This window comes from Miniopterus schreibersii, assembly GCF_964146895.1.
Source record: "Miniopterus schreibersii genome assembly, chromosome: 2".
Taxonomy (NCBI): Eukaryota; Metazoa; Chordata; class Mammalia; order Chiroptera; family Miniopteridae; genus Miniopterus; species Miniopterus schreibersii.
Window position 1 is genome coordinate 154,573,033 of NC_138102.1, and position 72,089 is coordinate 154,645,121.

Sequence of the window (72,089 nt, forward strand, 5' to 3'; positions counted from 1 at the left end):
ACTGCATCACCCTGCTACTCCAAACACCCTACTACTCTGGCTTCTGAGTACATAGTTCAAATGATAGGACAGATTATGTGATAGCTGGCTCAGAATCTGGATATTTTTCCAGTAAATATTTCTGAACATTTTATGGCGTGGGCCTGGAGATTTTTTAGGATAACCCTTGTATCCAGATGAGTCTGAGAATTATACCTGCTGTGCTCGGATCTGCATTAAAGAGGTGTTTTTGCCCCCACGAAGTGGCTCAGTTGGTGGGAGTGTCGTCCCATACACCAAGAAGGTTTCAGGTTTGGTTCTCTGTCAGGGCATATACTTAGGTTACGGGTTCGGTCCCCATTCAGGGTGCTTTCTGGAGGAAGTCAATCAACGTTTTTGTCTCACATCGATTTTTCTCCCTCCCTCTCTCTCTCTCTAATCAATAAACATCTCCTAGTGTGAGGACAAAAGGGTTTTTTTCACCCAATTGCCTGCATTTAGCTGGTCAGAGAAGTGAAAAGTTTTGGTCTCCTAGCTCTTAGGCTCAAAGAAGAAAGAAAGTAATTTAGAACAAATCTAAAAAGATGATATCAGTAAACAATAAGTGATCACAAAAGTTAAACTTTCTAAGTTAATGTGACCAAAATCCAAAAAGCAGGTCCTATGTAGTCCTAAGTGAGTTTGCAATCACCAGTCACGACCTCTGTTTGCCTCACTTCCTCTCAGAGAAGGGGGATGTAAGCTATTCTGAAAGCAAATAAATACCTTGACATATTTTTGGAGGTAGCATATAAATCAAGAACAAACTTGCTCAAGTTGATCTAGACTTAAGAACTTTTGCAATTATATGGTGTGACTAAGTTTGCTGTTTAATTTTACATAGTACCTGAAAGAATCTAATTTGGAGCAGTACAGCTATAGTAATTTAGCAAAATGACCAAGTTTTTTAGCAATAGTATATAGGCCTCTATGTGAATCAGAATGTATCAGGGATAGGCAAACCCAATAGCTTTTAAAACAAGACCTCTTGGCTGATTTAATGCTAAGGAAACAGCTTTGCTTTCCTCTTTTGTTTAAAATGGAAGATAATTTATTTTTCAAAGGGTATTTATTTAATCATTCTTATTCCAAATATTGTTCTTTGATATATTTTGTATAGCCAAGATTTCTAGAGATTTTTAAAAAGTAAATATTGATACCATTTTTATTTTAAAAACTAATACTTAGTTTAAATTCTGGGTAAAGTTCAGAGTCCCACATTGGACTATTAAAAATAACACAGGTCCTAAAAGCATGGCAATAAAGAACCTCTTTCCTCCTCTACTTAAACCATATTTGAGACTATCTCAGGTTCTCTTACTATATTCAAATAATGTAGAATTAATGTGTGTAAAATAAAAGCTTAATGTCAACCAAAATTCTAATTCTTGATGGCACACATTTGGAAATCATTCTATACTTTTGTTGTGGAATCTCCCATCCCTTTTGTAGGCATAGGGCTTGCATATCTTCAGAATTAAAACTATGGGAAGCTTCATAATCTCTGTAATCATTGTTTAGTTAGGACATACCACGCTGGTTTCATCAACCAGATCAAATCTTTGCCTTCAGGCAGACATCTGCAATTATTGGCCTATGGGTGCTTGGGAGTCCCTGTACTTCAAAACGCTCCCCTAATAGAAAAAAAGAACCTCCAGAAACTCTGCAGGTGCAAGAGTGTCTTAGGAGAAATTAATGATGGATTGCCCTTTTATGTTATGTATTCAAATCGGCAGTTATGTATTTGCACTGATGTAGTTCTGACCTTAAGTACATAGAACATGAACTCAGAACCTTTCCTTGGTATTTGTGATGGAGTTCCCCTTTCTCTCAGCCAAAATATGCATCTTTAAGAGTTCTGACTGAAGTATTAAGAAAACGAGATTTCTGAGGATTAAACACACACACACACACACACACACACATCTAAAGACTCTTAGTAAACAACCATTGATACTAGACAGAATAAATTCATGGATACCATAGCCCTCATCACTTTGGTCATTCCTCTGTGACTGAGTCAAGATTTGCAGGGCTGTTTTGGTCCAGAAGCAGAAGGTATTAAAGCATAAGTACCTGGCATATGTCCAAGACCCCAGATGTCCAAAGCCAGATACTTCTTTGTTCTTTATCCTTTTGTTATTTCCCCCACTCTCTGCTGGTTTAAGAATTTAAATTATTAGTAGATACTCTTATCCTTCCATCATGGTGCATCCTTACTCTCAATAATTACTAGAAATAGGATTCATCCTCTAGACACTAAGAAAGTTGAACTACCTAGATCAAATCAAAGAAAAAAGAACACTTGGTTATGAAAAGATTTAAGTAGCTTAAGGGACCTGTAGATCATGTTTCACTTATGTAATTTCTTTTCTCAGAGTTTCTGTGTTGCAGTCACTAAGTGTGAATAGCTCCAGAGCCACTTTCACCCCAGAAGATGCCATAAATAATTATCCAACAAAAGAATCAGGAGGCCTGTCACTTGAGATCGCACACTCAAAACTCAGTTACAGCCAAGTGGACAGTGGCATGAATCTCAATTCATCATTTCCTTGAAAGATAATGGCCTGTCCTTCCACTGAGACAGAAGGGGAGGCTGACAGATGGAAAATTGCCCAGCTGGCAGCTAACTGGTAGGGAGGGTACCAACAATTAAAACCTAAATCACAACTTGCAAAACTACACAACTCACAAAACAGACAATCTGTACCAAACCATGACATGAAAACAAGCTATCTAAGCTCAAGCTCTGTTATCCCCAGCTCATTTAGACCTAACTGCTCTAATAGTAATTCCACATAAATTCATGTATGCTAAAGATAAGACCACTAAATGTTCTAGTAACTAGCCTAGTTTACGAATACTTGAGTTATGCCCGCTAAGACCTTCCCATAACTAACTCTTATCCCCCATTCCCTTTAAATAGTCTTCCTTGATTTCCCTTTTTGATGTGCTTCATTCTTCTCCTCATGTGCATTTCCCTTCCTGTAGCAACTAATGAAGCCTAATGTTGGCTAATTTATGTTCCTTTAATGAGTACACATGGTAGGGAGTACAATATAGTATTATGATTAACAGCATTAACTTGAGAACCAGATTGCCTGGGTTTGAATCCCACTCTGCTACTCACTAGCTGAGTGACCCTAGGCAAGTTATTTAACTTCTACTGCTGGGAAGAGGAGTCCCCACAACAGCTGGCTGTAGAAAATCAGCAGGGACTCAGTCCAGGTGAAATGGAGGGCTACTGCAGACCCCAGCATCCTCTTACAGGATCTGAACACAGACTGACTCACTCTCCCTATGCTTCAGAGAAGGGAAATCAGTTCAAAAGGTGCCAGGGACATATAGGGAGGAACTGAATTGTTTGGCCTCTGGGAGGGCTAGAGAGGCAGCTCTCTCAGAGATTAAAGAGCCAGCAGGTACCATTGTTTTTTTGTTGAGGCCTCTCCCCACACAGCCTATAGGCATAAGCAGGTGCCAAATATGAGTCTCCATTAACCTGGCTAACACTGCCACCCCACCCTGATGATTCTCTGAAACTCTGGCCTACCCAATTCACATGCCCAGCCCAAACCTCTTTCAGAGGCTCATCCACACGAGCATCCAACCTGGGCCCACTCTGCAGACTTTCCTAAAATCTCTCAAAGGTCCACAAACCCCAAACAAGCAGTGGCTGGCCTTGGTGTGCCCTGTACCTCTTGCTAAGTGGCCACAAGCCTATCACTAGTAGCAGCTGGCCTCAGTTCACAGCATAACCACTCACAGGTGCCTCCAAGCCCAGCAAAGGCAGCTACCAACTGCAGATCGCTTTGTAGATCCTACCAGGAGCCCCCAGGTAGGACACAGGCAGTGGCTGACCTTGGTCTGCACCAGAGTCCCTCCCAAGAAGCCCCAGAACCAACATACTTGGTGGTTCACTTCAGACTACACCAGGGCACCACCTAATTACCACCACAAATGACAAATCCAAAAAGCATACTCCACAGGCACTAGTTCCCCACTAAAGCCAATTCAGCTCTGTGGGATCAGCCTCTGCACAGCAGCCTGTCTGCTGTAGTCATGGCCAGGCCTCACAACCTGTTAGCCTGAGGGTCAATTCCACCCACTGACATATCAACAGGAATTATGGGTCAACTACAGTAGAACAGCACACACAACTCAAACAAGGGATATCCCTGGAACACCTCACCTGGCTTAGGTGAGTACAGAGACTGTACCACTGGGCCCCAAAGACACTTACTATATAAGGCCACTCTGCCAAGACTGGGAGATGCAGCAGATCTACCTAATACATAGAAACAAACACAGGGAGACTGCCAAAATGAGGAAACAAAGAAACATTTCCCAAATGAAAGAACAGGAAAAAATTCCAGAAAAATAAGAAAACAAAATGGAGGCAAGCAATCTACCAGATGCAGAGTTTAAAACACTGGTTATAAGGGTGCTAAATGTACTTAGGGGAAGAGCAGATTAACTCAGTGAGAACTTCAACAAAGAGATAGAAAACATTTTTAAAAAACAGTCATAAATGAAGAAGAATATAATTGTGATGAAGCACACACTAGAAGAAATCAACAGCAGATTAGATGAAGCAGAGAATCAAATCAGCAATTTGAAAGACAAAGTAGGGGAAAACACCCAATCAGAAGAGCAAAAAGGAATCTAAAAAAATAAAGATAGTTTTAGAGATCTCTGGAACAACTTTAAGTATACCAACATTTGCATCATAGGGGTACCAGAAGGAGAAGAGAGAGAGAGCATGGGATTGAAAACCTATTTGAATGACAGAAGCCTTCCCTAACCTGATGAAGGAAATAAACACTAGTCCAGGAAGCTCAGAGAGTCCCAAACAAAATGAACCCAAAGAGGCCCACACCAAGACACATCATAAGACACATCATAACTAAAATGCCAAATATTAAAGACAAAGAGAGAATTTTAAAAGCAGCAAGAGGAAAGTAGTTAGTTACCTACAAGGGAGCTCCCATAAGATTGTCAGCTGATTTCTCAACAGAAACTTCGCAGGCCAGAAGGGCTTGGCAAAAAATATTCAAAGTGAAGAAAAGCAAAGACCTGTAACCACAATTACTTTACCCAGCAAGGCTATCATTTAGAATTGAATTGAAGGTAAAATAAAGAGCTTCCAAGAAAAGAAAAAACTGAAGGAGTTCATCACCACCAAACCAATATTACAAGGAATGTTAGAGACGTTTTTAAGAAAAAGAAGATAAAAATAAAAAATATGAATAAGAAAATATCACACAAAAGTTCTCACTGACAAAGGCAAACACATAATAAAAGCAGTGGATCAACCAACACTAAAGCTAGTACAAAGGTTAAAAGGCAAAAAGTAGAAGATTCCATGAAATTACAACAGCAAATTAAGGGGTGCACACACACAAAAGAAGTACAAAATAATAGCAAATGCATAAACATGGAGGGGGTGAATAAAAATGGTAGAAATTTTAGAATATGTTCAAACTTAAGTGACTATCAACTTAAAATAGATAGCTATAAACATAGCTTGGTATATATGAAGCACATAGTAACCACAAACCAAAAATTTACAAGAGATATACAAAAAATAAAGAGGAAGGAATCCAAATACAACACCAGAGAAAGTCATGAACATACAAGAAAAGAGAGCAAGAGAATAAGGAACAAAGAAGAACTACAGAAACAATCAGAAAACAACTAACAAAATGGCAATAACTACATACCTATCAATAATTACTTTAAATGAAATGGATTAAATGCTCCAATTAAAAGATGAGTGTACAAAGAATAAGTGGCACATATATATACAATGGAATATTACTCAGCCATTAAAAAGAATGAAATCTTACCATTTGTGACAACATGAATGGACCTAGAGGGTATTATGCTAAGTTAAATAATTCAGTGAGAGAAAGACAAATACCATATGACTTCACTTACATGTGGATCTAATACACAAACTAAATGAACAAACAAAACCAAACAATCTCAGAGATACAGAGAACAAACTGATGGTTGCCAAAGGGAAGGAGGCTTGGGGGATGGGGTGAAAAAGGTGAAGGGATTAAAAAGTACAAATTGAGAGTTACAAAATAGTCATGGATATGTAAAGTACAGCTTAGGAAACAAAGTCAATAATATTGTAATAACTATATATGGTGTCAGGTGGGGTGCAAGACATCAGGGGGATTACTTTTTATGTTGTATAAATGTCTAACCACTATGCTACACCTGAAACTAATATAATATTGAATGTCAATTGTAATTGAAAAAAAAAACTTCAAAACATTAAAAAAGAAAATGTGATATTATATATACCTTGGAAAATTATATATACCTTGAAATATTATCCAGCCATAAAAAGAAGAAAATCTTGCCATTTTCAGCAACATGAGTGAAACTTGAGCGCATTACGCTAAGTGAAATAAGTCAGAGAAAAGCAAATACTGTATGATCTCACTTATATGTGGAATCTAAAAAAAGCAAACAAACAAAACTACCTCCTCATAGATACAGAAACAGATTGCCAGAAGCAGGAGATGGGGGGGGGGAGTGAAATGGGTCAAGAGAGTCAAAAGGCATACATTTCTACTTTTAAAATAAATAAACCCTAGGGCTATAATATACAGCCTGGAGACTACAGTTCATAATACTTCACTGTATATTTGAAAGTTGCTGAGAGTAGATCTTAACAGTTCTCATCACACACAAAAATTATAACTATATTAAATGATGGATGTTAACTAGACTTCCTGTGGTGATCATTTTGCAATATACACAACTATCAAATCATTATGTTTATACCCAAAACTAATATAATATAATATGTCAATTATATCTCAGCTAAAAATATTGTTTGGAAGTGAGAATCAGACACTTGGGGAAAATTCTCTAGGCAAATGGAAATATCAGCCTAGAAAAGCATAAAAGAAATAAAGTGAAAAAGGGTGAAGGTCTCTCTCTTGGACATCATCTTGGGCTGAACAGTGTTCTCACGACAGGCATGTGTAGCAGGTGCTGTTCCTTGGCTACTTAAAAACCCTTCCCAATGCTCTTCTCACTGGCCACTTCCCACTCTACTCACACCTCCAGACTTCTTTGCTGCTAGGGTAGAATGCCAAGTTTTAGCCAAGAGAAAAGAAGAAGTCTCCTGAGAGAGCTCCTGGAAGAGATATTTCTTTCTAGATAAAAAGAAAAGGAAGAAATGATTCATCTTGCTTTGAATGTGTATGTGACACCTGCAGCTATGTTGACCTTATGCAAAGTTACAAGCATGTGAGGGTGGTGGGAGATAAAGGTAGAAACCATCTGAATGCTTGATGGCACTGCAGAGCTACTGAACTGGTGCCAGCAAACACCTAACATCAGATTTCTTGTAAAAGAGGAAAAGATCACGTATTGTTTGATCTGTTAATCGATTATTTTGTTGTTGTTGGTTGCCCTGAAAGCATTTCTATTAGATACAGCATGTTATTCAGAGGTTTTTATGTACATGCATGTGGAGAATTAACATTAATGCTTGCTTCATGTCCCATCTGTTCTAATGAGTCTCTCACACTCCAGTACTGCACAAAATCAAATACTTATCAGAAGCACCTGGAGATCTTTTAATAAGTAAAGATTACCGGAACTGATACCCAGAGGTATTGCTTCCATAGATCAGAGGTGCAGGCTGATGTGACGTTTATGGTTTGGGAGCATCAAGATCTGCCCTAGCTCATAATCAAAGTGAAAGATAGTCTATAATTGTGAAGTAGTCCCTTTCAAAAAGAATTAAGGAATTCTAATAGCTATGGCGGCTCCGTAGCTATTATTCAAGAAAATCCAGTCAATCAAGGAAGGAGCACACACTTTAAGAGTTTGTTTCTCAATCTGGAGTCTTTGGGACTCATTGCAAAACTACTGAACAAGGTATTTTAAGGTTGGAACCCCAAAAGTAGCATTTTAAACAAATACCCAACAGATTCTGATTCCTCTCCTAGAGATGATTTCACAGAGCACCACTCATTCCTTCAACAATATTTATTGATCAATCACTGCATATCAGTATATCAGGCATTGTTGTAGGCACTGGGCTTCTAGCTGTGAACAACATAAACCAGGCCCTTACTCTAATGTGGCCTACCGGGAAGTGGGGGTGGAGTGGGGAGATAGACAAATTTAGAATGAAAGGAATAAATTGACAGGAATTTCAGATATAGAGAACACAAAACATGATGCTGTAATAGAGAATGTATGTGTGGGATGGGATGGGATGGGATGGGATGGGATGGGATGGGATGGGATGGGATGGGATGGGATGGGATGGGATGGGATGGGATGGGATGGGATGGGATGGAGGGAGTCAGGGAAGGCCCCTCCAAAGAGACGTTGAGGCTTCGTTCTGCAAGAACAGAGAGGGCCCACCTTGAAATGAATTGGGAGAAGAGCCTGCCAGAAACCACAAGGCAAAGGCCTTGAGCAGGAATGAGCTGGCCTGTGTGAGGAACAGAAAGAAGGCCAGTTCAGAGGGAGAGGTAAGAGAGGAGGTCAGAGTAGAGATGCAGGTTCATTGGCCAGTGTGTGGTGTTTGAAAGAGATACTATTTTTATTGGAATCTAACAAAAGGACCCTTTCGAACAGAGTTTTTGCTATGCCTTTTATTAGTTAATATGGAATTAGGTTTGATTGTATTTAAGTCATGCAGAAAACTGCTCCAATGAAGAATGGGGCAATTGAACAATTAATGTATTTTTCTCTAAGCTCTTGCTACTCAAATTGCAGTCCATGGACCAGCAGCATCTGCAGCATCTGGAAACTTATTAGACATGCAGAATTTAAGGCCTTATTCTAGACTTTCTAAATCAGAATCACATTTTAATAAGATCCCCCAATGTTTCATGTGCACATTTAAGCTTGAAAAGTAAGCCAATGATTATCAACCTTGGCCGCACATTGGAATCGCCTTGAAGGTTTAAAAACACTGATGCCTAGGTCTCAACATCAGAGGTATGGTTTGATTGGAAGTGGGGGTGGAGAGGACATCACGATGTTCATAATCCACAAGCATTAAGGCATGATTGTTAAACACTGATGTACAAAAGATCATCTGGGAAGCTCATAAAAATGTGGATTCTTGAGCCCTCTCCAAGATTCTGATTCACGAGGCCTGAGATGGGCTTCTGAAACCTAATTTTTAACCAGCACACCCAGTGGAGTCTGGTGTAGGTGGCCCACAGACCACACTTTGAGAAACAGTGCATTAAGGAACTGTTGAAAGAAAAAGAAAGACACTATGAAATGAGGATGTCAATTAATTTGGTTGCTGAATGATGTGTATCTCTGGGTGAACCTACTTAGTAACTGCACATCTTCTAAAAGCATAATTTAAAAATGTAGATTTCTGATGATTATCATCAAGATCATAGATACCCTCCTGTCAGAAATTATGCTGGCTGTAAAGATTCTATAAAACATTCTGTAATTTAAAAAGGGCAAGGTCATGCACCAGCATGTACCAATGAAAACTTACAAGTAGGGGGAAATTTCTTTCCAGGCTAGAGAAGGAATTCTGCCGAATGACTGGCATACCCGAATGACTAGCTGCCTAATGATTGACAGCTAAATAAAGAAGAGCCTAAAAAACAGGATGGCACCAACAAAATAGCCATTAGCAATTGCAATTCCTATCCACTTAGCCAGCTCTTCGTAACTCTCCAAAGTCCCGATTTTTCCAAGAACACTCACACCTCCTGGATCTTCCTCTTCTCTGAATTTCACAGGGATTATTACCTGACTCATTGCTATTTCATTCCTTGCTAGTTGTCTTGTATGTGATAGCCTCATTTTCCTAACTAGACTGTTAAACTGCTTAAAGACAAGGAGGGTCCTGGCTGGTTTGGCTCAGTGGTTAGAGCATCAACCTGAGGACTGAAGGGTCCTGGTTCAGTTCTGGCCAGGGACATGTGCCTTGATTGCAGGCTTGATCCCTGGCCCTGGAAAGGGCACATGAGAAAGGCAACCAATCAATGTGTTTCCCTCACATTGATGTTTCTCTCTGTCTCTCCCTTCCACTCTTCCACTCTCTCTGAAAAGCAATGGGAAAAAATATCCTCGGGTGAGAATTAAAAAAAAAAAAAAGACAAGGATGATGTCTGTCTAAGACTTTTATTTCCCACTGTGTCTAGAACATTGCTGAATATACAATAGAAGCCTAGCAAATAGCTTTTTGATTGCATAATTGCAATAAACACATTATCTTCCTAAATAGTTTCATTAGTCATGATGAGTGATCCTTAAAATAGCAAATGGTATGGTCATTACTGAGAGATTTTAAAATAAAAGTTGCCTATTAGTATTAAACAGTGTTAATATAGTAACCTAGTAGTTTTATTGCACTATATAGTTTTTCAAAGACTTACAGGGGATTGTACCATTGGATCTCATGACAACCTTATGATAAAGATGAAAAGAGGTTTTTTTTGTTGTTTTTTTAATCCTCACCTGAGGATATGTTTTTATTTATTTCTTTTAGTGAAAAAGGAAGGGAGAGAGAGAAACATCGATCTGTTGCCTCCTGCACGCACCCCAACTGGGGATCGAACCTGCAACCTAGGTATGTACCCTGCCAGAAAATCAAACCTGCAACCTTTTGGTGTACGGGACGATGCTCCAACCAACCGAGCCACTCTGCCAGAGCAAAGATGGAAAGAGTTTTTTTGTTGTTGTTTTTCATTATTGTGATAAGAACACAACATAAAATCTACCTTCTTACTTTTTAAGTGCATAATACAGTATTAACTATAGACATCAAGTTATGCAACAGATTTCTAGAACTTATTCATCTTGCATAACTGAAATTATACCCATTGAACAGCAACTCCCCATTTCCCCCCACCTCCAACCCCTGGCAACCATCATTCTATTTTCTGTTTTTGTGGCTTTGACTAATTTAGATATCTTGCATGAGTGGAATCATATAGTATTTTTCCTTCTGTAACTGGCTTATTTCACTTAGCATAATGTCACCCAGGTTCAGCCAGGTAGTCACCAGGAGTTTCTTCTTTTTAAAGGCTGAGTAATATTCCATTGTATGTACACGCCTATTTTCTTTATTTATTAATCGGTAGATGGAAATTTAGGTTATTTCATATCTTCAGTATGTGAATAATGCTGCAATAAACATGGAGTGCAGATATCTCTTCAAGATACTGATATGAATTCTTTTGGATATATACCCAGAAGTAGGATTGCTCAATTATATGGTAACTCTATTTTTAATTTTTTAAGACACCTTTATACTATTTTCCACATTTGGCTGCACTCTGTTTTACATTCCCACCAACAGTGTACAAGAGTTTCAATTTATTCACATCCTCACCAACACTTACCACTTTTTTTTTTTTTTGTAATAACCATCCCAACAGGTATTAGGTGATATCACATCATGGTTTTGATTTGCATTTCCCTAATGATTAGTGATTTTGATCATCTTGTCATTTATCCATTGGCCATTTGCATGTGTTCTTTGAAGAAATGTTCACTTAAGACCAGTGCCCAATTTTTAAATCAGTTTATCTATTTAGTTAGCTATTGAGTTTAGGAGTCCCGTGTATATTTTGGAAATTAACCCCTTATCAAATTAGTGATTTGCAATTATTTTCTCCCATTCTGCAAGTTGCCTTCTCACCCCATTGATTATTGCCTGGCTGTGGAAAATTTTTTTATTTGATGTAATCCCACTTGTCTATTTTTACTTTTGTCGTGTGTACTACTGGCATCATATCCGAGAAACGTATTGCCAAAACCAATGTCATAAAGCTTTGCTTCTACGAGTTTTGTAGTTTTGGATCTTATGTCTAAATCTTTAATTCATTTTGAACTAATCTTTGTGTATGATGAAGTTCATTTTTTGCATGTGGATATCCAGTTTTCCCAGCACCATTTGTTGAAGAGAATATTCTTTCCCCACTGCGTATTCTTGGCACCCTTGTCAAAGATCAGTTGGCTGTACATGTATGGGTTTATTTCTGGGATCTCAGTTCTATTCCATTGGCCTATATGTCTACATGCCAGTACCATACTATTTTAATTACTGTACCTCTATAATATATTTTGAAATCATGAAATGTGATGCCTCCAGCTTTTTGAAGATTACTTTGGCTACTATGGGTCTTTTCTGATTCCATATAAATTTTAGGATTGTTTTTATCTATTTCTGTGAAAAATGTCATTGGGATTTTGATAAGGATTGCACTGAATCTGTAGATCACTTTGGGTAGTACTGACATTTTAACAATATAAAATCTTCCAATCTATGAACACATAATGTCTTTCCATTTATTTGTGTCTTTAGTTTATTTCATCAATATTTTGTAGCTTTCAGCATAGAAGTCTTTCACCTCCTTGGTTTAAGTTTGTTTATTTCTAAGTATTTGATTCTTTTTAATGCTATGGGACTTTTTAAATTTTCTTTTTGAATACTTTGTTGTTGGAATATAGAAATAATTTTATATGTTTATTTCATATTCTGCAACTTTACTGATTTCGTTTACTAGTTCTAACAGTTTTGTTTGTAAAGCCTTTAGGGTTTTCACCTATGAGATCATATCATCTGCAAGCAGGACTATTTTTACTTCTTCCTTTCCAATTGAGATGACTTTAATTTCTTTTTCTTGCCTAATTGCTCTGGCTAGGACTTCCAGTTAAGTAGAAGTGGTGAGAGAGGGCATTTTTGCATTGTTCCCAGTTTTAGAGAAAAAAACTTTTAACTCTTCATTCCTGAGTATATTAACTGTGGGTTTTTAATATGTGCTCTTTATTATAATGAAATAAGTTCTTTCTATATCTAGTTTGTTGAAATTTTAATCATGAAAGAGTCTTGAATTGAGAGTTTTCCCACCTTAATTTGGAGCTGATGAAATTGGGGCTGAGAGAACTTTTAATTAGGATGCCACTGGCCTGTATGGTGCCCATATACAAATTAGAAAAAGATAACCCTTCCTCTGGAGGGAAGCAGCTAGGATGCTGATAGGATGAATGGAGTGCCTTCTTTATTTCAACTAGGTGATCTTGATCAAAGGATAACTTCTAAAGCTGTGGCAGAAACTTAACCTGCACAAACTCTCCCAATTGCCTCTTGACGTACCCCAATAAAACCAAAGGCTTAGTGGGCTTTTAGCTACCCACACTGGCTTTCCTATGGCATACGTGTTTAAGGAAAAGGCAAGACAGCAAAATTTCCAATCTATAACCAAAGAGAATCAGCCATAAGCAAGGTGAACAGGGGAAAAAATAACTGCATAGAGTAGATTTACAACTGGAAACCATAGGGAAAGACACACCAGTCAGTCATTTTACCTTGAGAGAAAATGATTATGATAGAAGGCAAAAATGGCCTGAATACTTTGCAGTTCCTCCATCAAGAGGTGGAGACTATTTCCCCACCCTTTGAATTTGGGCTGGCCTTGTGATTTACCATGATAGATAGAATGTGAAGGGAGTTTTAACACAAGAGTTCTGTACCTGGGCCTCCATAGGTCTAACAGCTTTTGGACAGTTGGATGGTGAGAGATATGTGGCCCAATCATTCCCATCTTTCCCACCAACAGTGAGGCAACCATCAGACACAGAAGGAAGGTCATCTTCATTCACAATCCTTAGTCAAGTCGCCAGCTGACCACAGAGATGAGTGAACCTCGCTACTCACCTGTCTATTTCAGATCAACAGAAGCACCAAACTGACTTTTAGCTCATTGGCAATAATAAATGGTTGTTGTTTTGTCACTATGTCTTAGGTGGTTTGTCTGTAGCAAAAGCTAACTGATACAGTGAATGACCCTGGAAGCAAAAGAATCAGGCAGATCATGAAGCTAAAATGTCATTTGAAAATAGCAACAGCCATTGCAAGTAACGGCAAAACTAAAGAACAAAAAGATACTGCATGGCATAGTGACTGCTACTCATATCAGCTTTTTATGTCATAGTCTCAGAGCTAGTAGTTGTCATAAGTGGCATATTTAAAAAAGAAGAAAATGCACATAATAAATTTTATGTATAGTGGCTTGCTTTTGAAAGTATGAACAGAAAAATCACAAATAGCTACAGAGGCATTAACCACTTGATTTATTAATAACAAATACCTTGTAATTCACTACTTCTCCTTTGTGGAGAGCTAAGCTGGTAATGAGAATATATGAGGCAGCTTTTGTTGAGAAGACTGGATTGAGTCATTTCAAGCTTGGATATAACTCTTTACCTACATCCATCTATCATAATGGTACTTCACTTACAGTTTTTATAGCATGAAATAAGAATTATGGTTTGAAGGCCAAGAGAGAAAAGAACAAAGAGAAAGGGGTAAAATTGTTATGTCAACACTATTCAATATTGAAGACTGGCATGCTGGAGCATGTATGTGTATTTCAACTTTTCTTCCAAACCTCAAACCACCTCAAATTCCCTTGCTAGAGGGTAGAAGAAAGGATAGAGGCATGCATAAGGGATAGAACCCATATCCATACCAAATCCCACAATGACTGTTTTAGAAAATAATCAGACAATGTGAGCATTACGTAGAGAAAGTTGCCCAGAAGCTGAGGTATCTAATTAAGTATATATATATTTTTAGTACCTTAGAAAATCTATTTGCAAAGGAAAAATAAGATTGAATACAGATCACTTCTGTATTCCCAGTATATCTGAACCAATGTTGTCCTTCTGGGAGCATGTTGGAGTCCATTCATTATGTAAAGCTAAACCTACCACAGCATCATTCATTTCCTCATGCTAATAATTCCATATGGCACTTAAAATACACACAAACTTCTAAACCTGAAACCCAAGGCCTTCCAGTACCTAGCTCCTGTGTATGTTTCCTATAATCTCCACAAATGCACAACACTCTTCCCTTTGCCCCAAACATAGGCAATGTCCTCCTGCCTCCATACTAATTTTGCTGCAAAGAACATCTTCCCCACTCATCTCTCCTTGGTAAAGACAGCACCCAACCTTTGAAGTCCATCTCAGATGTCACTTCCTTATTGAAGCATGGCTAATTTTCTACAACTTGGTATATTGGTATGTCCTGAGTTTCATCCTTCCACCTCAGAAATTAGAAATCACATCCCCAGATACCTTTATAGGTAGGAAGGAGTCACATGATTGAATCTAGCCAATCAGGAGTATCCACTTGATACACGGATTTTAAAAAAAGGGCGACATGAGAAGTGACTGTGCTCAGAGGAAGAAACTTTCTGACAAGTATAGAAGAAGCATCTGGTTCTTTAGTAACAATGGAATCTGAGCTTCTAGTTACCATCTTTCACTGAAATGAAGAAATTATCAACTAAAGATGCACCATAATTTCACATACCTCCAAAATAATGTTTAATGCTGCTAATAAAGTTATGATACATTATGTTCTTATAACTTAGAATTTTTATTGTATACTTATTGAAAAATTTGTTAGACATATAGACATACTTTTTTCATAAAACATATTGGTTAAGTTATTCACATTCACAGTGTGGCTTTCCTGAATGACTTCCAAACTCAGAATCAACCATGTCCATGTTCTGGCACATAATATCATCCTTTGTGCAATTGAGACGGTTAGTGATGCAGTATTTCTGAAGAGGGAACTCCACTATTGTCTCTAGGAATTTCTTCTAAGCCACTAGAGCCAATTCTACGAGTGTTGACACATCATTGACACATTGAATAGGCAATGACAACTACATCATGACTGCCACTTGGCCAACAGCAATTGTGCAATGCAGTTGTTTTAGAGAGGTATATATGTTAGAAAAAAATGCCCTAAAAATAAAGTGCTTATATCCCTCCCAGTGTATGGTCACTCTCCATTGCTCTAAAATGTTATAGTCCATCCAATGAAAAGTTGGTTAGTGGTATCTAAAAGACCATAAAATGGAGGAAATACCTCAACCCCTAGTCACCTGTCCTATAGTTTCTACGAGCCTAACATATAAGACTATGACACATATTCAAAGTACTTTACCAAGGGGTTATAATAAGCAGTCTCAGAGGGGAGAAGCAAAAGCTGTAATTTTATCTTGTTTGGACTTTCACTGTTTTGCACTAGGGAAGGCACTTTAAAACTTAGATTCCCACATGCATCACAATTCTCAGGTCTTCCAGACCAACCAACTCCAACTCCTCCTTCAGGAAACTTTACTATTTCCACAGGATAAAGTCTGTTATTTGGTTGCTTTCTGAGTTCTCCATCCAAGGTATATCCAGGGCTTCGATTAGATCAACACTGATACTCACCTCTGTGCAAACTCATAGTGCCTGGGTGAAAGATGGGCTTCAAGTATGGGCAAGGGTGAAGATGGGTTTTCCCAGACTATAGAACACCACAGAGCTATGAGTCCTTTGGTCCCTTCACACAGCAACTATATCTGTTAGAAAATTTTCAGCTGCAAATAACAGAAAACTAGTGGTTTAATATTTATACCATTGATTATCTCTCTTAACACAAATTCCATAGGTCAATCAGTCTCCAGGTATCCTTGACTCTGCTTCTCTAAGACCCTCTTGGGTCTGCCTTCCTCTGTAGGTTAGTTTCATCTTCAGACTAAGAGCAAAATGACTGCCACAGATCCAGGCACCATATCCAGCTATGACAGTGTCTATATAAGGCAGAGATGATGCTCCCTATTTCTCTTAGGAACAAAAAAAAACTCTTCCCAGAATCTCCCAGGTGTCTCCATTCAAGATTATATTGAAGAGAATTAGATCACATGCGTATACCTAACCAATCACAGGCAAAGGGATAAGATCACCACAATTGGTTTGGATCATCCAGGACCCAACTTCAGGGCTGAGGGTCAGGGGCAGGGACTGCCTACCTCCACAGAAGGTGGTCCTACCCCCAGAGAAGGGTAGTTGCCTGATCAAAACTTGGGTCCTATTAAGAAGGAGAAAGAATGTTTGAAAAATGACATTAGGTAAGCAATAGTAGCTCCTAAGTAACTAATCTCTCTAAAATATTTTTCTTAGAGAGGGTATACTCTCATCACTACTGATGAAAGGATACTCATATTGACAGGGCTCTGCCCTCCTCTTTCGGAATAAGCACTATTGTGCTACAGCAATGGGCTCCTTCCTGCTCCATCAGAAGCCTGATGCCATCAAAAGAGGTCAAGGCTTTGGTATGTCCTTTCTTTCTTATTGTACAAATAACATGGCATACAATTGAGTTATTTTTATTCAACTTATTTCTCCAATAAAGGAGGGCTTAATTATTTTATACAGGCCTAATCTCCACCACCACCACCCCCAGGGAATGGATAATTTTTCATACTTATATACCCTATGGAAATAGCCTCATAGAGTAGGAAGTCGATTCAATAAATAAATAATGGATTAAATTATTAATATCATTAATTCTTTCCAGGCCTAACATAAATCTTTATGACAGGTAGAGCTAAGACTCCAAGTTAGGTTCGGTCCATATCTGACCTGTGTGCATCAGCCAAGTTCCTTTGACTTTAGGATACCTGCTGCTCCAGGACTCCAACCACAAATGTCACCCAGTAACAGGGACTTTCAAGCTGGAATTTTAATACTCTTTAAGGTACAGGCTTAGGTGAGAAAAAATTATAATCCTTAATTCAGACAAGCAGTATCTGGAGAAAGTCAGACCTTGATCAGATCTTATCAACCCATGTCCTTTCAGCTATGCCCACTGGATGTATCCTTACTGAAAATTAGCGGGCTGAAAACTCCCCTAGGAGGCAATATGACAATTTCAACATGTTCAGATACATGTAACACGAATAGTTGAAATGAAATTACCTATGCTAATTAAGATTTCCCCCCTTTTCTCTTTCATACCCTGCTCCCTTATTTAATCTCCCTAGTTTAAAAGTCGGGGGGGGGGGGTTCCCCCTTTCTTGTGGCAGTGCATTTGCTGAATATACTATTTCATGCCCTCTGATTTTTATTCCTTCGTTTCCAACTGTTCATTATCTAGCTGTTCTGACTTCAGCCTCGAAGTTTGTTATTATGTCTGAGAAGTTCTTAGATACCATGATTACCAAAAGGGTCAAATGAACTCTCCTCAAAAAGCAACGTTGCTGACTTCTAGGACACCACGGGGGTTGTAGCAGCCACAGCTAAAATGGCTATCCAAAAAGAGGAGTAGATAACAGCAGCTAGGGAAAACAACCAACCCCTGTTCCTAACCCCTTATCTATTTAAAAGATATTCAGTATGGAATTCATGCTGAGAATCAAGGAGGATGGTATTTCCTGAACTGATTTACACAGTTCTAATATTTATCAGGCAAAGGAAGGAAAATATTGAACAAGCAGAAAGCCAAACAAAAATTCTCAATCTTAAGGTCATTTTCGTTATCTAATTGTCCCAGGGTGCTATCAAATGCTCATCTGAATGCCTGAGGAGGGAAGGATTTACATTAAGAGCTATGTATTTCTATCTAGAGTAATGGTCAAATGTAATATATGCATTTAGTTAAATATCTCAATAAGGCTTTGAAGCTTATAAAGTAACTTTACCTGTATTATCTCATTTGATCCTTATGGCAGCCCGTGAAGTATGTGCTAATGCTATCCCTATATCACAGGTAAACAAACTGACTCTGAGAAGCTCTGTTTATAAAACTAACTGGTAACAAGAAAAGCCAAGGCTAAAATCTAGATTATGACTCACTCCTCCCACTACCCACAATGTCACTATATATTCATGACAAAATATACATAAATATAGTCCTCGCTACCTAAACAAATGTAGCAAAAATTGGAAGCCAACAGGTTGCAATTCAGGTGTTATATCCTTTATATGGAGCCTGTGGCTTCTTTACCTTCCTGTCCGATTCTCTTTGGTTTAATTTAAGAAAACAATGATATTTCTTTGAGGAGCATTTGGGAGAACCTAATGAATGAGCAATATTCCCAAAGAGATTTGGAAAGTACAATGTGCTGAAGGCTGTCTGAAGGACATCAGGGAACATTCTCCCATTGAAATTGTTAAAGCACTCAACTTTTTCCTGATTTTCACTATTTATATATTCACTAATGTTCTCTTTGAGCTTTATATTTAAAATAAAGAGCACGGCACCTTGTTAAACACAGGGTGGTCTGATGTCCCTTTTAAAAGCAACTGTTAAGGTCATGTTGCTCTATGATCTCCAGTTTATAACATGAAAGAACTTTCCACTGCCCTTGGCCCTCTGCCAAAAACGTTGCCAACTTTTATTCTTCCAGAAGCTTCTATTAGAGCTTGAGATAGGCCCCATTCAAACACTCTTCCTGCCAAGAACTCTAGGCCAATATCTATGATGACTAAACAAGACAGCAACTATGATTTTCAAGTCCTATCCAATGATGTGTTTTTAACAGGCAATATAATGTTGCTTGCATTTTAAGTTTCAATCTGTTGGGCTATTCAATAGCCTTTCTTGACAGAAATGAAAAAGAACCCAATAAGGTTTCATGCAGTCACAGATGTGTTAAACTGCAATGAAAGGTAATATATAGGATTATAAGGAGAGGATTTGTACATCAGATTTATGTTAGGTTTTTAATATATTTCTGCATTCTTCTGAATTAACATAGCAAATATATTAAGCTCATAACTCCATGGTGAAGTAGAAGGCTATTGCTCAGAGCTATTGTAAGGAAAATGTAACACTTAAACCACAGCTATAACAGGTCATTTGAGGGGAAAATGTGGTTTCAAAAAAATAACTGAAAAATGCATTCATAGGCATTATTATACAATTGAATGTGGCGGTCAGAGAAAGGGGTGGGGAACTGACTCAGGTATAATATTCTGCCCAACTCATCTGCCATGACAATAAAATGCACTTACTTAGTATAAGAAAGAAAGAGAAATTCAGCATACGCAAAGCTTTGACTGATTAATAATTGGGCTATGATGGAACCACCTAAAGCATAATAGCCAGCCTTTCCCATTAGCAGGAATTCTTGCTGGGGTGTGGTGAAATAACATTCTCTACTTTGGCTGCATGATCTGATAATAGAGACTATTCAAATTGTGTTATAGATTGGGAGGTAAAATGAAAGCACACAGGAATGAAAATAGGACCTGCCTTTGATAATAAAAATAATTCATTTCTGGGCAAGTCTAACTTATTATTACATATGATATTTTAAAAGATTATCATGTTTAAACTGACATTTATTTCCATTTATCAGTAATCCTTTAGTTTATTGATATAACATAATAATAAGTGTGTGGCAATCATGAAGAAAATTGCCAACTCAGGGTAGAAAGCTGTCTTATCAAAGAAATATGTGTATATGTACATGATCCAGGATGTATATTAAGAAAAAGTGTTTGCACCTTTTAACTTTCCTTCATTCTTTCATTTTTTGAGATATTTATCTTTCTACCATGTGCCAAACACTGCTCTAGGTTCTGGAGGTACAACAAAAAAAGACAAAAATCTTGGCCTTCACAGAGTTTGCATTCACTCCAGGGGGGTGGAGACAGACTAAAATGATGCTAGTAAAATATTTAGTATGTCAAAAATCAATGATTTATAGTAAAAATATTAGTCAAATATTTAGTAAACAAGAATAAGTCACAGTTTTAAAGAGACTGCAAATTCCACCTCATCAGTGTAACCCCAGCTCCTAGCACACTATCTAGCCTAGTAGTCATTCAAGAAATATTTGTTGAATAACTGAATGAAAAAATAAACAGATTTTATGTTCTCTGGAAATAGCTCTGACACTGTATCTCAATCTTATACTAGATTTTTTTTTTTTTTACCTGCTCACTTCCAAAAAAGAATTGAAGTAATTTACAACAAAAAGTTAAAGAATGTAGCCCAAGCAATAAAGGAAGAAATATAATCATAGCATGTGGCCTTTTTTAAAAAAAAAAAAAAAATGCAGGGCTCGGAAAAAGTGGATGATCGATTGCTTAAATGAAAGTATATTTGATAGCAATTTCCTGAAATATACATACATATTTTTCACATGACTTTTTAAAAAATATACTGCTTCCCTTAACAAAAGCTGAGATGGACAGGTTCAACTCTGATTTTGAAAGAAAGGGGGAAAAACTGTCCTGATAAGGCACTTTCATGGGTACTAGAGCAATAACCCAATGTGTGTGGCTTTCTTTAAAGTTCCAGGAATAGAACTTAGCATAGAGTAGAATCTCAATAAATGTTGACATAAGACCATCAAATAAAGATGATTCTTGGACTATTTCTGTAGTGTGATAATAAGATCATGCAATCATTAGAAAAGAGGATGCTCTTCTTTTTATTTTGATCTGTAGAGTTACAACCTCCCATGGTTTGTTTTCCAGTGAAGATGCTTAGCATCTCAATAACCCTTGATCAAATGGTTTAACTAAGTGCATAGTTTTCTGAAACCCACATGGATAAGTGAGAGAAGACAGCAGTTGTCTAGCCAATTTGGTCAGCCAAATGAACCCTAACACATCAGTGGGTGTGAAACATGGCAGCCAGAGCCTGCATCATACTAGATCGGCAATGTAGTGTCAGATAAAAGTGAATTCATATCCCAGTTCTAGTAGTGATTTACCCTAGTTGGAAAAAGTAATGCAGCAATCTGTTGTAAATGAAATAATATTTGAAGTCATCACAGTCCTCAGTACAGGAGCTCAATAATATTTGTAATTATTGTTATTGAATGTGGATAGCATCTGGGATATTTTGGAGACTTGATTTCTGGCATATCAATAGAAAGTAAATTTAGGAAAATTATACGGTAAGGTGAAAATAATAGGTTTCATAAAACTTTAGAATATAAAATAGACGGAATTTAGATAAAATAGTCATCTCAAAAGAGGGGCAGGTGTTACACACAGAGAGGAGAACAACTGGTAAATTTTAGATGGTGAAAAATAATATTAGATAAGATGGCTTATAAGCTAGAGTTGAACTCTAGAATCTACCCAAGTCCAGATCATCGAGAAGTAAGGCCCTATGACATCCTGCATCTCTTCCCCTTAATGTGAGGGGTTCAAGAGATTATTTTCAACCAGCAGCCAAAATAGCTCATCCCCTTTTTAAAACAACCAAAAAGTGTCCTGAAAGTTGACATGCTAAGAAAAAAAAATACCTTCCCATGTCTTATGGGCCATGGGAAGTATGATAGGGTGGGCATGAGGCTTCTTACTGACAAAGAAGCCCTTCCTTTAATTCCTTCTTTCTTCCATTCTCCCCCTTTCTTCTTTCCTTCCTTTCTATCTTTCCTTCCTCTTCCTTTCTTCTGTTTTGCTCTCCTACCTCATTTTATAAGGGTCTAGATGGAGTGATTTCCTCATTGTTATTTGCCACTGGATTCTGAAAAAGTCAGGTGCTGAAAGATGTTGTTCAGGTTTCAGTTTGCTTGGATTGGACCTGATGTATTTTTCATCTCCCTTTCCACATCTCCTCATGTAGAAAAGTACAGCATTCAGATGAAAAATACATGGGTCATCAAGACAAGTTCTCCCATCGGAGAACAGGAAACTAAACCTGTGATGACTGTGAATGAACTCTCTGAGAACCAAATGAAATCCACAGAAATAGAAACCAGATGTAAGCAATCATGAATTCAGGGCACTGCTCGGCTTCCAGTTTATTTTTAACTGAAATGTTATTAAAGTCTTTTTGGTACCATAATTAATTTTCAAGAATGAGCCTCATAGTGCAAAATGGGACATGAAAAATTTGCATATACGCTTAGTAGAAAATATTGATTTTTAAAAAGCAGTTTGATGTGTGTTTGGTGGTGGTTGGAGGGTGTTCTATGGATTTTAGTTTTCCCAGTTTGACCTAGGAACAATGAATTTCTCACCAGAATGTAATCCATCTTTAGATAGTGGTGGCTGTTTATATATTTAGGACATTTCAACTTCCTCAAGGCTGGGAAGTATCATAGCCTAATATAATATTTGGCTTCCAAATTCTGGGTGTGCAACAAGAGGACCAACAGTCTTGTTAGTTAAAATCAACCCAAAGTATTAGAGTTTGGACATGAACTTGGCCTGCCCATGCCAGAGGGAATACAAGTACCTTCTTTCAGGCTCCGAATGAAGTCATTAATTATGTCAGCAGCCCCAGTGATAGACCTGGAGACACTTTGCACTACTTAGCAAACAAGCTAGCTTCTCAACTGTTTAGAAGTCTGGGGAAGATCTTAAAGATCTGTACTCACTGTACTTACACAGCCCTTTCCCTGCAAATCCTCAGACTCGCCTTGATCCTGTGTCTCTTTGGTTTTACCACACCAGGGTTGGAATAAGATGAGGGAAGTATGTGGTTATGATGCCAAGACTGTGTATTATAGACCTAAAAGTACATCCTGGTGCACCTCGACAATGAAACTTTTTAAATACAGGGTTTTTGGAACCATATCAACCACAGTTAAGTTGCTGCTCCATTTAAGGCCATCATAGGTCTTTTAAAGAGCAATTTAACTGCTATAGACATGTACATTTTTGCCTATTAAGAACAGCTTTACAAAGAATGTGACCTGTGTTTATAGGACAAAAAAATTATTCTTTCCACAAAAAGCTGCTTCCTTTTTAACCATTAAAAGTATCTTGGCTGTTCTGTGTATAATTAACAGCTTAGCAGAGTGAGAAGTAAAAGAGCAAGGTGCAACAAAACTCTGCCAAGGTCAGTTTAAATTTTCTTCACATAAGTACTCCCCCAGAATAATTGATCTCGATATATTATGATGCATCAAGAGTACACATTTTCCCCCTCTTCTCCCCCTCTGCCCCTTTTCATGATGAAACACAAATGAAACAAAGGGAGAAATATCTTCAGGAGAAGATACAATACCATGCAGCAAGCACTAAGGAAAGAGAGACTTTTGAGACTGAATGAGACACATGTGCCACCCAAATCCACCACAATTTTTAAAAGAACATATTTTGCCCAGCCGGCATGGCTCAGTGATTGAGCATTGACCTATGACCCAGGAGATCGAGGTTCAATTCCTAGTCAGGGCATGTGCCGGGGTTGAAGGCTCAATCCCCAGCAGGGTTTGTGCAGGAGGCAGCCAATCAATGACTCTCTCATCACTGATGTTTCTATCTCTCTCTCTCTATCCCCTCCTCTCTCTGAAATCAATAAAAATATATTTAAAAAACAAAAACAGAAAACAAAATATGCTTTATGCTTCTGGTCAAGATGGAGAAGTAGGTAAACACTGTGCTTGCCTCCTCCCAAGACCACATAAAAATTACAACTAAATTAAAGAACAATCAACCTGGAGAATCATCTGAAGACTAGCTAAATAGAAATCCTATAACATATAAAGAGGAAGCCATGTTGAGATCAATAGGAAAGGTAGAGCTGTGAAACAGACTGTCCCACACCCATTTGTGGGGATTGAGAATTGGGATGGATGTCTCAGCTGCAGAGGTACCCCCTGAGGAGTGAGGGGTCCAAGCCCCATAGTGGGCTCCCCAGGCCATAGCTCCAGTGCCAGAAAGAGGAGTTCCCATAACAACTGACTGTAAAAATTAGTGGGAAGACCCTCCCAGTGAAGAGGGCTGCTGGGAACCCAGATGTGCTCTTAAAGGATCCAAACACAGACTTTCTAGCTCACAAACACTCACCCTAAGCTCCAGTGAAAGAACAGCAGCTCAAAAGGCCCCCGAGAGGTACAGGGAGGTACTGAGTTGTGTGACTGCCAGGGAAGGGCTAGAGTGACAGCCATCATTGTCCCTGTGTTGAGCCCTCCCCCTGCACAGCCTGCAGGCACAGGTGGACACCAAATCTGTATCTGCATTAACTTGGTGAACACTGCTTGCCTCACCCTGGTGACTCCCTGAGGTGCTGTACCACCCAACTTGTGCACCAACCTTGGGTCTTTCAGCAGCTGTGCCTCACAGGCAGCTGACCTAGGCCAGCACTGCAAACTTTTAAAAAAGCTATCCAAGGTCTGAGGGCCCAGGCAAGAGGTGGCTGGCCTCAGAGTGCCCTGTGATTCTTGTTTAGCAGCCCCAAGGCCAGTGCTGGTGACAGGGTTTTGAGTCCAAGCATGGCTTTCCCACACGCCTCTACACTAAGCACAGGCAGCTATCAAACACAGATCACTTTGTAGCTCTTACCAAGTGGCCCAGGGACAGGCATAGACAACAGCTGACCTTGGCCTGCATCAGAGACCCTCCTAAGAGGCCCCCAAACCAACACATCAAGTTGTAGGCTTCAGACCAAAACAGAGCAAGACCTGATTAGCTCCACAAATGGCACATTGAAAGGGTGGTCTCGGCTAGCACCAGAGCCCCACTGGGGCAAATACCACTCCCTGAGGTCAGCGTCAGCTGTGGTCATGGCTGGTCCATACAGCCAGTCAGCTTAAGGGTCAACCCCACCCAGTAAAGTGCCAACAGCAATCAAGATTTAACTACAACAAGAGGGCACACACGAGCCATACGAGGGACACTCCTGGAGCACCTGATTCAAGTGACCAGGGAGACTGCATCACTGGGCTCAACAGGACACCTACTACATAAGGCCATCCTACCCAAACCAGGAGATGTAGCAGATCTACCTAATACATAGAAACAAACACAGAAAGGCAGCCAAAATGAGGACCAAAAAAAACATGCCCCAACTGAAAAAAAACAGAAGAAAACTCCAAGAAAAGAACTAAACAAAATGGAAGCAAGCCATCTACTGGAAGCAGAGTTGAAAACACTGGTTAAAAGGAAGCTCAGTGATCACTTAGAGGAAGAATACATGAACTCAGTAAAAACTTCAACAAAGATAGTAAACATAAAAAAAAAGATAGGAAGCATAAAAAAGAACAAGTCAGAAATGAAGAATACAATAAGAAATGAAGAATACACTAAAAGTAATCAACAGTAGATTAGATGAAGCAGAGGATCAAATCAGCATTTTGGAAGACAAAGTAGCAGAAAACACCCAATCAGAACAGCAAAAAGAAAAAAACAAAACAAGTGAAGATAGTTTAAGGGATCTCTGGGACAACATCAGTCATACAAACGCTCGCATCATAGGATAACCACTACAAAAAGAGAGAGAGGAAGGGATTAAAAATCTATTTGAAGAAATTATGATGGAAAACTTCCATAACCTGGCAAAGAAAATAAACATACAACTATAGGAAGCATAGAGAATCCCAAACAAGATGAATCTAAAGAAGCCCACACCAAGATATATCATAATTAAAATGTCAAAGTTAAAGACAAAGAATTTAAAAGCAGCAAGAGAAAAGCAATTAGTTACCTACAAGGGAGCTCTCATAAGAGTGTCAACTGATTTCTCAGCAGAAGCTTTGGAGGCCAGAAGAGACTGGCACAAAATATTCAAAGTGATAAAAACAAGGATCTACAATCATGACTACTCCACCCAGGAAGGCTGTCATTTAGAATTAAAGGAGAGATAAAGAGATTGCAAGAAAAGAAAAACCTCAAGGAGTTCATCACAATCAAATCAGCATTATAAGAAGTGTTACAGGGACTTCTTTGAGAAGAAGAAGGAAAAAAACATAGATATAAAGAATAAAATGGCAATAACTACATACCTATCATGTAAGTAGATTAAATGCCCCTATGGAAAGACATAGAGTGGCTAAATGGATAAGAAAATAAGACCCATACATATGCTATCTACAAGTGACCCATTTCAGATTGACACACAAATGGAAAGTAAAGCGATGGAAGAAGATACTTCATGCAAATGAAAAGAAAAAAAGCTGGGGTAACAATACTTACATTATACAAAATAGACTTTAAAACAAATGCTATAACAAGAGACAAAAAAGACATTACATAATTATAAAGGGATCAATTTAACAATAGGATATAATCCTTGTAAACATTTATGCACCCAACATAGGAGCACCTAAATTTACAAAGCAGATATTAATGAACATAAAGGGAGAGGATGGCAGTGGTATAGTAATGTAGAAAACTTCAACATCCCATTGGCATCAATGGATTGATCAGCCAGAAAAAACACCAGTAAGGAAACAGAGGCCTTAAATGACACAGTAGATCAGATGGATTTAATTGATATTTTCAGAGCATTTCACCCCTAACCAGCAGTATATACATTCTTGTCAAGTACACATGAAACATTTTCCAGGATAGACCACATGTTATGTCACAAAACAGGTCTCAATAAATTTAAGGAGATTGAAATCATATCAAGCATCTTCTTGAATCACAATCTTCTAGTTTCTATGAAACTAGAAATCAATTACAAGAAAAAAACACACACAAACACATAGACACAAAATATCATGCTATTAAGCAATGAATGGGGCAACAATGAAATGGAGGAAGAAATCAAAAGATATCTTGAAACAAATGAAAGTGAAAACAAAAGAACCCAAAATCTATGGGACATAGCAAAAGCAATCCTAAGAGGGGAATTTATAGCAATACAGGCCTACCTCAAGAAACAAGGAAAATCTCAAATCAACAATCCAACCTTACAACTAAAGGAACTAGAAAAAGAACAACAAACAAAGCCCAAAGTGAGTAATAGGAAGGAAATACTAAAGATCAGAGCAGAAATACACAAAATAGAGTAAAAAAACAAACAAAAAAAAAAAAAACACAAAAAAAACCCACAAAAGATCAATGAAACCAAGAGATAGTTCTTTGAAAAGATAAACAAAATTGATTAACATATCCCCAGACTCACCAAGAAAAACAGAGAGAGAACCCAAATAAATAAAATCAGATATGAAAGAGAAGTGACAACTGACATCACAGAAATACAAAGAATTATAAGAAAATACTATAAACAATTTTATGCCAACAAATTGGATAATCTGGAAGAAATGGATAAATCCTTAGAAGCATACAATCTTCCAAAACTGAGTCAAGAAGAAACAGATAATCTGAACATACTAATAACTACTAATAAAATTGAATCAGTAACAAAAACTCTCATCAAGCAAAAGTCCTGAACTGGATGTCTTCACAGGTGAAGTTTACCAAACATTCAGAGAATTAACACCTATTCTTCTTAAACTATTCCAAAAGATTCAAGAGAAGGGAAGGATCCCAAGGTAATTCTATGAGGCCAGTATTACCCTGATTCCAAAACCAAACAAAGACAATATGCAAAAAAAGGAAATTATAGGCCAATATCTTCGATGAACATAGATGCAAAAATGCTCAATAAAATATTAGCAAACCAAATTCAGCAATACATTAAAAATACCGTACACCAGGATCAAGTGGGATTATTCCTGGGATACAAGGTTGGTTCCATATCCACAAGTCAATTAATGTAATATAATCACATGAACAAAATGAAGAATAAAAATCACATGATCATATCAATAAATGCAAAAAAAGCATTTGACAAAATCCAGCATCCATTTATGATACAAAAACAAACCAAAAAAAAAAACCCTCAGCAAAATGGAAATACAGGGAACATATCTCAACCTAATAAAGGTCATATATAACAACCCACAGCTACCATCATACTCAATGGAGAAAAGCCTAAAGCTTTTCCTTTGATATCAGGAACAAGACAAAGATGTTCACTTTTACCACTTTTATTCAACATAGTATTGGAAGACCTAGCCACAGCAATCAGACAAGAAAAAAGAAATAAAAGGCATCCAAATTGGAAAGGGAAGAATAAAACTGCCATTATTTGCAGATGTCATATTATATAGAGAGAACCCTAAAGATCCCAATAAAAAAACTATTAGAACTGATAAATGAATTCAGTAAAGTAGCAGGACAAAAATTAATATTCAGAAATCAGTTGCATTTTTATATACCAACAAGCTATCAGAAAGAGAAATTAAGAAAACAATCCCATTTACAATTGCACCAAAAAAAACTCACAAAAACCTAGGAATAAATTTAACCAAGAAAGTAAAAAACCTGTACTTGGATAATTACAAGACACTGAAGGAAGAAATTAAAGAAGAGACAAGTAAATAAAAGCATATACCATGCTCATGGATACGAAAAATTAACATGGTTAAAATGTTCATACAACACAAAGCAATCTATAGATTCAGTACAATCCCTATCAAAATACCATGGCATTTTTCACATAACTGGAACAAATAATCCTAAAATTTATATGAAAACACTAAAGATCCCAAATAGCCACAGCAATCTTGAGAAAAAAGAACAAAGTTGGAGGTAGCATGCTACCTAATATCAAACTATATTACAGAACTACAGTACACAAAATGGCATGGTACTGACACAAAAACAGACACATAGATCAATGGAACAAAATAAAGAGTCCAGAAGTAAACCCACATATATATAGTCAATTACTCTATGATAAAGGAGGGAAGAATATACAATGGGATAAAGACAGTCATTTCAATAAATGATGTTGGGAAAACTGGACAGATACATGAAACAAAATGAAACTAGACCATCTTCTTATATCACATACAAGAATAAACTCAAAACTGATTAAAGACTTAAATGTAAGAACCAAAACCATAAAACTCCTAGAAGAAATCATAGGCATAAACTCTGACATTGCTCTTAGTAATATTATATATATTATATTACTTGGGCAAGGTAAACAAAAGAAAACATAAACAAATGGGACTACATCAAACTAAAAAGTTTTGCACAGCAAAGAAAACCAAAATCCAAATGAAAAGACCTACCAATTAGGAGAGATATTTGTCATTTGATAAGGGGATAATATCCAACATTTATAAAGAACTCATACAACTTAACACCCCCCAAAAAAGAAAATAGAAAAGAAAAAAAGGCAATCCATTTTTAAAATGGGCATAGGAACTGTATAAACATTTCTCCAAAGAGGACATACAGATTACCAATATACATGTGAAAAGATGCTCAGTGTCACTAATCACCAGAGCATTGCAAATTAAAATCACAATGAGGTATCACCTCAAACTTGTCAGAATGATACCATCAGTAAATCAGCAAACAACAAGTGTTGGTGGGGATGTGAAGAAACTGGAACCCTCCTACATTCTTGGTAGGACTGCAGATTGGTACAGCCGCTATAGAAAACAGTATGGAGGTTCCTCAAAAAATTAAAAATAGGCTGGCCAGGCATTTTTATGCTCAGCAGTTGAGCATTGACCTAGGATCCAGGAGATCCTGATTTGATTCCCCATCAGGGCACATGCCTGGGTTGCAGGCTCGATCCCCAGCTGGAGGGGTAAGGGGGTGCAGGAGGCAGCTAATCAATGACGATTCTCTCATCATTGATGTTTCTATCTCTCTCTCTCCCTCTCCCTTCCTGTCTCTGAAATCAATAACGAATTATTTTTTAAAAATTAAAAATAGAACTACCTTTTGGCCCAGTGATTCCACTTCTGGATATTTATTCAAAAAAATCCAAAATGCTAATTGGAAAGATATATGCATCTTGAGGTTCAGTGCAGCATTATTTACAATAGCCAAGATATGGAAGCAACAGACAGTTGGATAAAGAAGATGTTGTACATATATAAAGAAATATTGCTTGGCCATAAAAAAAAAAAAAAAAAAAAAGAAATCTTACCATTTGCAACAAATGGATGGACCTAAAGGATACTATGCTAAGTGAAATAAATCAAACAGAGAAAGACAAATACTATATGATTTCATTTATATGTGGAATCTAAAGAACAAAATAAATGAGCAAGTGAAAAAGAAACAGACTCATAGATACAGAGGACAAAGTGATGGTTGCCAGGTGGGAGGGGAGTTACGGATTGGCGGGGAAAGGTGAAAGGATTAAGAAGTATAAATTGGCAGCTACAAAATCGTCGCAGGGATGTAAAGTACAGTATAAGGAATATAGTCAATGATATTGTAATGACTATATCATGACAGGCAAGTAATAGATTTATCAGGGGGATCACTTCATTGATTATGTAAATGTCTAACCACTATGATGTGCACCTGAAACTAATATGGAATGTCAATTGTAGTTGAAAAATTTTTTAAATTTTGAAAACAGATCTAAAATAATTAAAAATATGCTTTTCATTTCTTAAAAGTGAGAAGGCAGGTAGAAAGAACTTCAGTTGGAATTTATTCCACAGATATATTCACAAAACAGGTCTCACTGGGCTCACAGATCTACTCTGGGCTCACAGCAGTGTTGGGAACATTTGGAATTCAATAAGCAGAATACAAACAAGAGACTGATGGATTTATTTGCTCACAGACAATTATACCAATTGAATGCTTACCTCTTGAAAGCAGAAATATAGTCTAGTAAGGATTAATACCCTCCCTAACCAGTTTATTGAATTTAATGAATAAAAGAATGAGATCTTTAAAATCTAATACTCTGTTGGTGAAAACTAATTTAAAAAATAAATGAGAGAAAATTAGATTATCTTTAAAGGAAAAATTTTCAGTTCATATCACCAGGGGAGAGAGGAAAATGCTAAGCTACCAAGAGTACAGGGGAAGCTCTCTAAATTGTCTAAACAGATGAAAGAAAAAAATGTTTCTATTATTTTATTTTTATCCTTTCACCAAAAAGAGAGTAAAGAATTCATACAACAAAACTAAACTTCTAAGTTACAAAATATTATATAAAAACAATAAAATATTATTATGCTGGCTTATTTTATACTTTTCAGAGAACTGGGTACACATTCAAGCCTCATTTTATTAATTTTATATAGAGGGAAAGTAAAGTGTTTTATATCCATTTCATTGACAGCAAAACATTTAGAAGATTATATAGAAATATTCCACTTTTCCCCATTAATTATTTTTATTTTCTAGACTCAGGAACTGAGAGTGAGAAAAGCTGTGAAAATTATTGAATCATGATACTTTCTATTTTACATCAAGCATTCTCAAAGTTGTTTGTAAACACATGCGCACACACACATGCACACTTTTTTTAAGTAAAGGCACAAAACACAAATAAGAGTTATAAAGGGTTACAGTATTTTGCAGCTTTCCTAGTAGTTAAGGGAATTCGTTACTCAAATGGAGATGAGATCTCTAATAGAGATAAATAGGGGGAAATGCCCAAGAACAAAGGTGAAAGACAAAGGTAAAATGTGGTGATAATGAAAAAGGAAAACATTCCTTGCCTTAAACGTATATAAGAGCTTAATTAAGTTCATGAAGGTTTCTTCATAAGAGTATGTCGCCAGAACTGGGCAGAAGCGTACTTTCCAGAGATTGGACCTCTAACATTGCAATATTACTTGGCAGTCTCTTTGTTTCCTCCTTTGCTAAGAGTGGCAACGAGACACTGCTCGGGGTTCTGGTAACTAATGAAGAAGTCGCCCCTATGAACAATAATATTCTACAGAGATCCCCAACAGCTCCTAGGGAAGGAGCTGACCAAAATCTTTGCGTCACCGGACAATCTCCCGGCAGCAGGGTCCTGCTCAGCAAGGGTGGGGGTGTGGACATCGCCACAGCGAACCCCTGGGATCTGCTTTAAACAAATAAGAGAAGCGTGACCAGAGCAACTTGCTTCTCCCTCTTTACAGAAAAGAGCTCGGAATAGGGAAGGGAGGTAGCTAGTGGGTAGGTGGGCATTTCCAATAGGTGGGCATTTCCTAACCCGTGGGAGATGTTGCCTGACGGGGGAAAGACACCGTCGGGAAGGACCTAATAGGAAACCCACAACTTGAACTCGGGCTTTTCTCCACCTGTCCTGAGAACCCTGCCTCTGCGAGCGCGTCCTGGGGTCGGGGAAACCGACAGGCCCAGCCCCCTGCGCAGCGCACCCCGGCTTCCTCGGCGGTGCTGCTGGCGGCTGGGCCGCGGGGCGTCTCGCCCGGCGTGGGGGTCGGGGCCGGCCTCGCAGGGCGGCCGGAGCACGCGCACCACGGAGCCGTAACCACCATGGACAGCTCACTGGCTTCCCCCAGCCGGCTCCGCGCGGTGCACAAACTCCGCGGGAGCCACCAGCGAGGTGGATTTTCACGCCCTGGAGAAATGCCACGTGTTCCACGGTCTACACGCCCCCCCCCCACTGCAACCACTGAGCAGCTGTAGAGAGCGGCTTCAGAAATGAACCAGCGTCTCCTTGCCCTCACTCACGTCTGTCCTTTAAGGTGCCACTGGATTCTAAGAACCAGACGTAGAGAGTTCGCGGAGAGCTGTTTGTTCCCGGCCCCTCCATTTCCGTTCCTCGCCCGCACCGCCCCTCACCCCCTGGCTTTGCGGATCCTGTAAAATGAAATACAACGGACGCGGCCCAGGGCTCTGGCGGCGCAGAGCTGCGGGGCGCGGGAGGCGGGCTGCGGGACAGGAGCCCCTGCGCTCCGCGACAGGAGGTCGGCCTTGCACATGCCCACTCGGACCGGACCGGACCGAGACCGGGCCCGGGCCCGGGCCCGGGCCGCCGACGGTACATCTGCCCCACCCTTCCCTCCCCCCGACCCCCACTGGGAATTTATCCTCACAGTCAGCCGGGGGCTTTTGTCACATTTGAGTCACAGATTGACCAGGAGGGAAAGGGAGGGGAGAGCTCCGCTGGAAGGAAGTTCGCTCCCACCCTCGGACCCTGTCTCGGGCCACACTGTTCCCGGAGCTTCCTTTCGGCTGCAGCCAGAAGCCCGGCCCCTCCCGCGACTCTGACTCCGCCGGATGCGAAGCCCCGCACTCTGCCCGGAGGAACCGCGCGCCGCGCGAGGGCGTCGAGTCCCCCGCTCCCGACAGATGGCATTCTGTGCGCAGGCGGGAAAGAAGCCCGGGAAGAACCCGGGGTGGGGGAGGGGGTGTAGTTAGGCCCGCCAAGGGGCTCCCAGGCCTCTGATCTTTCCATCGAGCCTAAGATCCCGGGAGCCAGGCCCGCGTCTTCCTTGGGAATCGTATCCGTATCCGCAAAGGGCGACCCAAGTCTGTAGTGGGAGGTGGGGGGCTGATAAAGATCGTCCTGTCGCGCTCATGCCTCTTCCAAGACCCTGAACCCCCTGCGCTAAGAGACACGAGCCTCCCCTTCCTGTGGCAGCGGCGCCGCGAGTCCAGGGGACCCCGGGGAGGGCGCACGCAGCTTTCACGTTTTCTGTCCCGAGGCCTGATTTCTGACGCAAATCCCAGGACCCGCAGCAGGGCCCGCAGACGCCGTAACCACGACCGCAAAGCGAAACAGACACAGAGCCCCGGCTAGGAGTGCGCCTGGGCGCCTTCTGCCTGGGAGGATGGGCACCCTAGCCTGGGTGCTGCCTTGGGGGCAGACGGTGAACTGGCTGGCTTTGCCCAGGTGGAGAGTGGTGCTAGGGGGGTAAGAGTTCCCCGGGGCGCAGCAACTCCAGGGGCAGCGCCTTCCAGACAGCCAGGGCTCCAACCGTTAGAAAGGAGGAGTCCCCTCCCGGGAGCCGGTCCTCAGCCGGGAGGGCCTCTTGGCACCGCCAGGGATTGGGTCTAGTTTGAGGAGCTGTCCTCCGAGCCAGGTGGGACTTGCAACTCGCCCTGTGGTCTCGAACAAGTCCAGAGCTGCCTACTTCAGGGAGCCAAGAGCTCGGCCCCGCCGAGGGCACTGGGTCGGCAGCAGTCCAGGAAATCAGGACTCAGGGGCTCCACATCCATTCTCTCTCTCTCTGTCTCTCTCTCTGTCTCTCTCTCTCTCTCTCTGTCTCTCTCTGTCTCTCTCTCTGTCTCTCTCTCTCTCTCTCTCTCTCTCTCTGTCTCTCTCTCTCTCACACACACACACACACACACACACACACACACACCCCTTCAGGCCCTGGCCAGGAGAGAAAACTACTCTTCAAACGTTTTGAGGCTCTTGGGGTTTTGGTGCTGGACCTTGGAGAACTGGTCCTTAGAGACCCCCATTTCCTAAAGACCTTCTCATCTCGCACTAGCCTAGGTCTCTGGGGGGAAGGGGGGGGACCTGCCTCACGGCTGGGCTTTCTGGTCCTGTTTGGGGAAAGCTGAGCATTGCCCGGGAAGAAGGGAAGGGGGAGGCCGGTGCGAGACCCACGTTCCCAATGAGACTGATGCACATCCAGGTGCTTCTCGGGGAGTCAGTGTCCAGATACCAGCAGCCAGTCCTGGTCCTGGATAATGGAGATCCTGTTTCAGTCTTACCCTCACCTAACTACAGACATTTAACAATGAAACACACCCTTTCCTACCCCTACTTGGGATTTAAAGGTATTACACCACCACCACCACCCCCTTTTTTTTTTTTTTTTTTTGCTACCTTGGGGTCCGCTGGCAACAGCCTCCTCTCACGTCTCAGTCCAGGCAAGTAAGTGATTTGGAATTCATTTTAACAGAGTCAAAAGATAACTTTACCTGAGCTAATTATGCACCCGTCTCTACGTACACAAAGAAGACGTTCAGAGCCGAGGAGGGATGAGTTTAGTTGTTTGGTTTTGTAGGACTTAAGAACGATCGCTTGGAGCTACGGATTGGCAAATGTTAAGTCTGGGTGCATATTGGTAACGAGATAAGGGACTTTCTAAGCCCAGGTGCACTAAGAGCCATCGGTACTTTTCTGATTTGCAGGTTTGTTTCCTTGTTCTTGGGGCTGAGGGGGAAAAGGGGGAGAAAGATGAAAAAGCTAAACCTAAGTGCTTGTTTTCCTAAATTGCTAGAGGAGATATCCCTGGAGATACACATCAACCAGCTATTTAAACATGAATTTCAGTGTAAAAAGTGCACTTAAAATTTTAGAAAATCTTTCTCAAAATTGGACTAGCCTTTCATGTAAGTGCAGCTCCCACAATGCTAAATTGTCTTCGCATGGGATACTTCAGACGCTAGACAGGCCTCCAAATCCCCCTATTTGCTAACATGCATTTACGTGATAGCAAGGCCTAAGTGAACATTCAGCATCTATTGGCACCTGTTCTAGTCCTAAGCAAAAAAAAAAAAAAGAGAGGGAGAGAGGAAAAAGGCCTTCCAGGGTGGAGTCACGTCATTTGCATTCCCATGTCCTCAGCATTATCCTAGAGGCTACTCAGTTATAGCGGGAACTAGAGTATGATGTCAGAAAAGGCCCTTTTCAGAAAGGCAAAAAGGCAGGGCCCCAGGTATATATTGAGGAGAGTCCCTGCTGAAAGTAACGAGCAGGGCAGGTGCCTGCTTTCCAGCTTTCTAGTAATTGCCTTTGGTAGGAACAGAAAAGACTCCTCATGGGAAGTTTTAAAAATTCATTTAAGATTTAATTTTACTTTTTTAAAGAGCAAACAAAAATTACTTCTGGAACAGACTGCTGAGAAGATCTTCCTCCTTTGGCCAGAAGACCAGAAACTGTAAATCAAGAAAAAGGTGAAGTATTATAAGGAAACTTTGGCATTTGAATATATAAAGACTATTTTCCCTGTGTCTATACTTTCTCGTTTTGTGGGGGAGAGGAAATTCTAAAAATATTTGATAGATGTTTTGCCATTAACACCAGAAAAGTGAGTGGGAGGGGGGAAGAAAGGAGAGAGAGGAGGTCAATTTTGTTTAATTAGTAGAAAAAGCAACATAAATCAAAGGGGTCTATTGATGTCAGTCTTTATAATGTTCTGGGAGTATAATGAACTCACTTATAGCAAAGTGATTTAATATTTTCAATCTTTGTTTTAACCTTTATTGGGGGAGGGCTGACTTTCCAAATCCTGGCTAGTTTGAAACTTGGCTAAGTACCTTTGGGTTTTCTTTTCTTTCCTTTTTATTGTGGAAGCAAATATTATCGCTTTAATGTCAAACAACTTGCAAGTATTAAATGGCTCATTTGTGATTTGCCTTTTTACAGATTTCCCCCTTCAGATCTAAGGATTACTTTAAGGCTCCTGCGTCTTTTTGGAAAGAATTTAATATAAATCAGAAAGTGTTAGAGGTTCAAAGGTTGACATTTTTGAGTGCTGTTACTTTGTCTTTTCATGCCATGCAAACAGGTCTAACATTTATAAATTCTTTAACTTTCAAGGGAAATTGTGGAAATTCCCAGCGACTTTTTTTTTTCTTCTTCGTGGGAGGAAGCCAAGTTTTTTAAAGTATGAAGTTTAAAGTAATCAAGTGAGAGAGCAGCTTCTGAGAAGGGGAGACCTCCCCTGCCCAGACAAACCAAGCAGCAAAGGTTAACTGCTGGCTAGCTGCAGTTTCCAAAGGGGTAAGGGAACCGAGATGAGCGCGGGCCGGTGAGAGGGCGCTGTTTCACTCACCCTCGGTAAATCTGTGGAGCATCAGCCTGCAAGCCAGGCTTGATAAAGGTCAGGCTCCCGTGAGGGTCTGAAATCTCTAAGTCACACTAGCCTTCCAGAGAGTAATGAAAGCTCCCAGTAGGGTTGTCTGTCTAGAAGACAAACATCCCTTGAATGGTTCCCAACCACCCGCGGTCATTTCATTTCAGGAAGATAGAAGAACTCTTTGGAGGGCGTTCACATCCGCTGCAATCCTTCCTAGACGGCACTGCCCAGTAATTCGGAGCCGTCTTTCCTCCCCGCCCAATAGCTCGGGGAAGAACCCCCTCCGCTTTCCCTTCGCCTCTCCGAGGCAGAGCAACACACCAGGGTAGTTTCGCTGCATCCGCGTGTTGAAGCGACACACGGATAGACTCACCCTAGAATATGTAACCGGGGGCTGGGGGTGGGGGGGGGGGCGCGGGGGCGACAGAGCAGGTTATCCCGGAAAGCGCGCGATAGACGCCGGACGTGGGCGCAAGGGCCCTGTGCGCTCCCCAGGAGGGTCGGCTCCCCTCCGTCTTTCAAAAGGGGGTCTCCTGGTGTGCGCCAGTTTTCTTGGACGCGCTCCAGATGCCCTCAGCTGTTGTGAGACAGCAAGAAATGTAATCTGGACCGGAATGAAGTCTGAAACCGTTTTTTCCTTTCCTAAGCGAAGGATGCCCCCCTCCCTCGCCGACCCTTCCCATTCAGCTAGTCCCGGGAAGGGCCAGAAACTAGGGTACCCATCTCCCTCCCCGAGCTTCCAGGCGGGTTTAGGGCTCTTTAAAGCCACGGGCCCAACGGCCCCGCGACCTCCCCGCCGAGGATTCGCGGCGCCCACACTCCCTCTGCCCCCGGCTGCCTGGCCTCCTGCTTGTCCATCGCCCCCGGCGGCCCCGGCTGCTGCGGTGCGCCGAGGTCAGTGGCTGCCCGGGGCGGTCCGCACACCCTCGGGGACCTCGGATGGCAGATCCGCCAGGCAGTCGGGGGCCGGCGGGACCCAGAGGGGTTGAGCGAATCCGCCCACGCGCCGGACTCCGGGATGGCGCGGCCGGGCTGGCGCTCGGGGTGGGGCTCGGCGCAGCTCCGGGCAGCCTCGGGGGCGGCGGGGCGGGAGGCGGGGAGCTCGTTCGCTTGCAGTCGGTTCCCAGCTCAGGGCTCCCCTTCGCTCGCTTGGGGCCGGCGGGGGCCCCCCAGCTCCGGCCGCCGGTCGCCGCCCCCGGCCGCCCCCCCCCTCCGCCCCCCGCGCCCTCGCTCGCCCCGCGCGCGTTCCTAGGGCGCCACCTCTTTGCGACTGGCTCACTTCTCCGCAGGTTTGCCTGGGAGCGTGTGAACATTCCTCCGCTCGCCTTGCAACTCGCCTCCAACCTGCGCCGCGCGGCCAGCGCGCCTCCCGCCCGCCGACCCGGCCGCCGCCCCTCGCCCGCCCTCGCGCCACCTGGCCCTCCCGACCGACGGCGCGCGCGGCGGGCTTGTTCTCAGGGCGTGTGGAGTCAGCTTTCCGGAAGCAGCCAGCCCACCAGAGGAGGTAGACAGACAGCTATGTGTATATATGTGGGTCTCCCTGCAAGTGGCTCTGGAACGAGACGGCCTGGTTCGCAAAGAAGCTGACTTGGGAGGAGGGAACTTTCTCTCTTTAGGAGGGTGCGCCCGCTCCGCGATCCCGGAGCCGCGCCGGCGGACCGAGCAGACATTGCTATGGGAGACGTGTAAACACGCTCGCTGCGCATCGCTGATGCACGTATAAAACTATTTCATTTTCGTTCTTATTTCAGAGGAAGCGCCTCTGATTTTTATTTTCTTATTTTTTTATTTCCCTCTCTGGTCCCTTTTTGCCTGTGTGGTTTGGCAAAAGCACAGTTGGAGTAGCTGGTTCCTAAATAAGTAAGTGCTGAGAGGCTTCAGAGAAAGTTTTTTGTTTTGTGTGGGTTTTTTCTTTCTTTCTTTCTTTGCAACTTGGGAGATGCCCTTGATGTTGAAGAGACGATGTGCGATCAGGCTCAAAGGGGGAGCGGGGTCGTTGGGGGAGATGGAGATTCGGGACTGACCCCGGGCGCCCCTCTGCCTTCCGCCGCAGGTCCCGAGGGCGAGCGGAGACGATGCTGCGGCGGCTGGTGCAGCAGTGGAGCGTCGCGGTGTTCCTGCTGAGCTACGCGGTGCCCTCCTGCGGGCGCTCGGCGCAGGAGCTCGGCCGCCGGCTGTAAGTGCCCGGCCTCCCCGGGGCGCCGGGAGACGGCTGGGGAGGCGGTGGGGCGGGAGCCAGGCTGGGGCGCTGCCGGGGCTCGGGGCGGGCGGTGATGCTCTTCGCCCGGATTAGAGAGCTGGGGGATCCGGCAGGTAGCCGGGGGGCGCTGAGCCCGGGTCCTCAAACCCAGCGCGAGAACTGGGGACCCTCCGGCAGAGACAGGCAAGAGACACAGTTTATGTGAGTTTCCATAAGAGGGAGCGTTTTTTGTTTGTTAGGGTTTTTTTTTTTTTTTTTTTACAGAATCTTCTCTAGGCAAAGATTGTCTGACTCTAGTGAAAGAAAAAGGTTACTTACTTTCAGGACCTGGGAAGGTTTTGAAACCCCGAGGAATCCCAGAGGAAGCTGAGGGGTCCAGGGGAGCGCATTTGTCTGTGAGCACTGCTCTGCATACTGAATGTGGGTGGCAATTGGTGTGTGAAAAGCAAAAGCCTTACGTCTAATTTTATTATGAATGACATAATTTTAGGCATATAAAATGGGACCACATTACATAATGAAGGCATATTATATAAGAAAGTAGTAACAACTTTGCAATGGCACAATTCCAACTTTAGTACTGATACAGTTCAGCAACGCTGGAGCGCTTGATTCCAAAATGGGTATTAGGTGTGGAGGCTTTTTTTTTTTCTCGGAATTATTGCTAACAGTTCTTTAATCTGGACACATACTTGCAATGTATAGACTAAAAACTTGTATTTTTGGCATTCCCATTTGGTGATTCCTTTAAGGATAATTTTGACTTTAAAATAATCGTACATCTGAGTGCACCAGATAAATACCACTATGTTGTCTGACGGAAAGATGGAAGAGTGGTAGAGTAATACTATCTTCATAATCTGTTGGACCTAGCAGTTCATTAATGTGTGTATCACTGTCTTTGGGCAGCTTTAAGCTGCAGACTCAGTGTTCAGGATGAGAAAACCATAAAGTTTGAGAACTGAGAAGACTTTGCCTCTGGAGAAAGAATTAAGGAGAACTTTTACGCTAACAGTAAAAATAGCAATATCTAATATTTACAATCAGGTTCATGGTGCTTCCTTGTAAATTCCCAAAGGTGTACAAAAAGGCAACCGTTTTATATGTGCCCTTGGTCTATTATTATTAGAGCAGAAAATGCTTAAATGAAATTACTTTAGACATGTCTGAACCTTGGCACCAAAGTGAAAATCTATTATGAATTTCCTAAGGCAAATTGTGTAGAACATTGTGCTGAAGATAAAGCTGCATTGTATTCTTCGAATCAACGTTTTGTTGATGTATTTCTGAAAATTGTCTTCAGACTTTTTGCTCATTTTGAGACTTGTATTAAATTCTTTTACTTAACATCCATATATAAATATAGATGAAGAGTGAATTTTTTTTTAAGAATGAATTTTTAAAAGCACACTTAAATACTGTATTTATTTGGCCAAGAAATACTGTCTTGGAACCCAGCCAATTTTTCTTTAAAGTTGCTTAAGAAATACCTGTTTTCTCTTTTGAGAAACAGTAAATGGGCCATGATTAAGTCCACAGTTATGGCATTAAGATAGTGCTAATTGTCGTAAAGGCTATTTTTAAATCTTTTTGTTGTTGTTGCACCTTGCAAAATACACATTAAAAAAAAACAACACACACACCCAAAAAACCATTTAGCAGCCAATGACTCTGTTATAGTTTTGTTTGTGGGTGAAATATAATATTGTAGTCAAACACTCACACTGAGCAGATGGTTATAAACCTACCACAGAACATTCTTATAATTAATGGCTAATAGATCATCACATTACAGCCATGGTTTTTCATGGAGGCTGAAATCATCAGTAGATGAAGCTGTTTCATCAAATTATTAGAGCCAAACGGAGTTTAAAAAACAAGTCATTATTTTTGCATTGCTGCCAAGTAACAGTAAAACAAAACATTAGTCTTCTATTATGCTAAGTCAACCTAGTTTCTTGAAAGAAATTTTAACATACAATCAAACCATGTTACTCCCCAGTTACTTTTCACACCAAGTATTAGGGAAATTGCTTTGGGTGTTTTTCTAACTAGGGGCTAACTTTTAAAGGAGAGGAAACTACTACAATAACACTACCTGTCAAGCCATGCAAAAGAGGCAATGCAGGTCTGTGAAACTTTTGGACCTGTGAATCCAAAAGACTTTAATTAATGAAGCTAGAGCATGAGTAAGTTGGAGGTTGGAAAGCGAGGTCTGTGGGTGTTATCGTCCAGATAAGCATGGCTTGCTGCAGGTGGCAGCCTTTGTGTTTAAGTTAGAGAGGGCACCCCAATGGATTCAGAAACCTCAAACATCATTGGCTGATTTGCTGGGGACCCAGACTGGGTCTGTTCCATTTAATGAAAAGCATAACTTTCGACTGAGTCATTTGGGTTGGAAGGGACTTCTGGTGAATCATCTCAACTCGAACACCCTAACCCTGACTCTTCCTTGTAGCACAGAACTTTTCTTCTCAAGCCCAGACTCCTTGTTTAGGAGCCGAGCATCAGCACAAGCATGTTGCTTCTCCCTGTGCTGGAAAGCGATTTCCATCCCTCTGTTTACTCCCTGTGTTCCTTGATAGCTCCTTCGAAATGTAATCTTCCCTGAAAACTCCCCTGAGGGTGATTTTTCTTTAAAGCAGCTATATTTTTATTGAATTTAGAGTTATCTATGTTAAGCAGTTTCCCCACATTTTTACAATTTTTTAATCCAAGGGGACCATGAACACGACATACTGTTTTTCCATGTTGGAGCTTAGGTATGTAATAAGTTCTGTGTGAACCACTGTGCTATGTGATGTTTACAGACATGTAGAGTAGCAGACTATTATTGGGGCCATATTTATAACTTAAATATTTCAGAATCATCTAAACTGAAATCCTCCTTAACTTGAACATATTACTCACTACCGACGTATATCTGGTTTGTACAGACTAGTCCTTTATCCTTGTGTCAGTTTATGTCTTATTTTGAAAAGAAATAGAACACTCTATGGACCTTATTGCTTGTTAACAATAAAGATACTGCTACGTTCCTGATCCTCTAATGCAGATCACCAGTTAGAAATTCATTCTTCACAATAGTTTAAATACAGAAGTCTTCGAATTACTAAGTAAATTATGTAACAGTATTTCAGATTTAGCATTTAAGAAAGTCTGCGTTTCCTAATATATTAACAATTACTCCTAAAAGGCAGAAAGGAAGTTTTGTACCTCACAAGAGATGTTCTATTTTAAACTGGACAGAGTCGTGCCATATTGTAGGCTTTTTATACAAGAGAAGAACAGAATGATCACTCCTTTTCCCATGAGAACTATCCTGGGAAAGTGCAGCACTTGAATTAGGAGGGCACTGTGACTCACAGTTGACAGGCTGGCCAAAATGACAGGCATATATGCCAGTCAGAGGGGGCATGAGCAATGTGGCTTGATTAGATCAGACCAACCATTAAAAGTTTTGGTTTCAGGTTAAGCTAGAATGGGTTGTATTATACATTTGGAGAACAGTACAGATGGGGTGGATATCTGCCAGGAATTGAGAAAGAAATAAAATCTCCGAATACTATGAATGATCATTGGTTAAGAACTATTTAATGTGACATTTTGCTAAAAGATACTTACTAGACTGCAATACTTATGAAATATACAATTATATCAGTCCTATTCTTTAAAAATGTTATTAGAGGTTATAAATATGTTGTACCAAAGCCTCAAATTTGTAGATTATTAAAAGTTTCCAGAATACTAACTATTGCCACAAAGTAAGTGAATTTTAATCTAGTCACATGTGGCACCTTCGAAAAGGAAGAGAGACTCCTTCATGCCTCATTTAAACCGGGCTCCTGTTAAATTCCTTTCCATTAAGTCATGTCTTTTTTGAACAAGCTACATGGCTTAAAGTCAGTCCACACACTGAAATACTAAAAGGAAGCTGGCATTCTAGCTGTAAGATCCAGAGAAATAATGAGTGTTTTTTTTCATGTTTTACCCTTTGCTTCACAATGTGACTCTCCTCCCCTCAGTGAAAATCCAAACTCTAGGTATCCTAGTTCTTGAAAATGGACTTCTTGGGGCAATAAGCTTGGTCTTCAAGCAAAGTGATAGATTGCTGCCCATCTGCCCGTTGTCCTGGCTCCCATCACAGGTTTTTCACTCTGTGCCCTTTTTTTCTTGTTTCCTCAACATACACTTCAGCCTCAGCAGGAGAAAGAGTTGAGGAAGGTAAAAAGCAATTTGGGTTTAAATCAAAAGAACTCATTTGTGGAACCTGGGCTCAGCCTGGTTTCATTGTATGGGCAAAGGTGAGGCGTTTTCTCTCTCTCTGAACCTCACTTTCCCCATCGGTAAAAATGAGGACAGTGCTTTATTATTGTCGTATTTCTTTGAGGAGTTAAAGAAGTTGTCCTAGTGAAAGCAATAAGGGACTCTGATACCACTGTGCCAGGAAAGTGAGCATACACAGGATGTAGCCCTGTGAAATATCCTCAGAGACTTTTGAAAATGAAGTTTTCAAAAGTTTATTTCAGAAGTTTATTTCAATGGTAGAAATAGGCAGAGTTAATATGACTGATTAATGTATGTCCTCCTTAAATATGTTTAATAATATACATATACAGACTAATAAAAGAATTCATGGGTGGATGTTTAAGCAAGAGCCAGGGTATCATCTAAAAAGACTGATAGCAAATTAGTTTATTCTTTTTCACTATATTTTTATGAGATTGTTGTTTACGTAGAAAAATCATAGCATATTTGTTTGAAGAGATACTTTTAAGACAAAGAACAAGTAGAAAAAAAATGAATCTCTTAACTAAGGACTAAGGATAATACTCTCTGAAATTCTAAATAAATAAAAAAAACGCACAGAAGAAATAAAATGATCTCACAAAATTTAAACACACAAAGAAACCCATTTTAAATAGACCACCCACTACTTTACAGAAAATTATGCATGTTTTCTCTGACAGTTGGCCTTCAAATACAGGTTCTTGGTAGCCTGTAGTCTAACATGTTAAAATTCAGTCTGTTAGGTGGTTTCCTAGACAGGCTTCACTGCTCACTTTACCCTTCAGTCTTTGTTTGCTTTTACTCTTACAGCTTGCTGTTCTTTGAGATTCAGTATGATTATTTTCTTAATGGGGGAGCAGTGGTGTGTGTGTGTGTGTGTGTGCACATGTGCGTGGGCACACACACACCTGAGGCAAGTACTCAGGTAAAATCAGCCTCCGTTTTATTTCCCAGGCTAGGACCTCTGGATTTATTTCCCCGGCATAGCTCTGAAAAATATGAAAAGCAGTTCAGTGGTTTCTGTCCATTTCTGAGAATAACTGAATCATTTAAACGGAGAAGGGAGCATAGGAATCACAGAATCTGACCCATTTCTTTGGAACAGACGGGACCCCGGAGGCCCAAGAATGCCTGTGTTCTCACCAAGGTCACAGACCGAGCGAGTGGCAGAGCCGGCACCCTGAGCCAGGCGCCAGCTGCCTTTCCGCGGCCCTGCCCGCTCCCGGGCTGGCACCCCTGGCGGCCTGTGCCCTGTGGCGGCGCCTGGGGAACGGAAGGGCCTTCCTCCCGTCTGGGTGGATTCCACCAGCAGCTAAAATGTCCCCGCTTGCTTTCTCCCCTGCAATCGCCCCCTTACAGCAAGAGAGCCGTGTCTGAACACCAGCTCCTCCATGACAAGGGCAAGTCCATCCAGGACCTGCGGCGGCGATTCTTCCTGCACAACCTGATCGCGGAAATCCACACGGCCGAGATCAGAACTACCTCCGAGGTCTCCCCCAACTCCAAGCCCGCCCCCAACACCAAGAACCACCCCGTCCGATTCGGGTCCGACGACGAGGGCAGATACCTGACTCAGGAAACCAACAAGGTGGAGACCTACAAGGAGCAGCCACTGAAGACGCCCGGCAAGAAGAAGAAAGGCAAGCCCGGCAAACGCAAGGAGCAGGAGAAGAAGAAGCGGCGGACTCGCGCGGCCGGGCCGGCCTCCGGCCTCGAGGGGCACCACCCGTCCGACGGCGCCGCCGCATCGCTGGAGCTCAATTCCCGGTAACTGACCCGCCCTCCCGAGCCCCTGCCCCCATCACTCACTCCACAGTTGAAACCTTGCAAAACCAAGATGACTCAGAATATTGCCTGACTTACAGCAGTGTCCTCCTGCCCCCAGAACACACCCAGGGCCTTCACAACGCTTTCTCTCCATCTTCGCGCTCCCAACGCCGACCTTTCAGGGCTCCACTAAAGAATCTCATTCTTGTTCAAGCTTCAGAAGCTCCTGATCACCTTCATTATTTGCTAGAGAAGTGCCCCCCCCACCCACACACACACCCCTTAGCAAACTTCCTTGGTCGAGTTTCATTTCTTTTTATTTGTCTCACTTCAGGAAGAGCATAGAAGGCCTTGGTATGATCTACAAAAACTATAGAACAGTATCTTACCATAAACAATCCTGAGACATTCACATTTGTATTTCATTAGGTTTAATTAGATTTTAAATTTATATTTATTTAAATAAATTAAAATTTTAAACACACACTTTAAATGTATTTAATTAAATTTAATTCTGGTTTCTACCAGCTTATAAAGGAAAAAAACCATGATTTCTGAAAATTTTTAAGGATTGGCTTGGGAAGGGTATCTGTTTGTCCACTGGCAAGTGGAAATAGTTTTTCTAGAGTATTACAATAAGAATAATAAAACTTCACATCTCTGTGGCTTGTTTATTAGCTCACAGATGCAGGTAGTAATGACACTCACAGACTTCAGAGCCAAATACCTTAGCTTTACATTTTGGGTCTGAACATTCAAGTTCACAACCTTGGATAAGTTACTTGGTCTTTCTAAGACTCACTTTCCTCTTCTCTGAAATAAAAATAATTGTACCGACCTCACTGGGTTGGATAAAGATTAAGTGAGATTACATGGGTTAAATGTCATATAGTAAAAACTCAATAAATTGCAACTTGTTGTTTTGACGCTTTTAGACATGGTTCTGATTGTTCGTTCTATCTATATCGGTGTCTGTTCATCTGAGGCAAAAACAAAAACAAAAAACGGGCAAATATTAATCTCATTTTATAAACTAGAAAACCAAGGCACTCTGTGGTGAGAGGGCCCGAGCAGTGCTGGGAGCTGGGGTAGTGGGACGGGTCGTCCTCAGAACTGCATTTGTTTCCCCGTTTCCTGGCTCTTAGGCCACTGCTGTTAGCGCTGCCTCCTGATCTGTGCATTTCCACTATTAGGATATTTTTTGTTTCTTACTTTTCAGAGCCAAATACCTTAGCTCTTCTATGGGGTTTGAAGAAAGAGGAAAACAACACACGAATGCATCATATGCAGCTAATGATCTCATTATTTAAGGAGTCCCCTGTTCCTTCACTTCTTTACTCTGACTAGAGATAGGACCACAGAGTGATGTTTCAAAGGGGAGTTTGAACCTATTTACCATCACTTCTCTCTTTAAGTCGACATAACCCATCACTAAATAGCATATGAAAGGATAATTATATTGGACAAGTAGTACAGCTTCAGTGATCAGTGGGCAGTGGCACTAGTGAAATCTTTAGCACAGTGAATGACCTATTCTGCTAGTGTCCAATGGATCTGTAAGGGGTTACAGACCTTATAAATGTTGGCTCGGTGCTGATATTCAGTGTATTATAAGATATGATCCTAACTGTACTCATTTATAACTAAAGCAAGGACTCTATTGCCAGAACCTATTTTTATCCATTGTCTTACTTTCTCTAAATATATGTGTGTGTGTGTGTGTGTGTGTTTATTTTGAACACAGAAGTATACATACTTTTTGATGGATTTTATGCATTTAAAATTTGCAATGCTCTTAAGTATCCAGAGAATTAATGAAAATCAGCACTCGTCAATTCTTATTCCAAAGCTATCCTTAAGTTAAAGTAGATCTAGTAAAAATTAGGCAGTGGCCTAATCAAATCCAGACCCAGGCCTGAGAGAAATAGAATGTTTCTGCTTCTCCTTTCTATCCCCTGGTTGTGAGGAGCGTTCATGGAAAGCACTGTTTGTTTGGCAGCCAGATGTTGGCACTCTCCCAATACAGCCCAGCAGAGGTGCAGGGAAGAGTGGGGGAAATGTAGAAGTGTATTGATGAGAACATATGGGGCCATGTAAATTTTGTAGTACAAATAGAATCTTTTCAGAATAACAATTTTAAAGATTTTAAGCAGCCAAACTTTTATTACCATCCTCTCTGTAGTCTCTGCACTATGATCTGATGATCTGAGAGGCCTGAGGTGGCAAATATGAACTTTATTATAAGACATATCTTAGTTCTTAACAGAAACTGCTGTGCTAAAACTCTGGCTTCTCTTCATGGACCATTCTATGGGAAATATAGAGCTTTAAACTTCGCAAATTTTTATGTTACAAATAATATATCCAGATACAGTAGGACTCATTTCATTGAGAACATATGTTCTGTCTTGGTAAATACTGATTTAGAAATAATATAAAAGCTTTTCAGTATTCAAAAGAGCCAGGACTCTGAAGCATCACACACACATATAATAAACATACACGCATAGTCTTAGGTCATGTTATAGGTTTTCTTTGGCTATTCCAGTACATGCCTTTGTTAAAGGGACATCAAAAGGAAGGACAATAAGCACACTGGCCGGGCAGTGTAAAATATAATTAAATGATCTTTCCCTTGGTCCTTTAATTTGTTCCTTTTCGTCTTTCTTCCCCTCTGAGAAAATAATTGTTCAAAATGCTATTCGTTCCCTCCTTGCTTGTGCTATTTTATGCTTTTAAATCAATTGGTTACTTTTCTCTAATTTAAAATAGGCTTTCCCAGTTTCTAATGCAAGATTCATTTAAAAACAACAAGAACAACAACAACAAAATGAGAAACAAATAAGTCTATCTTAATTTTGGCTTCAAAAACTAAATTCCAATAATAGTTTCAGTCATTAGTGTTTAAGAACAGTTAAGAAAATGACAGATGTCGCCTGGCTGGTGTGGTTCCCGGTCAGGGCACATGCCCGGGTTTCGGGCTCAGTCCCCAGTGGGGGGCGTGCAGGAGGCAGCCGATCAATGACTCTCTCATCACTGATGTTTCTCTCTCTCTCTCCATCTCCCTTCTTCTCTCTGAAATCAATAAAGACATACTTTTAAAAAAGAAAATGACAAATGTCATCAAATCATTAAACAAATATACTCTGTTTAATTATGCATCCTTCCAACATTTATCCCATTACACACTTTTGATTACCCTCACAACAGCCGTTATCTTAGCAAGGGATCGGAAAAATAGGACACCTGTGGATCACCTACATCAGGCATCACTGGGGAATAAACTTCTAAGCAAGGTGTATTTGATGATGGATTGCACAACCTAGCCTGATTTCCAGGTTCTCAAATGTGTGCCTTCTCTTCCCAAACTCGCCAACTGGCAGCCTTGGAAAATCTCACAGGGTCTTTTTCCTGACAGAGTATATTAGAAATGCCAGCCTGTCTCTTTCTGCACTACACTGACCATTTGATTGGATTAAATACTGTAGCAGCAGTTCTAGAGATTCAGGTGGACCCCACAGTCACCTATTATAAGAGATATTTACAAAAAGCCCCAAGATTTCTTTCTATGTGATTCTATGTTCCTTAATTTATACCCTTTATTTTATGTCTCTGCATTTGTAAGGATAATTAACCTATTTTCTCTCCTTCTTTCTCTTCCCTCTCTTTTCAGGAGGCATTGAAATTTTTGCAAAGACCTTCAGAAGACATATTACAGAATTCTGTAATAGTGAACATATGGAAAGTATTAGAAATATTTATTGTCTGTAAATACTGTAAATGCATTGGAATAAAACGGTCTCCCTCATTGCTCTATGAAACTGCACATTGGTCATTGTGAATATTTTTTCCAAGGCTAATCCAATTATTATTATCACATTTACCATAATTTATTTTGTCAACTGATGTATTTATTTTGTAAATGTATCTTGGTGCTGCTGAATTTCTATATTTTTTTGTAACATAATGCACTTTAGATATACATATCAAGTATGTTGATAAATGACACAATAAAGTGTCTCTATTTTGTGGTTGATTTTCATGAATGCCTAAATATAATTATCCAAACTGATTTTTCCTCTGTGCATGTAAAAATAGCAGTATTTTAAATTTGTAAAAAATGTCTAATAAAATATAACCTAAATTACATCATGACTCAGAAAGTGAATTATAGCCTTTAAGATTTCTAATAGAAGGGACACAATGTAACTTTACACGGATTTGATATGGCTTTAAGTTTAATATGTTTGTATTGGTACAAATTCCAACATTTTCACATTAGCTTTAAGTTTAAAATCACTTAAAACGTACTTCATCCAAAATTTTAAGTTCAATTCAATAGAACAGCTGAACTACCTAGACGTCATTTCATGAAGTACGTCCAATTTGAAGTAAAGACGGGAGAGGGCAGAAAAAAACAACAGAGAGAAGTCAGGAGAAAAGATTAATGACACTTAATCCAGAGAGTCAGCCAGAGCTGGAAAAAAAAAAGTGGGGCGGGGGGGGGGACAGATCAGGAACTTTAAGGACAAGGGTGATTTTAACCAATGTAAAGTTTAATTTATGAGAGCTTGCTCTTATTTGCAACAACAACAAGCATAAAAGAGCCACTTGGACATTTTTCCTATTAATGTTTCCTACAAGAGAAAGGAGAGCGACTCCCGTTTGGGAGAAATGTGACAACTCATAAAGCCTTCGGGGTGAAGACTGCTTTCCTGGGGCACCACAGCTCCAGGGCCCACGGTTGCAAACCGCAGGGGCGAGCGTGACATGCAACCCCTGTTCCATTCTGAGTGTCATCCTACTTGTTCCTACCTCTCCGTTCAGATGAAAACGCAAACATCTTTCCTTGCACAGAATTTTTTTTTTTTCTTTAACTCTCTACCGCTTACAACACATCAGACAAATACAACACAACGCAACAAAAAGCCTCGGGATCAGGCAATCGAACATTCAGGAAGCATTGTGTCTATGCCCAATATCCTGGCAGATATTTGCAGGATGTTTGGGGGAGGCACAAGAAGCCAAATGCTGTACCTGCCCTCAAGACCCTCATTCCAGTGCGCAGTTGACACATTCATATCCATGAAATAACTAAACACTGCAGTCACGAAACTGTGACATGGACAAAAATCTGTGAACATTTTAAAAAGGAAAAAATAACGGAGAGATTAGTCTGAGCCGGATGTGAGAGGGATAATGTTAAGGGAAGGAACATTCTAACATTGAACTTATATATTTAAATATATCTTTATTGATTTCAGAAGGAGGAAGGGAGAGGGAGAGAGAGTTGGAAACATGAATGATGAGAGAGTCATTGATCGGCTGCCTCCTGCACCCCGCCCACCGGGGATGGAGCCGCAACCCGGGCATGTGCCCCGACCAGGAATCGAACCGCGATCTCCTGGATCCTAGGTTGATGCTCAATCACTGAGCCACACCGGCCTGGCAAACTTACTCATATTTTTATTTGAGTCTCATAGCCTTAAAACAGGACCCATCTTACTATATTTGGGTAAGAATTTTGAACCTACATTAGTAAGAAATATGAGAATTTGTGCTTAGCTTCACTTACGAATTTTTTGGAGATGGTTTTTACATCTAAGGAATATTCAGAAGTTTAAGGCCAATACACCAAACCCATGTAAAGCAACTAGGCTGGAGTGTCTTTAAAAACCAGATATAACCACATTTTGCAAAACCCCATCAGAAACTCTAAATCTTAAGATTGCACCAAATCCTTGTAAGTTGTCCACATGAAGAATATATTTTTTAAAAACCCTAGCTAAGTAAATACTTGGATGTTGAAGCAAGGCAGCATCAGGTTCAAGCCATCTTCTAAGGTTTTCCTCACAAATGGCCCATTCCTGAAAGAAAAGGGGAAAGAGGGAACATGGGACTTACAGTTGGCAATCCTCACCAAAGCATTATTAATGCAGTGACTGCCTTTAATCATAGCCTGGGCCTCCAGCAATGCTAAGGCGCCAAATCGCAGGATGAGAGATGGAGTGAAAAGATGAAGGAAGCAAAAAAACTTTGGGAAAAAATGTGACTTTTTTTTAATGAACTTGTCATTTTCTATGATAGAAAAACTGAAACACATGATTTAAGATAATCAGTGTTTAAATGTAAATAAACTCCTAACAAATTACAATCTAAGTGATTATGGCTCATCCTTTACTTAAGTAATGTTTATGAAGCATAAAAGCAAGTTGGACTAAGAATTCTGCGATTAAGAAAATGAAATGGAATCTGCTAACTTACTATTACCTTCCTCAGGTTTTATTCGGACAGAAGTTGGGTATTTCATTAGACACCTAATATATATTTTAGGATACCATGGAGTCCAACTCCAAAGGACAAGCAGTGATACTTAAATGCGAAAACCCCATTCATTTCTCCTGTATTTTCGTAGCCATCATTGTAAAACAGGTGCAATTTAAAGTACTGTGCTTATAATGCAGCTGATGTAGTCGGGGCTACATGAAGACACGAACCAAGGTCAGTGTTGACATTATTGGTCCTGAAAATATTTAAAGTCAATATTGGTACCTCCCTTCCATGTTACAAACATTAGTTTGGAATGGAGGCAGCATCAGAGAGGTATGGAGAAACTGAAGCTTTCCTTGGCAGAAAGCATAAACGTATACCTTGATGTTCTGGGTACCAGTTGAGCAAAGCACCTATTAAGCTTTCTGTGTCTACCATACAAGGACAAAGAGAATCAGTCTTTATAAAATCAAACAGCTCTTTCCAATACACTATATAATGAATCCAACAAGAGAACAAAGTTAAGTATTACTTCGATTTTATCTTAGAGAGCTCATTAAATACTGAAATATGGTTAAGTAGATGTCTGTGGTGCTTAAATAACATAGTCAATGAGTTTTGTAAGAAATTCTGAAATACATTGTCACAAGGTATTAACTTTAGGAGAATTTAAAGTTTAATTCTAAAGTATCTTACAGTTTAACTGCTCTTTTTCCCTTTGGCCACAAAGTTCATGGAAAAACAGAACCAGCTGTGGACAGAAACAATATGTTGAAACTCAGAGGGTTTATCTTCCATAAACAGAGTGCACTTTATTTTTAACACTGTATATTTTTGTTTTGCTATGATTTCTTTTAGAGAGAGGGGAAGGAGGAATGGGGGAGAGAGAGAGAGAGAGAGAGAGAGAAACACCGATATGAGCGTGAAACATTGAGGGCTGCCTCCTGCACGCCCCCTGTCAGGGACGGAGCCTGCAACCCTGGCACGCACCCTGACTGGGAATCGAACCAGCAACCTTTCGGTGATCGGGATGACACCCAATCCCCCGAGCCACACCCGCCAGGGATAACAAGGTATACTTTTATTGAGAGTTCTAAGTGTTCCCAGGATGTCCCCAGCATAGCCATCATTCCTTCCTTAAATTAAGGGTCAAAAACATTCTAAGCACTTCCTTTATTTAATAACTCAGAAGGTGTTAAGAACAAGACTCTTATCAAAGATTCCATTATATAATTAGCAAAATGCTGCCATGTGGTAAGTTACTCCTAAGGACTCTATTGAGCATTTCAGAGGCAGTATTAAACACAGACAGCAACTAAGTTTCCAAAGTCTAAAGGTATTACTTCAATAAAGTACATTATCACGTGTCCTGGGGTTAACTCCTTAAGAACAGTACTCTTCCTTCCAAGTTACCAACGTTACTTCCCTAATTATTTTGTGAACCTCTCAAGGGCAGGAGCCTTGTCTTATTGAACATGTACCACCCAACACTGGATCACAGCATTAGTATATAGCAGGTGCTCACTAAATACTTGAACAGAATTTAAAGACTCTTTCAGTTTTGGATGAATCAACCGAAAAGCAGAGTTAAGCAAAAAGTCTGCCAGAGGTGTTGAGTACTTCAGACTCCCGGGCCAGGCCATTCTCTTACTCCAATAACAAGAAGCTTGCAGAATAACAGCTCCAAGTTATCTAAACGGTTCACCAGAGTGCCCTTTGTGTTTCAGCCCCTGGTTTAATGGGAACTTTTCCAGCCCTGTAAGTAAGAAGCAAGGGTTTGTGTTGGGTATACAGCAACCTCCCAGAGGAAGGGAGGAGAATTTAAAATATCAGGTTTTCTTCCTATGAATACACTGCACAGAAGTTACCCACAGGGCCCGGTTGTGCAAAAGAGGCACACTGCGATTTTGTCAGAAGATTAATGTACACAGTTCCCAGCCCCAGCTGCCCAACATCAGGATGAGGGCCTTCACATCTCTGTGGAAGTTCCCGATACGCTCACATTTACAAGTGCAAAGCACGAGGGATATGTCTTCAAACTGCATTTTAATTAAATTTCAAAACATCTCCTAGGGAATTTCCTTACATTTTCCTCCAACCTAGAAGACATTTACAAATTGGAATAAACACTAAATGTGTCACCCCTGAAAAATGGATTTGTTTTAATGGCGAGTCCTACCCTTTGCCAAATCTGCATTGCTTTGGGGTCTGAAAAGCAAAATCGTTCATCCATCTTCCATTTGAACAAGGCAATTGATGGTCCAAGCTCACTGGGTTGTCATTGAAAAAGTGCTGGGAAGTGGCTCTGTTGAGTTTCATGTTCTACGAAATAAATGCAAAATCATAACAAACCGTGCCACACTGGGTTCAGTAACTCTCTACTCACATTACTCTTCCGTCCATCGTGAGTCCTAGCAGAACCCTGGAGTCACTGCAGAGTACGAAACTACATCCTAAAGAGTGTGTCATGGCTGTCCATGGGTGACAGAAGCTAGGGAGCAGGCGTGTTTTCTCAAGGAGAATTTTTTCTCTTCAGATGACACAGTGAGAGATTCTTAATTGCCCTCTTCCTCAAGAATTGGAAATATTATTTCAGAACCACATTTTATAACATTACAACAACTAGTATGTCGGAAAGAGCAAGTTAGCATAACACCAAGCCAACATACAACAGAGGTAATAGTTACTGTTTTCTGTGAGCTTGTTATTCACGGGGTGCACTAGCCTAATTTGCACTCTCTCTCATTTGATCCTTGCAAGCATCCCCTGAGGTAGGAAGGATTTGTCCCCATTTTACAGACGATGCAGCTTTGCCTTAGATTAGACGGCGCGCCCGAGGTCACACAGCTGGTGACGCAGCAGAGACAGGACTCAAAGCGAGCCTCACCTGCCTCCTGAGTCTGTGCTCCGTGGGCCACAGCTGCGACCGCCGCAGTAAGGTTTGGTTCAGAACAAACGTCTCTTAAACAAAACTATTTTCCCTTGCTTTCGGTGAGTTCGGTAAAATCGGAGGTCTGAGACAATCCTATTTTGCTCCACTCTCTGCTCTCCCTTGAGAACATCGTTTTACGAGCTTCTGTCCTTCAAGGCATCTTCCAAGTCATGACTACGGCCTTATACTCCACAAAGCTCATAAAGTGTGCCCTCTCTCTCCCAGACACACACACACACACACACACACACACACACACACACGGCCAAGAAGCCCAGGTGTTTGCACAGTCCCATGAATGAGCAGCTGTTGCTTTAAAAGAGGGTGGCAGAGGGGGGCCGAGGGGGGCGAGGGAGTGCTGGCTGGCAGGCGGGTGTGTAAACGTATACAGAGAGCCACTTTCTGTAAGAAGCCTAAAACATATTTAAAATGGGACCACCTCAGAGATGAAATCTTTTCCCTCCTGCTACCTCTCAACCTGCTCCAAAACTCCAATATTCAGTTTTTCCAAGTCTCCCTCTGCCTCCCCCCGCTCCCTGGAGGATGCTGATTTTCTGTGTGAACACTTGGCCAGGGCAGAGCAGTTTCACTCCTTCATTTAGCAGTCAGAAATAATTTCAGCAGTTAATTATTTCCCCAGCTAACAGATGTGCGTGCCCGCTCTGCGGGCGCCTCCACACGCCGCCCACACAGGCGCGCAGGAGGAGTGTGCCCTCCTCGTCTCTTTTCCATGGGTTTTTCATCTCTGGGGTGCTTGTCGGTCACTTATTTGTTTAAATTGCGTGGAAATGAAGAAAGAAAAGGTTTCCATTGAGATCCACTTGATTTGGGGCAAAAGAATGCCACCCATCACGGGAGGGCGCTGTGCAGAGAGCGAGCCAGGCCTGATGTTAGTTGCACATCTTTCCATTTAGAAATCGGGGAGGAGGGGGAGGGGGGGAGGGGGAATGAACACACCAGCTCCTGGAGGTGCTGGGGGGGGAGGGGGATGAACACACCAGCTCCTGGAGGTGCTGGGCGGGGAGGGGGATGAACACACCAGCTCCTGGAGGTGCTGGGGGGGATGAACACACCAGCTCCTGGAGGTGCTGGGGGGGATGAACACACCAGCTCCTGGAGGTGCTGGGGGGGATGAACACACCAGCTCCTGGAGGTGCTGGGGGGGAGATGGACACACCAGCTCCTGGAGGTGCTGGGGGGGGGGATGGACACACCAGCTCCTGGAGGTGCTGGGGGGGGATGAACACACCAGCTCCTGGAGGTGCTGGGGGGGGGGATGAACACACCAGCTCCTGGAGGTGCTGGGGGGGGGATGAACACACCAGCTCCTGGAGGTGCTGGAGGGGGATGAACACACCAGCTCCTGGAGGTGCTGGCTTGACTTGGTGTCGAAAGCACCCGCTGTGGAAGCCTCTTGAATTCTCCCCACATTTCCCTTGGGGAGTCTGAAACTCCCTACACTTTCAGTTCAAACATACTCTCCCATTTTTATAGCTCTTGATTTAATGATGAGGAGCCCTGCCCTGCTCAAAGCTGTCCCTCCTTTGACACTGAGTAAAGTTTTTTAAAAATATATACAACTAAATATATATTTTATTGCCCAAAGGAACACACAAGTCTTAGGGTAATGGCTGCACATACTTTACTGACTCACCAAATAAGGGAAAAAAGATATTTTTACCTTTTACTATGCTAGACTATTAAGACCATGTCCCTCCACTTGGCTATAGTTCTCACTACAGTTCTCCTTGTCCCACGTTTTCCAAGAATCACATCGATTCATATGCTCAAGCAATGAAGGCTACCCTGTGGGACTAAAGGCAGATTAAACTCTGTCTTCTCTCATGGGTAACTATTGTGCTGGTCGTCTGACCGTCCTGATGTCGCCTCCTCCTATGGTGTCACAGTCAAGTCAATTAGCTTAAAAATAAAAACAGACCGTGTGTGTTAAACTGATCGGATTGTTGGGCCTGCAGTTAGTATTCTACTCGGTCTTTCTGGATCCCCTGCTGAATCTGCAGTCGCTTATTTTATCTTTTCTTAGTCCCTATATGTTTTAGCCATTATTTCCTATTGAATTTGTTTTTCTTTGAGGGTTAGCCTTCCAGCAGCCTATTGGCTTGTAAATACGTATCTTGTTAGTTGGGAGTGACTGGGTCCCTGGAAACATGTTACTCATAGGAGCTGCAAGTTGCATTTCTTTCTATTCAACATGGACTGTAGCTTAATGCAAATCCCAGATAGTTTCTATCATCTTTTACTGTCGTTATAACGGCAACAAAAATACTAATCCTTCATGCTTATTTAGTGTGACTGTAGCCAACGACCACAGAAATAATTTCTATGCAGAACCAATTCAACTTGGGTGATCTATAATAAAAATTCAAACTTCTAATGTTTTTAATACATGCAATGTATTTTGTAGTGGTAAAATTGCAAGGCTTTTCTGCTAGCTGAGAACTAAGAGCTCTAGTAGGGATGCTTTTCTATTGTTCCAGAGAAAGTCCACAGAGCAGGTGCCCTATTCAACATTCATTCCACACACTTAATAAACATTTCTCATGTGTTAAGCCCGGAGGACACAGAGACAATTGGGGCACAGTCCGTATTTCAGGGAATCAATAGGTTACCTACCGCAATCGAACTTAGGTAAGCTTTCTGCTGGTACCACCTGGAATTAGAAGGAGAAAATATTTCTCCTTCAAATACTACCACCCTTGTTTAGTGAACACATGTTGGTTGTCTGCCCCGTGGAGGGAAAATACTTGTGCTTCCTGTTGAAAACTATGCAACTAGATTTTGAGGCAACTCCTCTGGGTTATCAGGTTCTGATTCTGTGGGAGTTTTACAATCCTGTGACTTGTTAGGTAACTGACAGTGATGCGAAATAATTCTTGCCTATAATTTTGTCCTGTCTGAGAGACATCCAATCAACTTCTCCCCCACTCTTTGGAAAAAATAATGCTGTCTCCATTTGCATATTTATTTCAATATCCCTGCTGAGTTTCTTTTCTGAATATGTTATAACATTTGTCTGGTCCTCTCATTGGGTAGTGAGTAGAATAACCCTTTAACACATGTTCATTTATATATCTGTACCAGAGTTATAATTTTTAAAAAATTCTCTTGTAACACCAGCAAGAGAACTTGAGCAATGTGTCCTATTTCCATTTTCCATTCCATGTGTTCTGGGGGGACAGGAGGGTTAACACAACCTCCTAGTCCACAAGTAGGCAAATGACCTAAAGTTGGTCAAACAGAGAACTCCATTATCCTTGATTATAATGACTGGCTTAGAAATGAGCACATGAACAAGAATGGCCAATCATATTTTCCCTGGACCTTTCTGCTGAGCAGTAGGGGAATGATAGTCTTGCTTCCCTTGCAATCTTTGAGCTGTAAGAAAAATGTCTATGTTTTTCTTGTGTTCATCATCTCCCCCAGCTGCCTGAAGAAAGCGTCCAGGATAGGAGGTAAACAAGCCAACTTACAAAGAAAAGCAGAGCCAAGAGAAGGAAAAAAGATAAACTTGACATCATGCTGTGTCCTGGATTCACCCATCCCTAATGTTTTTAGTTAGTAGAGGGAGATAGAGAAGGAACAATCTCTTTTTTCTTAAACTAGTTCGATTAGGTTCTATCACTTGGATCTACAAGGGTTCTGAAAAACAAGCCTGACTTCTCTGATTGAGAGAGAGAGCAAGATTGATTTACTGTGTGGAATGGGCTCACATGATTATGGAGGTTAAGTCCAAGATCTACGGTCAGCAAGCTGAAGAACCAAGAGAACTGATTGCACAGCTCCATTCTGAGATCAAAGGCATTAGAACCAGGAAAGCTAATGGTGTAAGTTCCAGTCCAAGTCTGACAGCAGGAGAAGACCAGTATCCCAGCCCAAAGACAGTCAAGCAGGGAGAAAAAAATTCTTTCTTACTCAGACTTTTATTCTATTCAGGCCTTCAACAGATGGGGTGAGGCCCACCCACATTGAGGAGGGCAATCTGCTTGACTCAATCTACCAATTCAAAGGTTAATCTCATCCAGAAACACCCTCCTAGACACACACAGAAATAATGTTTAACCAATATATGGGCACCCTATGTCCCAGTTAAGGTGACACACAAAATTAACCATCACAGAGCCCCACTCACATGCTCCTGTAGCACAATACTAAATGGAGGAATCGAGACCAAGGAAAATGAGCCAACAAGGGGTGCCTCTTCAAATCAATAAGTATTTTAAATATTTATATAGAAGGGAAGCCATATGCTATGTTGGGGAAGACTAGAGAGGAAAATAACTATTGAGGTGGCCAGCAATTAGCTTCTCTTTTGTTGGCAATGAATAGTTCCCTTATAGCATCAGATTTGGATTCTCGGTTCAACAAAAGAAAAACCCTGAATATAACCATCCTCAGCCTACTTAGAATGCAATTTACTGATCCATCATTGTTATTAATGCATGGTCCTTGGAGGGCTCACCTATCCCACTCTAAGATGCTTATCAAAATAGCCCTTCAATCACAGTCATATTCCTCTGAGTTTTGGAAACACATCTTGCTCCATTCTGTACACATTCAGTGATGTTTTAACACTCTATACAGCTAGATGCCTGTAGGGACAGTACAGACAGCCAGAGCTAGACATACTTTTAACACTGCACTTTAATTGCCTGCCTTCTTCTCTGTATCCCCATAGACTATAAACTCCATGAGACCAACATCTTCTGTTCTACCACTAGCACATGGCATAGAGTGGCCAGTATTAGTGTTTATTAAAAATTTGTTGAATGAATATAAATGTGTTACCTCTAGATTTTAAGCCCCCTAAAGGCAAGGATTTTATTTACCTCATCTCTTTTACTGTAGACTTATCAGAGCTGTACCTCACACACAAATGTGTGTGTGTAGACATATATTGTTATTATTATATTATTCTTCTTTCTTTTTACTTTCCCATAGGAAGTTTCTGGCAAATCACCCTCCTCATTAGTAATTACCTTCTTACTTGAGTTCTATAAGCTGAATTACCACCCCTCCTGGCATAACCATTTGTTCACTCATCAGTTAACAAATGCAGTTTACTAGTCTTCGAATAGATTTTATAATAAAGGTTTACTAGTAAATGAATTCTGCTTATTGGGCTTACAATTTTCCAAGTCATTATTTTTCTCTTTTCGTTTCCCTTGTTCATCATTTTCACCATTTCCTCTAATGAACTGTAGCCTTATGTTGATTTCCTATTACACTTTCAGTCAAATACAAATTTCCGAGTATTTCTTTCAAAGGCTTCTCCCAGCTCGACCCGCCTGCTCTGTTTTCATCTCCTACCCTAACCTAGCCTTCACCTTCCGAACCAACTAAATTTATTGTCGTGTGGTTCCTTCCACTGCTTCTTCCTCTCCTGGCAGCGAGCCTTTGCTCATTTTTTTCCGTATCTATGGAACAACAACCAAACCACAAGTTTCTCCTCTTTAAATCACAGCTCAAGGACCAACTGCTCCAAGAGCTTTTTTCTCACCCATCTTCCAATCCATCAGATCATCACTGACCCCAGCTTCTACCACAACATAACCTTGAAATGACTGAATTTATAAAGACGGTGTGGCTATCGTCCAACTTTTGGCTTACGTCAATACTAATGGCCTAATCTCAGTATTAATCAATGTTAAATTCGAAAAGAACCAAAAGTAATGTTCAATAGTCATTAAATCAGCATTGTAAAATGTAGCATTTTGGGGTGAAGACAATTAGGTATGCTTCATTTGGATTTAATGAATGTATTCCCTGCCTTGTTCCACAAGGGATTGGAGAGAGATAATAACACATGGCATGTAAAGACAATTAAATATAATAAAATATCAAGATCTGAGGAAATGTGGATGGAATAAAACTCCATCCAAGATTAGGGAGAAAACTGAAATCTAAATAATCAGGCCATAGAGTCCTCCCTGTTTATTAAAGTTGAACTGCCCATTTAGTTCTGATCTTGACACCAAGATTACTGATCATTAAGCCGTACTTTTTACTCAATATTTCAAATTAATCCATCCTCTTTGAATAATGTGAAAATGATCAGGGTACTAGTATTTTTTGGAGTTGATGCTACAGTATAACATAGGTTAGTGTTTTCAAAAATGTTCTGCATGAAACAGTCCCCAAAGCCATGGCATAAAAGGGGGTTCTGTGTTCAGTTTGGAAGGCTTTGAGCAATCCTGCAGAAAATAACTATTTTATTTTACTAAAACCCAGTACTTCACAAACTCATTTGAACCTGATCCCCTAACCTTTTCCCCACATAACATGCATAGAAGTAGCTTCCAAGTGGCTCACTTGGAAGAAGCTGATACAGGACAATAACAAAGAAATCAGAAACCAAACACCTTAAGATGCTTCAATTGTATTTGTGAAATTTTAGTTCTTAAGCCAGGTAGTGGATATACAGGTATTATATAATTCTATATACTTTTTGATGTGCTTGATATATTTCCAAACTACAAAAACAAAAAACCCATCTCCTTCATGGAACGTGAGCAGAGAGCAGAGAGAAAGTGGTGCTCCCTTAACTGTGGAACAGCCTCTACTGCACATTTTGACTATTATTTGGAACAAAATCATTAAAACAGTAACAATAACAGCAGCAGATACTTCCTGAGTACTTACTAGGTGCTCATCATTCTTTTCAGGGCTCTACTCCTATTAATTCATTTAATCCTTATAGCCTCCTCTGCACAGGACTGTTATTATTTACATTTTCCACGTGCGGAAGCCGAAGCACAGAGGTTAAGTAACTTGCTGCAGGGAAGGGGCGGAACTGGGACGCCAGTCCCAACAATCTCACTCCTGAACCCACATATCTTACCCAGGCCCTGAACTGGGTAAACCCTATTTTAATCAGGATGCTCAAAGAAAACCTTCCCCATTTGGAGAAGTTTGAGCACAAACAGGCCTTCAGGAAGTGAGGGAGAGAGGTGGGGGGGGTCTGGAGCACTCCAAGCAGAGGGATGGTCAAGCCGACGCCCATGGGCAGGTGTGCTTGGCGAGCCTGCAGACCTTTCTAACATATATGACCTCACATAATCCAAGCCCTGTCGATCACTCCAGACTCCACCTTAGGTTCATTTATCCATTATTTTTAGTTCCCTCAACATGCCTTTTATTTGCTCACCTCTAGAGTTCTCCCCCAGAGCTGCTGCTTCTCCCCCACTGCCCGTGGCCTCCGTCACCAGGCTGACTCTGTGGGTCTCGCCTCGTGTCGCGCCTTCCGTCACCTCCTCCCGCAGCCAGCCTGTTTCCCACGTACCCACGCCCCCGGGCTTCCTCCCAGGAGCTAACGCTGTGCACTGCCCCGAGCCCGGGGATGCTCGGAACTGGGCTGGCACGTCGTGCAAATCACATAATAACCTAAATAAGATGGGCTTTGTTAGTGCCTCCATTTCATGGGTGAGGAACCTGAGGCTTAGGAAGATAAGAGCAACTCACCCGCAGTTACCCGGTGAGAACCAGGGTCCAGATAGTGCCCGCACCCTAGGTTTCGGCACCCTGCTGTGTTGCCTGCCGAGCACCCATCACACTGTCTGCAGTTGCAGTTCCTGTAGCTATCACCCAGCAGGCCCCCGAGGCAAGGACTATGTGATGTTCCTTAGTGTACAGAACGTCTTCTGCTCATAATAAGTGAAATAAACGTGTTGACTAAGCCGGTGGAACACAGTAGCTCCCTCCCTAAGCGGGGCATTCCTCACTTCACTTAGACCAGCACCGATGGTTAGCAGAGGCACCATCCAAATCCCCTTCCTCTGGCCAAATCACACCAGGTATATTTCAGATTTCGCACTTCTGCCCACTCCATCTCCCGTGCTTGGATACCTTGACCACCCGGTACCTGTTTTTCAGGGTCCGGCAGAGACACCGTCTCTGCTGTCCATCAAGCCTATTCTGCCCAGTCCGGCCCTAGGCCAGAGTCTCACTCAGTCCATAACAGTCCGTGACACTCTCTCCAACAATACAGAAGTTCACCGGCATACCAGCTTCTAGAACATTCCAGAGATGACTTCCTCACTCTAGTCCTAACTCTGAGCTGTTCTCCCTGAATCCTCTGATTTGTACTTAATTTGTACCACATGTGTTTTTACTTCTGGTACATCACATCATAAAAGATTCTCCAGCCGTTCCGTTTCCAAGTTAAACAACATGGTGAGCAACATGCTTCAAGAAACCATACATGATATTTAGAAGGCTTATTTATTGAAAGGGTTTTAAAATTTTAACCAAAAAATGCTTACTTCAAGAGTTATTAAAGCTTTACTTTACAGTCACCAATGTGCAAATAGTGGTTTAAAATATTTTGGAGTAGGAATAATCTGTGTGTAATATTTGAATTAAATGTGTGTCTTTTTTTAAATTTTATTTTTGTTTAAAATATTACAAATGTCCCTTTTTCTCCCCAATGGCCCATTCCACCCTGTCCCATCCCCTTCCCCAGTCCCTCTCCCCACCATTGTCCGTGACCTTGGGTTGTGCATATGTGCATATAAATTCTTTGGTTACTCTCTCCCCCTCCACCCACCGGCCCTCCTCCATCCCTCTGACATTCGTCAGTCTCAGCTATGCTTCCATGTCATTGAATCTATTCTGTTCATGAGTTTATAAAGTTATTTAGATTCCATGTATAAGCGAGATTATGTGATGTTTATCTTTCTCTGCCTGGCTTATTTCACTCAGCATAATTTTCTCCAGGTCCATCCATACTGTCCCAAAGGGAAACTTGTGTCTTTTTAATTTAAACTTTATAACAGGTCTTACTCTGGGTCAAACTAATTTTCTTGTTTCACTTCTGAACACAGTACAGGAGTGATATCTAAGGAAGAACAGACTCTGATGTCCCTATGTGATCATCATTTCTTCAAAGTAACGCCCAAATAAAAGTTTTGGAGGTAGATGTTAATCATTTAATACACATACACCTACACACAAGATTTAAAGAAATCACACCACTGACTTGGTGGACCTACTTCATTAGCATAGATTCTCTTCATTTGTAATAATGGTAGCTAAGATTTTTTGAGAATTTCTTATATACCAGGCACTATAATACCTTGTATGTAATATTTTATTTAATATTTCAAAACCCCTACAATCTGGTAGGATTTTTATCCCATTTTGTTAGACTCATTGTTTCAAGAAACATGGCCCTAGAAAGGTCATAGTCCTAACTGGTAGCAGGCAATCTGAGTCCAAAGCCCTATCTCTGTTGTTTTGTAAAACATGGATTCGTTCATAAGCGGAGACATCATTTGGGAATTTAAGAAGTAGAAAATTTTGCTACATGGTCTTTACAATTAATAAATAGAAAAAAGAAATGGGAAAAAAAAGATGCATAAGGTAAGATTTTAAAATATCTTACATTAATTTGATGTGGGTGTTTTATTTTTTCTTCTGAAAAAAGTTAACATTTTCCTTTAATTAGAAAATAGCTTTAAGTTGTGGGATAAAAATCTTTATTTTATACCATATTTATTTAAATTTATTAATTAGCAAGTACCACAGATTTTCTTAACTTTGAAATATTATATTTTTTAAATCTCAAAATATACCATTTTTGGTCTCTGAGGATTGTCTGATCATCTACTTTAGGAAGTTTCCATATTGCAAAATAACAAATTGGCAAAGAAAATATCTAGTGTCTTTTCACCACTATTAAATACTAAAATTTATAAAAGCTCAAACCAATAGAATTTCTTACTGTGAATTATACTATGTTTATATAAAATTTCCAGAGTTACAAAAATCCCCACACCCCAATTAACATAAAAGAAAACTGGAAGAGACTTAAAGAGGTCGCAAGGTTCATCCTCCAACCACCTGCAATCAAGACCCGTGTTGAATTTCAACCATAGTCCTAGGTGGTGCTGTGCTTATCTGACATGAAACAAAATGTTATTGGCGAATCTTAAATTCTGACCACCCGGGAGTTACCACTAGGTGGCAGCACAGGAGACACTCAGCCCAAGAGCTGAACTTGAATGGCCATGACTTGGAGGGTAAGCCAGGCCAGGGAGAGGTACAGAAGGGGCTTAAACAAGCCTCTCCTGTTTTCAGTTCCAAACTGTGTGGCTTTTCTGGCCCCTCCCTTTATGGGTTAGAAAATACAAGAACAAAAATTTTCTTTTAATGGAGGAAAAAAGTCACCCATAAGCTTATTCTCTTTAGTGTTTTTCCTTCATATGCATGTTTTGGCATAGTTGTAGTGAACATACAACTTTATATTCATCTAATCCGTTTTCCATACTGTAGTCAGACTGATATTGTCAAAATGCAAATGAATTGTTCTGTTTCCCTGATTTCACATTTTCAATGGCTTCTCTTTGCTCCTTACAAATGGCCCTGGATGATGCATCTGGCCTTTACCTCTCCAAAGTCATGTCCCCTCAGACTAGCAGCCAAGCACAGTGGAAAGCACTTAATTCACAGTTATTGAGTTTTTTTTAAAATTATTTTAATTGTGATAAAAATTGCATAGCATACATAAACTTTACTATCTTAACCATTTTAACTGTACAGTGCAGGGGTGTTAAATATATTCACATGGCTATGCAACAGATCTCCAGAACTTTTTCATCTTACAAAACTGAAATTCTATACCTTTTAAGCAACTGCCTATTTTTCTCTTCCCCCTGGCAACCACCATTTTACTTTCTGTTTCCATGAATTTGTCTACTTTAGATACCTCATATAAGTAGAACCATATAGTATGTATCTTTTTGTGACTGGCTTATTTCACTTAAAGTATTGTTCTCAAGGTTTGTCCATGTTGTAGCATGTGACACAATTTTATTCCTTTTTAAAGCTCGTGTGTGTGTGTGTGTGTGTGTGTGTGTGTGTGTGTGTGTGTGTGATATATATATAGCCATTATATGTGGATGGACAGTTTCTTTATCCATTCATCCCTTGATGGACATACAGGTTGTTTCCATATCTTGGCTATTGTGACTAATGCTGCAGTGATCATGGGGTTCAAATCTCTGTGATCCTGCTTTCAGTTCTTTTGGTTATCTACCCAGATGTGGAATTGCTGGATCAAATGGTAGTTCCATTTTTAATTTTTTTGAGGACCCTCTCTACTATTTTCCGTAGCAGCTGCACCATTTTAAATTCCCACCAACAGTGCACCAGGGTTCTCCACATCCTCACCGACATTTGTGACATTCAAGTTTGGGTTATTTTGTGTGTGTTTTTTAATAGTAGCTATCCTAATGCATGTGAGGTAGCACCTCATTGTGGTTTCAATGTGCATCTCTAATGATTAGTGAGGATGAGCATCTTTTCATATGTTTGTTGGTCATCTATATATCACATTTGGAGAAATGTCTATCCAAGTCCTTTGCCCATTTTTTAATTGGGTTGTTGTTGAGTTGTAGTCCTTGATATAATCTGAATATTAATCCTTTATCGGGTATATGATTTGCAAATATTTTCTCCCATTCTAATTGCCATCTTTTCATTCTATCAATTGTGTCCTGTGGTGCACAGAAGTATCAATTTTTTTAAAAAATGAAGCTACATAGTCTTCACAATTATCATTCTTTATGGCAGCACAGCATCCTTCTACCAAGTGAGTTGTAGCATCATAATTTACTTAACCATTCCTCTATTATGAGACAGTATTTCCTATTCTAGATAGTGCTATAAAAATAGCTTTGTACATATACCTTTCCCCCTTCTCTTAATGATTACTTCCTTAGAATATATTTCCAGAAGCAGAATTACTGGATCAATCAATATGAACATTTTATGATTCTTAATACTTGTTGATAAATTTCTTTCTTAGTAATCTGCATAGCCAACAGTAGCATTATAACAGTAATTGTTTATTGAACAGTTGCTATGTGCCAAGCACTTACTAGAGTTTTTTATACACAGTCATTTCCTCGTGTCCACTCTACAAGTTAGGAATTAGTATCATTTTATGGTTAATAATATAGATCCAAAGATTGATTAGTTACCCAAGATCGCACGGCCTGTAAGTGCCACAGTTATCATCTGCTGTTAATTCTGCGTGATCACCAGGAGTGATCTTTCCACGACGCCACGTTGCGAGTCTATGTGTGCAAATACACCGTCTTCCCTTTTCCCTCGCACCCCCTTTAATGATAATGCTTGCTAATTTGATAGAGGGAGAAAGGGTAATTATTAAAGTGCACGTCTTCGGTTACACATATGAATAAATATTTTTCCACATTTAGTTTATACTGCCCTTGCTACTCTCCTTCCCCAAACTGAATGGATATGTCCTTTCTCCGCACGACCACAGCACAGAGCCTTTTCAATCAAAGAAAAAGTTAACACACAACTTAATCTTGCCTTGAGTTGTGGGCCTGTCTCCCTTGTGAGTTACCTATTTGTGTCCTTAGCCTTATTTTTATTTTTATGTCTTATCAAGCAATTCAAGTTTTCTACAATACATTTACCTTTTTAGTCATATTTTTGCAATATGTTCTCTGCCACTCTATTTTCCTTCTTATCCGTGTTTTTTCTATTTATATCCTACAGTTCTTAGTTTTTACATAGTTATTTTTAATGAGGTCATTTTATGTTGATCATTTAATTTGTGGTTTCCTTTACTGTTTCTATCTTCGAGTATAAATACCTGATCAATATTTACTTCTACCTTTTTGTTCTGTCTTTTTGCTGATTCAGTTTTAATATTTAAATCTTTAATGTCTCTGAAATTTTGAAGCACAGTATAGATATAAATTTATTACTTTACTTTTCAAAACTATGAAGCAGGCAGTCCCAATACCTTTATTGGATATTTCTCTTCCTCACTGTTCTGTAATGCCTCAATTATATGTATATTAAAATCGTTTATATGAACTAATTTTTAATAACAAGTTTATTGAGACATAATTCACACTAAAGTGTGCAGTTCAGTGGTTTTCATATATTCACAGAGTTATGCAATCATCACCACAACCTAATTCCTGAGCATTTCCATCACCCCAAAGAGAAACCACCCTCCTGTTGGCAGTCACTGCAATCCTACCCTTTCCCCAGCCTCCGGCATCCACTAACCAACCTACTGTCTATCTCTATAAATTTGGCTATTCTGGACATTTCATATAAATGGAATGATACAATATGTGGTCTTTTATGACTGATTTCTTTCACCTATTTTCAAGGTTCATCCATAGTTGTCACATGTATTAATACTCCATTACATTTTATGGCTGAATAATATTCCAGCGTAGGGATGCACCGCATTTTGTTAATCCATTTATTAGTTGATGGACATTTGGGTTGTTCCCACTTGTTGATGCTTATGAATAATGCAGCTACGAGCATTTGGGTACAAGTCTCTGTTTAACTTTTCAAGGAATTGCCAAACCATACACCAAGGCAACTGCATCATTTCACATTCCTACCAGTAATGCATAAGAGTTCCAGTTTCTCCACATATTCATCAGCACTTGTTAGTGTTTGTCTTTTTTATTATAGCTATGCAAGTGGGCGTGAAGTAGTATTTCACTGTGCTTTTGATTGGTATTTCCATAACGATTAATGACGCTGAACATCTTTTCGTGTGCTTATGGGCCGCTTGGGTATCTTCTTTGGAGAAATGTCTATGTAAATCCTCTTTTTAATTGCAATCTTCTTTTTGTATTTGAGTTCTGAGGTTTATTTACATATTCTGGGTACAAGTCTTTATTAGATATATGATTTGCTAAAATGTCTCCCAATCTGTGGGTTTTATTTTCACCTTTTTCATGATGTCTTTTAAAACACAAAAGTTTTTTGGTGTTTTTTTGTCTGTTTGTTTGTTTTATGAAGAGCAATTTATCTACTATTTTTTTTAATTGCTTGTGTTTTTGATGTCATTTCTAAAGAAATATTGCCTAATTCAAGGTGACAAAGATTATGCCTATATTTTCTTCTAAAAGTTCTATAATTTTAGATCTTACATTTAGGTTTAAGTTCCATTTTGAGTTAATTTTCATATATGATATGCAGTACACATCCAACTTCATTCTTTTGCATTTTGATATCCAGTTGTCCAGCACCATTGGTTAAAAATACTATTCTTTCTCTATTGAAATGTCTGACTAATTTCTGGGCCATTTCTTTGTTCCAACAGTCGCCATGTTCTTGAAGGTCCACAGTATTTTCATTATATTTGCTTTAAAATCAGTTTTAACACCTGGAAGGGCTAGTCTTGCCTTATGAAGCATCTTCATCACCTCTTCCCCACACACTAAGAATATCCCTTTTAATTCTCAACAAATTATTATTCTAGTTTAATAGTTTACACATTTGCTTTTCTTGAGAGCAAATTCAGTGTGTATGATTCTTTGCGTGCATTTCTACCTACAGAATATTTTTTCCCTCCTTGAATTGCTATTGGTGTTTTTAAATTTTATTTTTCTCAATCTATCGTTCCGCTCGAATACAACAGTATTACCTCCACTTAAAGAAATAAAAATGTAAAAATAGACATACAGTACAAGGAAGTTAAATTCTGTGACTTGGCCTAGTTCATCCAACTAGATAAACAGGGGCAAAGACGTTTGAATGTCTCAATTTCTATGAAGTTAATTTTTGAGTATCTTTCCACTTAAATCTTAATGCTTTTGATAAAGCAATCTGGACTTTTTAAGAAAAATTGAAACTTGTGTCAATCGACCTAACCATATTTTCCCCCATACTGGTTTATTTTTTTATATCACCGCAGAGATTTACAATATGATACACTTTGCCTTTTCAACTTAGAAAAACAAAACAAAGCACTTGCTGTTGGCTGAGTCCAATTATTGTTTTAGTTTTAACTTAGAAGAAACATTCCCAAGGAATGGACAGTATGATAACCCAAGGCGGTGGGGAGAGATATGTTGTTTAGGAAAAGCAATGTTTTCATTGCTCTCCTAATACACTCTACAATTAGTAAAGCTCAACAAAATCTTCAGGGGTGTGGGAACATACCAAAACATTGCAGTGGGCGTGCATTCACCCCTCTCAAAACCTAAAAGTGAATACACTATTTTAGAGAAAATGTTGCATCTTTTTCCAACTCTAGGTCTATATAAGACAAAAGAGGTATCATGTAAATGACTGGGCAATGCAACCTGCTGCTTTCACATATACAGCTCTCTCCCCTACTCCCCACAAAACTACCTACACAGACAGTCTAGGTCAGCACTTTATAAGAGAAATAAAATATGAGGCACCTAGAGAAAATTTCAAATTTTCTGGTAGTCACATTTTAAAACAGTAAACAGAAACAGACAAAATTAATTTTAATATGTATCATTTAACCCAATATGTCTAACTTATTATTTCAAAAAAAAATAATCATGATAAAAATTATGAGAGATTTTTAAATCCTCTTTTTAAATATTAATCTTTAAAATCTCGTGTGCAGCCCATACTTACAACTCATCTCAATTTGCACAAGGTGCCCAGGACTCCAGAGCCCTCTGGGCTCGTGGCTCCTGCACTGGATGGCGTAAGTCAGATAGAAGGCGCTTCTCCGAGCCAGAGAGCCACCAACAGAAGGCGAGGCGTGGGAGGCAAAGGAGAAAAGGGGGAAACTTGTGAAAGAAAGAAAAATAGGAGGAGGGGAGAAGAAATAAATGAGAAAATAAGAAAAAGATAAAGCAAAGGAGAGGAAGGGGGGAACGTTTCCTGAACACTCGCAGTACACGAGCTGTGGTGTCGTGTATCATGGAAAGTGCTGGAAGCCCCCGGGCAGCAATCTTCAGCATCCTGGGAGCAGGGACATCAGAGTCCCATTTGAAGTGAGCGGTGATTACTGGCGATGACCCAGCGCGTTGGAAAAGCCCTTGCAACGCCCGTCGAGGGCAGGTGTTTGCCGGCTCACATGCTCACCGAGCGGCCCCCACCTGCCTCCGCTGTGGGAACTGAGCCACCGCCGGGGCTGCGTTGGAGAGACACTCGTCCCCACACTTCTTTCCCACCCAAAACACCAGGACACCACACCAGACGCCCGCAGAGGAGTTCCAGGCTAATAAAACTTGCGATGGAATGGGAACAAAAGGGGATAGGCAGGAGAGGAAAGAGAAGAGAGCCCTCTTTGTGATTTTAGGGAGTAAGGGGATTGATTACCCCCCTAGACTTGAAGGTAAGGAACAGATGAAAATTGGGCATCGATCGGTGTATCAGATTGTCGTATAGACCGTTCATTCTAAGCACTGTATAACGGTGCAGGTTTCCCGTGTTGGAGCAGGGAGGGGCACCAGGTTCCGGCCTTAGATTTGGGTCTAAGGAGCCTCCTGTGTACTTGGGGGTGGACAGAGATGACCTTCAACTGCAAGGCAAGGAGTGAGCGCAACCGAAATGTTTTCTCTAAATGAAGGGGCCCAGAGAGTGAGAGAAAACCCAAAGCATCGGCGCCCGGGTGGAGAGCAAGACAAGAATCGGAAACAGGTTAGGGTGACACAAGCCGGGAGGCAGGCAAGAGGGAGCGAGCCGGTGTGACGGACCGAGCAGGTGGCTCTACGCTCCTGGAGAAACCTCTGGGCGAGCCCGTGCGGGAAAGAGCTCTGAAAGGGCATGGCACCACTCTCAACTCCAGTTTAGTCGGTAACATGTACATTACTGGGAAAATATTAAGTACTAGTAGTTTATAAATAGATTTTATATATTCACCAAAAAAAAAACCAGTAGTAATCCCAATACATCTGCAGACATATACTTAAAATGCCCTGCATATGAGTTGCAGGGAAGTGAGCCGACCAAAACTTTCCATCCTAATGTAATTCAGGCCTTGCATCTGGGTAGGGGCTATATGCAGGATTAGCGCATTAGAAACCCATGTTGGTTTTGCTTGTCCTCTCAGCTGGAGCCACGCTCTTTACACCCCCATCCAACTCTGAACCATGAAGGCCCTTCCCTTCCTCAGACCACCCCAGTCCCAATGGAACAAGCTGAAGCACTCCAACCCAACGGAACTGCTGCTTAAGCAAATACTCAAGACTCCTCGTAAGCACTGAGAATTTCCTTTGGGGCACTTTATTGCTTTTTTTCAGGGTTATTTACATTTGCTCTGTTCACTTGCGCAAACTCACCTCTTTGTTTTCTACTTCATTTAATTAAGTTCAAAAATTTTGTCATGTAAATCTTCAGTGCGGGGGCAGCAAGGAGCCCTGTCACTCTGGTTCCCACAGACAAGTGATGGCCTGTAATCGTCTTACAATGCTGTTGTTGGCAAGGGCAAAGCCTTTAGAAACCAGCCTTTGATACAGTGCAAGTTCTCTGCCATGGCTGAAATCTGGTCGAAGTGTGTCCAAGAAACATCATCATTTGAACCTGGGCTAGAACTAGTAGAGACTAAGAGAAAAGAGAGGACCTCTTTTGAGCCATCACGAAAACACACATTTCCAACATAGAAGAGAGAGAGAAAATATCAATGAAGAAGAGTCATGTGGCACCAGGCGAGAGCCTGAAGAGAAAATTTAAGGCAAGGCAGAGTGCTGAGTGATTAAGACATAGAATTAAGTCATGATTTTGAATCTGGGCTTTGACAGCTGAGTGATTTAGA

At 40.6% G+C, this 72,089-nt stretch overlaps 1 protein-coding gene across 3 annotated transcripts; it reads left to right on the plus strand.

The window, feature by feature from the left end:
• Nucleotides 1-37,898: 37,898 nt before the first annotated feature.
• PTHLH (parathyroid hormone like hormone) lies at nt 37,899-49,487 on the plus strand. 3 transcript variants are annotated; one of them, XM_081129265.1, is made up of 5 exons: nt 37,899-37,976; nt 38,372-38,586; nt 39,136-39,258; nt 44,932-45,339; nt 49,013-49,487. In XM_081129265.1, the coding sequence occupies exons 3-5, from the start codon at nt 39,158-39,160 to the stop codon at nt 49,020-49,022; spliced, it is 519 nt and encodes a 172-aa protein (XP_080985391.1). In that variant the 5' UTR covers nt 37,899-37,976; nt 38,372-38,586; nt 39,136-39,157; the 3' UTR covers nt 49,023-49,487. The 3 variants fall into 3 exon arrangements, with proteins under 3 accessions (XP_080985391.1, XP_080985390.1, XP_080985389.1); XM_081129264.1 differs by lacking the exon at nt 37,899-37,976 and having other exon boundaries at nt 38,400-38,795; XM_081129263.1 differs by lacking the exon at nt 37,899-37,976 and having other exon boundaries at nt 38,577-38,942.
• Nucleotides 49,488-72,089: the final 22,602 nt, after the last annotated feature.

Coding starts and splice junctions, on each gene's coding strand:
- PTHLH (XM_081129264.1), top strand. CDS start 38,611: ATGTGGGTCTCCCTGCAAGTGGCTCTGGAACGAGACGGCCTGGTTCGC. Junction 38,796..39,135: donor GCTCGCTGCGCATCGCTGAT/GCACGTATAAAA, acceptor CTTCCGCCGCAG/GTCCCGAGGGCGAGCGGAGA. Junction 39,259..44,931: donor CAGGAGCTCGGCCGCCGGCT/GTAAGTGCCCGG, acceptor GCCCCCTTACAG/CAAGAGAGCCGTGTCTGAAC.